General features: G+C 43.2%; 7 protein-coding genes across 9 annotated transcripts in view; 2 read left to right on the top strand and 5 right to left on the bottom strand.

Annotated features, from left to right (window-relative positions):
- Window positions 1–9,091, bottom strand: part of fa2h (fatty acid 2-hydroxylase) — a 21,404-nt gene extending 12,313 nt beyond the window's left edge. Inside the window, exon 1 of the mRNA XM_069715166.1 lies at window positions 8,676–9,091. Within this exon, the coding sequence (XP_069571267.1) occupies window positions 8,676–8,957 (282 nt within the window). The 5' untranslated portion in view covers window positions 8,958–9,091. The remainder of the gene's footprint in view (window positions 1–8,675) is intronic.
- Window positions 9,092–17,626: 8,535 nt separating this feature from the next.
- Window positions 17,627–28,684, bottom strand: csnk2a2b (casein kinase 2, alpha prime polypeptide b). Of its 2 annotated transcripts, XM_069715152.1 has the most exons (13): window positions 27,935–28,684; window positions 27,503–27,669; window positions 26,992–27,103; window positions 24,821–24,922; window positions 22,944–22,994; window positions 22,668–22,727; window positions 22,321–22,404; window positions 21,492–21,602; window positions 21,254–21,355; window positions 20,121–20,221; window positions 19,243–19,391; window positions 19,075–19,158; window positions 17,627–18,447 (listed from the first exon to the last, which is right to left on the bottom strand). In XM_069715152.1, exons 2-12 carry the CDS (start codon window positions 27,604–27,606, stop codon window positions 19,082–19,084), a joined length of 1,053 nt encoding a protein of 350 aa, XP_069571253.1. In that variant the 5' UTR covers window positions 27,607–27,669; window positions 27,935–28,684; the 3' UTR covers window positions 17,627–18,447; window positions 19,075–19,081. The 2 variants fall into 2 exon arrangements, with proteins under 2 accessions (XP_069571253.1, XP_069571252.1); XM_069715151.1 differs by having other exon boundaries at window positions 27,503–28,684.
- A 3,058-nt stretch (window positions 28,685–31,742) lies between these two features.
- Window positions 31,743–37,779, bottom strand: znf319b (zinc finger protein 319b). The gene is made up of 3 exons (XM_069715154.1): window positions 37,431–37,779; window positions 35,735–35,905; window positions 31,743–35,560 (listed from the first exon to the last, which is right to left on the bottom strand). The coding sequence occupies exons 2-3, from the start codon at window positions 35,737–35,739 to the stop codon at window positions 33,694–33,696; spliced, it is 1,872 nt and encodes a 623-aa protein (XP_069571255.1). The 5' UTR covers window positions 35,740–35,905; window positions 37,431–37,779; the 3' UTR covers window positions 31,743–33,693.
- A 430-nt stretch (window positions 37,780–38,209) lies between these two features.
- usb1 (U6 snRNA biogenesis 1) lies at window positions 38,210–41,102 on the top strand. The gene is made up of 7 exons (XM_069715143.1): window positions 38,210–38,597; window positions 39,071–39,210; window positions 39,316–39,499; window positions 39,892–39,945; window positions 40,044–40,155; window positions 40,433–40,513; window positions 40,845–41,102. The coding sequence occupies exons 1-7, from the start codon at window positions 38,401–38,403 to the stop codon at window positions 40,950–40,952; spliced, it is 876 nt and encodes a 291-aa protein (XP_069571244.1). The 5' UTR covers window positions 38,210–38,400; the 3' UTR covers window positions 40,953–41,102.
- Window positions 41,103–41,464: 362 nt separating this feature from the next.
- On the bottom strand, window positions 41,465–47,638 carry pla2g15 (phospholipase A2, group XV). Its single transcript, XM_069715142.1, has 8 exons — window positions 47,435–47,638; window positions 45,930–46,086; window positions 45,068–45,186; window positions 44,824–44,922; window positions 44,205–44,429; window positions 43,122–43,234; window positions 42,004–42,605; window positions 41,465–41,904 (listed from the first exon to the last, which is right to left on the bottom strand). Exons 1-7 carry the CDS (start codon window positions 47,574–47,576, stop codon window positions 42,204–42,206), a joined length of 1,257 nt encoding a protein of 418 aa, XP_069571243.1. The 5' UTR covers window positions 47,577–47,638; the 3' UTR covers window positions 41,465–41,904; window positions 42,004–42,203.
- A 232-nt stretch (window positions 47,639–47,870) lies between these two features.
- On the bottom strand, window positions 47,871–53,831 carry lcat (lecithin-cholesterol acyltransferase). Its single transcript, XM_069715141.1, has 7 exons — window positions 53,390–53,831; window positions 51,482–51,638; window positions 51,147–51,262; window positions 50,913–51,008; window positions 49,992–50,216; window positions 49,688–49,883; window positions 47,871–48,807 (listed from the first exon to the last, which is right to left on the bottom strand). The coding sequence occupies exons 1-7, from the start codon at window positions 53,538–53,540 to the stop codon at window positions 48,453–48,455; spliced, it is 1,296 nt and encodes a 431-aa protein (XP_069571242.1). The 5' UTR covers window positions 53,541–53,831; the 3' UTR covers window positions 47,871–48,452.
- A 3,199-nt stretch (window positions 53,832–57,030) lies between these two features.
- On the top strand, window positions 57,031–65,509 carry uba2 (ubiquitin-like modifier activating enzyme 2). Of its 2 annotated transcripts, XM_069715159.1 has the most exons (17): window positions 57,031–57,253; window positions 58,709–58,792; window positions 59,266–59,336; window positions 59,425–59,489; window positions 59,578–59,678; window positions 59,815–59,936; window positions 60,561–60,628; window positions 60,705–60,826; window positions 60,911–61,010; window positions 61,107–61,258; window positions 62,355–62,448; window positions 62,598–62,710; window positions 63,183–63,338; window positions 63,664–63,760; window positions 64,252–64,357; window positions 64,454–64,599; window positions 64,774–65,509. In XM_069715159.1, the coding sequence occupies exons 1-17, from the start codon at window positions 57,113–57,115 to the stop codon at window positions 65,016–65,018; spliced, it is 1,983 nt and encodes a 660-aa protein (XP_069571260.1). In that variant the 5' UTR covers window positions 57,031–57,112; the 3' UTR covers window positions 65,019–65,509. The 2 variants fall into 2 exon arrangements, with proteins under 2 accessions (XP_069571260.1, XP_069571259.1); XM_069715158.1 differs by having other exon boundaries at window positions 60,705–61,010.
- Window positions 65,510–69,066: the final 3,557 nt, after the last annotated feature.

Here is a 69,066-nt window from a genome sequence, read left to right as displayed (position 1 = left end):
AGCGAAACGGGAAGTGCAAAAAACAAAAAAAACCGTTAAATACAAAAACACTCACATCACGCTTTTGTACACACACACACACACACACACACACACACACACACACACACACACACACACACACACACACACACACACACACACACACACACACACACACACACAGCCATTTAATGTACCCTAGTTAGGCCTTGAGTATGTTTTCATCTAGTATTTTTTTGTCAGTTGATTTGTGTGTGCTTGATGATTCTGCATGACTTAGCTAAAAAAAAAAAAAAAATAGTTTGGTCAAAGCGAAACGGGAAGTGCAAAAAACAAAAAAAACCGTTAAATACAAAAACACTCACATCACGCTTTTGTCTTGTTGTCCAAAAAAGATAGAAAGACACGAGTTCTGTAAGTATAAAGTTTGATTGAGCCGAGTTTAAACGCAAAGCCTCAATTCAGCAGAACAATAGCACTGAAATAGTTTCCAGGCTTATAGAGGATTTTGAGGTCAAGACAGGATTTCTGTTGTCTGTCATTTAGTTTATATATTGAACCGCTCTTTGTAGCTGGAGAGAAGCTAAAGAGAACTTGTTCCATTTTAATGACAACACGACTGAAATGCTGCTGTAAGCTAGTCAGGAAGGTTTGAATGAGCTTAAATATGAACTAAACTATCTGTAATATTTACATTTTAAGTGAATTCGTCATCCATTGGAGATATTAATGTGTTTGCTTCCACCGTTGAAGGTTACAAGAAATCCTCATGCGGTACCAACAATAAAAATAAGGTCCAGGTGAACTTTCGGCATCCGGTTAAGTTTTGCATATTATATGCCCCGACTTTCATTTCATAATGTAGCTTAGAAAGGTGAAAAATAAACAATAAAACTCATTAGGGAAATTCAAAGCCGAAGCACCGTGGATACGAGGTGCTCCTCGAGCCGGCGATGGCCTGAGTGAGCGCTTCTTTTTGTAGTTATATGACTTCACATTTGATCGACATTAATGGGATGTCTTCTGGCAGGGCCGTAAACATATATATAGTCCAGTGTGTGGATGTGGATCAGAGTCCTCGCTGCTTTGAGAGAAACAAAACAAAACACGAAACAAAAACCACGTCGTCGTCCTCATCAGTGACCTACTTCATTCTGTGTGGAAAAAATAAAACGCAAGTAGCACAATGGAACCACAAGTGTTTTTTTCTGACTATGGTTTGAGCTAGAAATGGATGTACCGAGAAAGATCGACCGGACGTGGGTTTTACTTGGTTACAGACACGGATGCTAATAACCAAAGCTTTGGTGCCGTTTTCTTTTCCGGACGTCAAGATCGAAACATCGATGGGACTGTGGTCAGAGCCCAAAACCAAAACCTCATTTGTTTACCCTCGGTTCCTGTTGTTTCGTTCTCCTGTCACGATAAATACGCTTCCCGTGGTCGACCCAAAATATCAACGATATTATTCCCTTTTCAACGCACAGTTTAATAATTTCATGATAAACACAAGTTAAAAAGTGTTGACGACAACATGAAGGAAATGCTACAAGTACAAATACTATTCACATAAAAGTAGAACACAATAAGTGGAAAAAGTGTACTTTAAGTACAATATTTCCCGTCTGTAATGTATTGAGTGACAGAAAGACGAAAGAAGCCTGAATTGATATCACGAATCTCAAAAGTCTCTCACAAATTCTTTCTTCAATAAAACTGTTTCTTGCACTCAATCTTTGAATGCTGATTTTTCAGAGCTTTTTTTTTTTGTGTTGGTGTCTCTCTGGTTTAATTGTTTTATTGCCAGTTTGCGCCGCTCTGCATGACGAGGTGTCGTGCCATATTGTTTATTTGCTGAAGGAGGTAGTAGGAGCGCTTGTTTTGATGCAGCTGATGTCATTGATACAAAATGCGGCAGCATGGTGTTATATTTTTCACAAAAGAAAACGGATTTTCCTCACTTCATGTCTAACAACATTTCCGCCGATGCATCGTATCAAACACATCCATCTAAAAACAGTCACAATGACATCTGGAAAACAACCAAAGAGGAACAGCGGTAGGGAGTTCTTCTTTGTTGATGCAGAGACCAATTCAAATGTAAACTAGTAATTGAAGTAATTGATTTTGCGATTTAATCTGTTATGATTTGTGTTTGGTTGAACCCAGAATTTTATGGTGTTTGTTTTTAATAGGCTATACTCAATGTTAATAGTGAAATCCAAACTCAGCTGTCATGATGTTAAATTGTGTATAAAAATGGACGCAGTCGCCAGGTTTGGAAAAGTGAAACGAATACAGAAGCGCCTTAAAGTGCAATACCACAGAGGGCCACTAGGGGCTGGCTCCAAAAACAAACCTGGCTCTGATAAACTCCTATTCAAAAAGCATCAACTTCTCTCGTGAAATATAAAGTCAGTAAATGTTTTCCACACGTTGTCATGGTGTCATTAGCTGAATTCACTCCTTCTGATCAGCGTCCAGATGGTCCTTCTGAAAATAATTGCATTATTGTTTAGATATTAGGCCTCAAACAGAGGCATGTTTTGACAGTCAGGTTTCCAGAATAGGTGGGCGGGGCATAGCGTTCTTCCCATCTTGTTCAAATATGGTCACTTCTGGCTCAAAAAAAAAAAAAAAAAGCGACGGCCGAAATGCCAGACGGGAGGCTGTAAAAAAAAAAGTTTTACAAACCAACATATGATGTTGCCGCTTGGTCATAACTCCATGGTAACAGATCAACAATATTCAAGAGAGGTAAAGCATCGTACGTCTGATATTTGTTTTTCTTCCAGTCTATCTTTCACACAACCGCTCGATCTCGTTCACCTGCTCCGACGCTTCCTCTACGTTACCGCCTGAATGCGAAGAGCGGAGGATGAATAGCAGGTCGTTTTGATTGTCGTTAGCTCAACACGGAGAAGCGTGAGGACGGAGTTGGACGGACCGATTGTTGGGCCTCGATCTGTGTTTGCGCCCGAGCTGAGACAGTGGGTGGTATGTCAGTGGTGTGGACACAACGCTATCCTCAGGTTGGCCCATTATCTAATCAAGAATGACACCTACTGACCGCATTACACCCACAAAGGGACCAAGGTTACACAACAATCATTCACAGTGTAGATTTTCAAAGCATTAATAAAAAGGGAAAACACGAGTTAGATATTTGCCGTTTAGGTAGATTATCGGATCGTTTTTTTTTTTTCCTGAAACAATTCAAAGACGCCTTGTTAAAACAAAAACAAAAACGGTTCGGGCGACTGAATAATCATATTTTTTTTACGAGCGAGGCCGAGGGCGAGGAGTAAAACAGAAGGAGAGCTCTGTCCCGGCAGGAGAGGAAATCTAAGAGAATGAGGGACACAAAAAACAAAGGGGATGGTTGGAGTGGGGCGGCGATGTGGCCTGGTACCATCACAACACAGAAACTACAGTCAGCCTCCACGAGGAGGAGGAGGAGGAGGAGGAGGAGGAGGAGGAGGAGGAGGAGGAGGAATTAAACAGATTTTGAGGGCACATTGAAAAATCTAAGTTAGCAAGATGTTAAATGACAAAGAAAAGTAGCAGAAAACGGAGAGAAGTTTGAACTCACTTCAATAAAAACGACGGGGAAGCAAAAGGTGGAATTAATCCGAAGCTGTGAACCGAGACGGGGTTGAAGATCGTAGACGTTTAGGGTGAAGCGAAAGGATGGACGGACGACCCGCACGGGATGTAACACCAAAGAAACTTGTCATATCAGCCACAAGAGTGAAGTTCAGACTCAAAGATTCCCCGACGAGACGAAAACCGTTTTGCTTATTCGACCAAAAACTGTTCCGGAAAACAAAAAGACGAAAGAAATTGACAAAACATTGGAGATCTCCTGTCTCAAGTTCAAGGCGTACATTTTGCAATTTTGCAATTTTTTTTTTTTAACCTCATCTCCATCTGAATTTGGGATATAACGTAAAAAAAAAAGCTGTTTTTTTGCACCTTTCTGTTGTATCAGATCAGGGATGCACCTGTTCATCCAACCCGAAGCTTAATCATTAAACCAATCAACCAAATAAAAACAATTAAAAAAGCCAAATGCAAATATTATTATTTTAATATTACCTTGACAGACTGAGCAGCATCTAAACTAACGTTGAGGTTCAAATTTCACTTTTATGTCCTTTTCATATCTGTGTATGTCAACATGGAAATGAGAAGTCACCCCCTCGTGAAGCGGAGCGTAAGATAGGACATCGATGACGTCATGACGAGTAAACGTATTGACTTTGTATTTCAGGTTGTTTTTTTTTTTAAGCCAGCCCCTAGTGGCCTTTAGCCGTATTGCACTTTAAGTAACTGGAATCGGAGACTACGTCCATTTCCACCTGCAGTCAGTGGTTCAAACTCCAAAATCCTCCCACTTTATCTTCAATGCCACTTTTGTCTATCATTTCATTTTCCTTTTTCATTCATTTTCAACAACAAAGCAACAAATTTAAAGCGCGTTTTTAAAACACGCCATCAAAAAAAAAAAAAAAAAAAAGCAATCACGTTCTCTACGACGTGGGAATGTGTCTTTTTTATTTTATTTTTACCACGTTGCGTTTTTACGACCGCAATAGCGGCGGGACTAAAGGTGGAGGGATCATGTGGAGGACAAAGGTCACAGTTAAGCAAATACACTTAAAAAAAAAAATAAATAAACATCCGTAATCGTAAAGAATATCTATCCCCTCTACTGACTTCGGTGGCTCGGTTACAAACTCCACTGCCTCCTTACAGGTAATAATACCGTCCTATACTGTGGCTCAAACGTGCGCCAAAAAAAAACTGCATTTCTGGTTGTTCCCCACTCGTTGTAACGCGACTCCCAGGCTACCTTCTGTATAAAGATCAATGCCGTACACCGACTGAATATTAAGACCCCACAGGTGACCTCGGCGCTGGAAAAAGCGTTCATAACCCCGCCGGGTCTCTCCGGTTACAGAAGCGGACGGGTTCGGTCGGTCGAGGCCGGACTGGTTTATTACTCCTACAAAGGTTTTGTGAGAATGACAAGAATGAATAGTGAGAGAGTCTAAACCCTGGAAGAAGAAGGAGAAGCGACAAAGATGTGTTAACCTGAAAAATAACACGGTTATCTCTGATGGTAAATGATACCTGTGCAAAGACTTTGTGACAACTGTGTGTGTGTGTGTGTGTGTGTGTGTGTGTGTGTGTGTGTGTGTGTGTGTGTGTGTGTGTGTGTGTGTGTGTGTCTATATGTGTGTATTTGTGAGGGTGTGTCCGCAGAGCGGGGTTGAAGCTCAGTAACTGCGGAACATTCGATAGCACTTAAAAAATAAAAAATAAAAAAATAAAAAGGCCGGGAGCTCACTCACACACACACACACACACACACACACACACACACACACACACACACACACACACACACACACACACACACACACACACACACACACATCAGAGAAGAACAGTGATAACTGTAACTGTTGCTCAGTTATGGTGCTGAATGATTGAAAGTAAAGTATGATGTCAGAGTGAAGCCGACCTTTGACCTTTTGGATGTAAAGCATCGTCATCTTAACCTGTTCAGACTTTCGTGTGAAATTCGTTCATAATTCGCATGTGAATTTCTTTAGTTTCTGTTTTTTGATGACGGCGTGACCTTTGCCCCCCCCCACCCCCCACCATCCCCCGCTGACATCTCGTCAGTTTTAGCGTCGAGTTACAGAACACGAGCAGTTAAAACGGGATCGAACGAGCTGATATCTATTAATTATTAATTATTAATTATTTACTCTAATAATTATCAGGTATTTATGGCATAGATTTTATCACACTCACAGTAAATTGTGAAAACGCCTTAACGCAACACACACACACACACACACACACACACACACACACACACACACACACACACACACACACACACACACACACACTGATTTATTTGTGATGAATTGTGGGTAAAGAACACGAGAAACAATAAACAACTGCAACCTCTGGATCAGTTCAAACAGCTGGTTGGAGCATCGCTCCTGTGAGGCCTTTCGCCTTGAATCAATTGCATCTTTGCAGCATATGTTCTCCTCCCATCCCCTGTGACCGTCCATCCTCCTCCTCCTCCTCCTCCTCCTCCATCCCGCCCTCTCTCTCCCTCTTTTCCAGGTGTTACCGTGGCGATGAGGAGGGAGCCTGTACCCGAGCGCTGCCGCTAATTGCCGCGTCAGCAGCCTCTATGGCAGCAGAAGGTAAACAGTGCGACGAATGTCGTGTTGCATTGAAAACAAATCGATCATTGTCAGGTTCTGGACGATAGCGAAAAACATGAAGTTGGGATTTGGACAATTTTAAAAGGGTCATTTCCCAATTTCTTTTTTCTTCACCAAACAATAAATCGGTCAAAAAAATATAAATTTAAAAATAAAGCTGAACTTCCAAAAGAAATTCAGAGAGAAAGTGCAGGAAGTCAAAGAAGAAAACACTTCAGCCTGACGATAATAATGCCACTGCACTGACGAAGCATCACAACAAACATTATCACAATACAAATTAATTTCCCATCATGCACTCAACAGTTGATTTAAAGCCAAACTGTAAGACGTCTTGTCTCATTTTCAGCTTCCCAGTGATGGAAGACAACAAAACTACCACACACAGTTATTCTATACGTCTGATGCAAAGTGGTATAACTTTTTACAGCGTTTAACGTCGTAATGCTTCGACCAAATAAAACTCCCTTTTAAAGTGTGACCGCAATTAAAACTCCCTTTTAAAGTGTGACCGAAAGATAACGTCCTGTTTCTGCTTTGAGAAAAGAAAAAAACATTTGAACACGATTATAAAAAACAGAACAAATAAGGGCTTGGTTTAACATTTTACAGTTCGACCGGAGAATATGAGCAGAGAAACTGAGCACTGCTTTGTTTCTGCCAGACCAACCTTCATTTTATTAACAACTGGAATGTCCTGGTGACTCAGGCGGCCGGCAGAAAAATGTGCCGCATGATCCTCATTGTCATATCTGACCATCTTTTGCAAACACGCACCTTCATTCATTCTCTTTAGGTGAATTAATATAGAACAATAAAGTTGGGAACGCTGTTTAAAATGTACAAAAACTACAGAATGTAATGATTTGCAAACCATGTAAACCCATATTTAATCGAAAATAGAACAAAGGCAAACCTATTAAAGTTTGAAACTGAGAGATTTTATTGTTTTTTTGGGGGGAAATAAATTCTTATTTTTGAATTTGATGGCAGAAACCCATTTCAGAAACGTTGGGGCGGGGGCAATGCTAAAAAACAAACAAACATGATTGGGTTTAAAAAGAGCTTTACAGAAAGGCTCCCAGCTCTGAAGATGGTGAGAGGTTCGCCACTCTGGGAAAGACTGCGTGGGCAACAATTTACGAGTAATGTTTCCTTAACGTAAAGTTGCAAAGAATTTGCTAATTTTATAATGTGCCATAAAAATCTCTGCAAACAACGGATGAGGCTGAAAATCAGTATTGGATGGTCGTAATCTTCGGGCCTTCAGGCAGCACTGCACTTAAAAAAAGAAAAAAAAGCCATTAATCTGTAGTGGAAATCATCCCGTGGGCTCAGGAACACTTCTGAAAATCCTCAACTGTCCTCAGGACTTGTTGCTGGCATCAAACTCAAAACATTTGATATATCGGTCTATTTCTAATTAAATATGGGTTCATGTGATTTGCAAATCATCGCGTGCTGACTAAATTTGCATCATATTTTCTTACAGGTGGGTAAGTTTTATACACACACACACACACACACACACACACACACACACACAACACACAACACACACAACACACACACAGAGAGTTGGACAAGTCAATGACCTCAGGGCTGAATTTTGTCCAAAAAAGCTGCACTTTGAATACAACTTTGCCACTTTTGCAGCAAAGGAAGGAAAAGCTTGTGTGAGAATATATGTGGACTCCAAACCGTGCAAAACCCAACACACACGAATCTGATAGCTGACAGAGAGTAAGAAGAAAAACAGCTGGAGTCCAAAAGTCCAATTTCTTTAAAAGTTTCTTTGTCAGCGCCTGAAGTTCCCTCCAGTGGAGGGAGGATTAAGGATTTTTTTGGGGGGGGGGTGTGTAAACTGTCCAAAATGCAACCAAGCGATGGACAACAAGGGATGGATAGATTTTTTTGGTTTTTTTTTTTTGCCCCTCTGAGCTCTTGGTGGGAAAAGATAAACCAGTTTCTGTGTAAATCATACATTAACATGGCTGTGACCCTCCACACCCACCCTAACCCTACCAATATATGTCACCTGCACGCCCCTCCCCCTTTTCGCCTCCTCCACACAGAAAACACAAGCCTGACTCCTCATTCCCTCCCCTATAATCAATACAGTCCAGGAGGAAGTATTCTGTGTCTGAAATTAAAAGCAGCTTAATAAACTTCATTGCAGCTTTAAAAACGTGACAGCTGAATGAGGACTATTTGTCTCCTCGGGCTGCTTCAGGAGGCGCGCGCTAAGTGACATATGATGCCAAACATGCTGGAAACTCCCCATGAAACAAATATCTTTCAAATTAGCCCTGACAAGTTTTGTTATTTGATTTGACTACGTCACGGCGAGCAGCTGTTATCCCAGAGGACCCGAAGACATTATTGTTTATATTTTTAAAGTAAAAAGCAGCAGGTGTCCGTTTCCTTGGAGCCTACCTGTGCGTCCTCGGCGCCGCTGTCTCTGACCAGCTCCCCGATGTAGTACTGCTCCATCCACCGCCGGGCGTTCTCCGAGTGCCGGTGCGGGGGTCCCTCCATCTCCCGGCTCACGTCCTTGCCCGAGCGGCCGCGTATGAGCGCCTCCCCGCCCGGGTGCATCCGCAGGAAGGCGGTCACGTCGTAGACCCGTGTGCCCAGCAGCACCCAGCAGGAGTCCTCGGTGCGGTGGCGCGCCACCTCCCTCTCCGTGAAGAACCGGGGGGACGCGCACGGAGACATTCCTGGCGAGAGAGGAAGATGCTGGAGAGCGTCCGACAAAAAAAGTGAACACGGGGGAGGAAAAAAAAAGGGGGGAGAAGCAGAGAGAGAGAGAGAGCGACCTCCTCGGAGGACCGTCGACCTGACTGCTGGGACTGAGAGTTCAACTTTTGCAACCCAGAGGCTCTAAAACTCCGGGAGGAGAGCGGCGAGAGGGGCGGGGCCTGTGACGCCTCCATATCCTCAAGAAAAGATCGGAAATACAACTAAAAAACCAACTAAAAACCGGTCACAGTCTGGGAGTTATTTTAAAAACAATTATTTGAGATTTCTTTGCACTTTTTACTCACCTTAAACGTGAGAAAACGTCTTATTTACGTAAGACTATCATATAAGGGTCCGATTTCCCCGAGTTCCCCTGAAGGCAGCACCACCTCCGGAGGCTCCTGCAGCTCTGAAGAAATAAAAGCAGCCCGGAGCGACAGATACCTTCAGCAGTCAGCCGTGGAGAGAAAACTCACAATTATGCACTAATTTACCCACAATATACCAAAAGATTTAAAAAAAAAAAAAATAAATAAATAAATTAAAATATATATATATATATATATATTATACCAGTGGACGCGACGAATATTTAAAATAAATCATGGTGTTTTCACCGACGGATGACGTCACGTGTAAAGAAGTGTCATGTCATCACTTCCTCGATCAATAAAATAATTTCTAGGCATCTGGTGTCGAAAAAAATGTTTAATAACAGTAAATGTAACTCGGGTGCATTTAACGTGAGACTGAAACTGTCAACATTTGAGATAATAAATAATCCACTTTTTTTTTTAATGACAGGTTGTTTTAATCATTTATTTAAAATTAAAATGAAGTCACATGTCGATCACTTTTGTATTCGGGTGTGTTTGGGGCGTCTCTCCAGTTTTATCTCCACCGAACAGCAGCTTCGGCTGCTGCCTTCACGTGCTGTTTGGAAATACTCTCCACACAGGTGAGCCCCAAATTAAGCAGGCAGCAAAACGGTAAACAAAAATGTCAAAAAGAAGTTACGCATTTTCCGCATGATACAAGTCCTGCGTGGTGTTTTGTTTAACTGCCATTAAACATGATGCAAAAAATGTCACTTTCCTGCTCACAAACTCCTGCTGTTTTGTTTGTTTGTTGTTGTTGTTGTTACCTGAAAGTTGCATTCAGAGCTTAATTCGACTAAATCTGGGAACCTGATCTCGTTAAACGCAGCATTTGCCCAACAGCGCCGCCCTGCGGCTTTCACAGTAAACACAAGCAAAGCTGAAATGATTAATGGACAATTATTTTAAAATTAAAAATGTTCATACAAAGACGTCATAAAAGCTTCCAATATGTGAGAATTTGCTGCTTTAGGGTTTTAGTTATTTTAATTTTAAATAAATACTTTTGTAGGGTTTGAACTGTTGGTCGCATAAAACAAATATCACTTATCATGATCAATCTTGTTACTCGAAAAAATAATCATCAGATTAAAAAAAATAACAGTAAAATCAGGTTTTTAGATAAATATACAATCAAAAGTGCATTTTGTTCTGCTGTGAATACTTTAACTTCTGATAATTTAACTTCACATTCTAGTAACTATTTCGGTGTAATCGAGTATTTTTACTGCGATATTACTGCTTTTACTCGGACCTGAATACTTCATCCACCACTGATCAGAATCTTGGAAGCTCAATCTTTCTGGGGGCTTTAAGTGCCTTGCTCAACGGTGTCTGAACAAAGGCAGTGAGGAAGGGTCAAATAACAGATGAGACAAACGGGGCCAACAACACCATGTGATGATTCCTGACCGGTCGGATGCAGAGGGGAGTCGACACCAGCAGGGGGCAGAAAAGCACCAAAGTACGCAGCAGAGGCTTTAAAGTGCAAGGCAGTGCATTGTTAAAGTGTCCTTTAACACTTTGAACAGAAATTTAGGATTTGGACCGAAATTTCAACAACCGCAATGTTGTCAATTACAAAATCAGCCAACCAGACACAAAAAAAACAATTAAAAAATAAGCAAGAATTTAGAGAATTTCTGTGTAAACAAGATGAAGGAAGTGTATTTTTCAGCATGGCCGGCCACTGTGACGGTGTCCTCACAGGCTCCTCGACAGCAGCAGCTACTCCAGACGGCAGCTGCCGGTCGGCCCGTTGCTTTTAATTTCTATGCTCCTCACACTTGTGAAACAAACTTCCCGGATACTTAAGGTCAGTTAAAACTATCGGCTCATTTTAGCCCACGTCTTGTTGTGTTTATTTAATTTATGAAAAAAGGACGACAGAGTTTGACTATATCATCTCTATTAAAGGCACCGTTTCAAAGGCCAAGTGGCAAAGCGTGAAATGGACACGCCCGTCCACTACAGCAAAAAAAAAAAAAAAAAAAAGTGAGATAGCCACACTTTGGGCTGTTGAGGCGTGAAAGTTACACGTTTTTAAAACGTGAAAGTTGCACGTTTTAAAAAAGTGTGAAACTCACACGCACGTAAATGTCATGTGATGTGAGGTCATGTGACCGAGGTCCCGCAACAGATGTTTTGAGTCCAAGTACAAAGGACTTTTTTTTTGCAGTAGTGGAAGTGATACCGTTTTGTTTCCTGACCCCGACCATGTGCTCATTTGTAAACCTAAACCACGTGTATTTTGCAAAAAAGTTTTATTTCGTCCGTAGCGTCCGCCATCTCACGTTTTGCGATGGCGGACGTGCGTGTCTATTTCACGCTTCGCCGCGACGCCGGGTTGTTCGGAGAGGACGAAGCGTTCGCTGGTTTAAAAATACGTCCCACGTCACGCCCTTATTTCTATCTGAATAATGAGCGTTTGGCGTCGTCGGTTCAGCCCTTTCTCCCCTTTCTGTTCTTCCTGAACACATCGGAGCGATTGTGTGTCTCGTCGTCTATTGTCGCTTCCCACCCGGGATGTTTCATATTGTACCGATGACGTAACGCAGCGATGCGGCGCTTTGTTCGGGCGCGATCGCCTGACGTGCGACGTGACGCCTGCCTCCCGTCCTGACACGCTCTTTTTGTTGTCCGACAGTTTTCCCCTCTCCATTATCATCTTTTCCCACCTTATGTCACTTTTTTGTCATCTTCCCACCCACTCCCTCCTCTCCATCATCATGCCTCCCCCGCCCCCCCCCTTTTTTTTTCACCTCATTCCCAGAATTACAGCTGCTTCTAAATATACTTTCCTGAACAAAAGAGGCCCTCAATAATAGAATAATGGCATCTGTGTAACCTGAATCAACAGGTGTGTGTGTGTGTGTGTTCTGTTCGTGTGTGTTCAGAGTGACCTCACTGTGCTGATGCCAAATGTGGGCGGAGTTCAGTGGCTCCTGAACAACCATTGGCCCGCTGTCCGGCCATGTCAGCACGTATAAGAAGGGAAACAATTCACCAACTGCAGATTATTTCTTCATCTGCGGGAGCGTTAACACATCTCCATGGCGACCGTCGTTCCTGTGAGTATCTATGCAAGTGTGTGTGTGTGTGTGTGTGTGTGTGTGTGTGTGTGTGTGTGTGTGTGTGTGTGTGTGTGTGTGTGTGTGTGTGTGTGTGTGTGTGTGTGTGTGTGTGTGTGTGTGTGTGTGTGCATCTCAAACCTTGTGAATGGCGTAATTCTGTTATTAAGTTCTGCATCATGAATGAATGAACTGTGACCTACTGCAGTGTTTAAAGGGTTTGTAACCAACTGACGTTTTGTCAAATCTGATATTGTTATTGATACTGACATGATCAAAAGTATTGATTTATCTGTACATGATAGTTTAGGCACTGTTGCAGATCAGTTATTGTTTGCATGTGTGTGTGTGTGTGTGTGTGTGTGTGTGTGTGTGTGTGTGTGTGTGTGTGTGTGTGTGTGTGTGTGTGTGTGTGTGTGTGTGTGTGTGTAGACAAAACTTACCCACCTGTAAGAAAATATGATTCAAATTTTGTCAGAATGCGATGATTTGCGAATCATGTAAACTCGTATTTAAATCAAAATATACCGACATATCAAATGTTGAAACTTAGAAATTGTATTGGGGTTTTTTTTTTTGGGGGGGGGGGGATATTTATGCTCGTTTTGAGTTTGATACCAGCAACAAGTCCTGAGACCAGTTTCAACCTGCATTTGCAGATACAGCGACAAACTGTGTTCACAGACAATGGTTTGGTGTGTGTGTGTGTGTGTGTGTGTGTGTGTGTGTGTGTGTGTGTGTGTGTGTGTGTGTGTGTGTGTGTGTGTGTGTGTGTGTGTGTGTGTGTGTGTGTGTATGAGTAAACAACTGTTGGTTGTCTACTGGACATGATCAAGTGTCTTTCCTGTAAATGAATCTGCAGACCTGAATTCTCCCTGGGAGATCGATTTCCGGTGTGTGTGTGTGTGTGTGTGTGTGTGTGTGTGTGTGTGTGTGTGTGTGTGTGTGTGTGTGTGTGTGTGTGTGTGTGTGTGTGTGTGTGTGTGTGTGTGTGTGTGTGTGTGTGTCTTGGGTTTCTGATGGAGAGGTTGATTAAGTCTGCGACAGGAAGACAGCAGCTCCAATGCTAATTAAAAGGGTGTGTGTGTGTGTGTGTGTGTGTGTGTGTGTGTGTGTGTGTGTGTGTGTGTGTGTGTGTGTGTGTGTGTGTGTGTGTGTGTGTATACGTGTCAGAGTGTATCATTTGAAGTGTGAATGACAGAGACACGCAGCTGAGGCTGCAGCAGCTCACATGGCCTTATTCTACAGTATCCGTTATGCTCCAGTAGATTAACAGGCTGACAGGCCAATAATAGCAGACTGCAATCAAATAGCTGGCAGTATTTCCCATGATGCATCGGCGGCTGAATGATTCGTTAGATAACAGTGTGTGTGTGTGCAAAAAATAAAAAAACAGAGCAGGAACGGACAGCGGAGTAGATTTAAGTGGATCACCAAAGGGGACCACAGTTCACGCTACATAACTCCGATCTGCATAATTTTATAAGATGCAAATTTATTTAAAAGATTTGCACCACTGTAGTCGCCTGTGATTCTGGTCTTTAAGAGGCAACATTTTTTTAAATGTTTTTATAGAATTAAACTATCATTATCAATAAGTGTGACAATCATTTTATTTAATATTGAATAGATTTTTATTTATTTTTTTGCATATAGTTTGTTCATTATTCCCTTAAAAAAAAAAGTCCACATGGTCAGAGTTCCTTCTTTTAATCTAAAAAATACACATTCAGTGTCTACTATCAAACACTTGCTTGTATACACTGACTATTATTTAAAAAGCATAGAAACCATAAATAAATAAATATATTTCACAGTATTTCACAAATTAATTGATCATCTAATCTTTCAGCTTTAAGATACATGGCTGGTTGTCAAATGTCAAATTCGCGCAACTTTTCCCTGACGTTCAAGCTGAAACTTCAGCGACTTAAAACAAACAGAAAAAAAAATGCTGTCGTTCTGCTGAGCAGACAAAAAGCCGGAAGCCAATGCGGCCCTGCACGGTTACACTTAAGATACATGTAGTGTTAAGTTACGTAGTCAAACCGGGGACGATAAAACCACATCTGGGAGAAAAATTACCAAAGAAAAATCAGGATGCGGACGTCTACGACCGTGTGGGAAAATAAGTCGGCGCATAGAAAGTAAAAAAACCTGCTCTTTCTCTCCAATCCTTCGCTCCCCAGTTTGCGTCCTGCTACGCCAGCGTTCAGCCGCTGCAGCTGTTCGGTAAAAGACCCCGAGGAGCCAACTACATGTCGCTTTTCGCCTACCGGGGGCCTCGCTGCACGCCGCGGCCCCGCCTGGTCTGCCACGCCCCCAAGATGACGCTGCGGCAGATCTGTCGCACGCTGAAGATGATGAAGCAGGTCAGGACCAGAGAGGCCGCCGCCGCATCAGCCGCAGCCGCAGCAGCCGCCGCCAGGTGAGGAAACACTCACCTGTAACATCGAGTCAATAACAGAAGCAGCAAAATATTATAATCATTTTAGAAGTATCAATATACACTCATGAGTAAAGCCCTCTGTCTCTATGTTGTTACGACGAGGGAAGTTTTGTGTGTGGGTGGGCTCGGCGTTCACGTGGTTAAAGTGGGGAGATAGCCGTCGCTAGGCAACAGCGACATGGACGGCGTCTAGAAGCCACGGAGTCCGTCGTCGTTTGTTTCTCTTTTATAATTAGCATCTCTGGGGGAAAATTGCTTTTTTTTTTTTTTTTTTTTTGTCTGTCACAGGAGATGAAAAATAATAGTGTGAAGAGTTTCAATCCATCAGACTTTGATTATGACATCATTATATAAACTAGGAAGGATAATAAGAGCCTATTTGCGCCGCCCCAGACTGGACTGTGATCACACCACTGGGTGTTTCTTTTTTTACCGGCCACAGGTGTCATGGCGGTTAATAATTAAAGACGCTCGTGTCACTGCCAGAACAAACACTCCATCCCACTTCCTGCCTCTCACTTCTCATGTGTCTGGTTTTCTTTCTTTCTCTCCGTGCAGGAAGCAGGGGTCCGCGGCTTCGGACCCGGCGTCGCCCGGCACCAAGTCGGAGAAGAAATGCGTGCCGAGCTGTCTGCGGCGCAAACGCAGTATAAAACGCGTCGGCTGACCCAACGAGCTCCGGCTGACCGCAGTACGACGCTTAAAAACTCAGCAGAAACTTCTCTCTCTCTCTCACACCGAGCTACGACTCTCGCAGCGACGCGTGACGTCATCACCGAGTCCACCTCCAACGGACGAGATCCAGCTGTTGTGACTGAGGATGTTGGAGGACGCTTGACTTGCGGTCCGTCAGGAGACGATGACACGATTTTTTTGGTTCCCAAAACCCCCTTCGGCTTTAGAAAAAGTGGAAAAGTTTTTTTGAAATACAAAACCTTTTTAATCTTCCATTTTTAAAGGCTTCCTGTGTGTGTGGTTTTTTTTGTTTGTTTTTTTGTGTTTGTTTGTTTTAAAATGTCCTTTATTTGATCTCCAAATTCAGGAATAACATCAGAACTTCCATCAGGCTGCCTTTTTTTTCTTTTCTTTTTTTTTTACATTTTTAACGTAGCTTTTTGTTCTGTTTTAAAGACTTTTAATTGATCTGATGGATCCTCTTTTTTTTTTTTTTTTTTTTTGCTGATTAAGGAAACAAATCTATATCCGTGTCTGGCAGGTGTGATCAGAAATAAAAACGGAAGTTTAAGTTTATGAAATAGCAGCTGAACATTTGTTCTTTGCGTGCAGTGATGTATTTGTGGATTGAATTCTTAAATGTGCAATAAAAACTATATGAAATCCATGATAAAATTGTGGCTGCACATTAAGTCTTTGTGTTTAAATTAAAAAAAACATGAACTATTCATGAAAAGTCAAAAGATGAAAATTTTGGGGTCTACAAATAAAATTGTGAATAAAATCCATACACTAAGTCTTTATGAGTTATCATCTTTGATAATTTCTGGAAAGAAAGATGCTTCTGTTAAACGTCTTTTAAACTTAACCTCTTTATCCCGAACCTGTTTGTTTTGGAAAATATCCACAAAAAAGAAATTCACTTTTTTTTTTTTACCTTGACAACTGTCAGGCCATAATGTCTCGGAGAGGCACTCACACACCTGCTCAGAGACCTGAGCAGGTGTGTGAGGGGGAGGGGGCAGAAGGGGGAGAGGGGAGGAGGGGGTATATATAGTGTATGCGCATGTGTGTGTGTGTGTGTGTGTGTGTGTGTGTGTGTGTGTGTGTGTGTGTGTGTGTGTGTGTGTGTGTGTGTGTGTGTGTGTGTGTGTGTGCGCGTACCTGAACGTGAGCGAGGAGTCAGGTTGTAGAACAGGAAGCTCGAGCTCTGGTTTCTATACAAGGGAGGAAGCTGATAGCTCAGACCCACAAACAACAACAACAACAACAACAACAACAGGTGACGGTGGTGACCTGTGAAAGAGAGCGATGTTCTACATCATAATCAATAATAATAATTCTTACAACAGGACTTTACAACATTACACAAATGAATCCAACAATTCACAAAAGAGCAACGGCTGGGAGGAAAAAACTGTCTTTTAACAGGAAGAAACCTCCGAATGTGGGAAAGAAAAAGTCCCTTTTAACAGGAATAAAAAGAGACTCCGCCACACGTAGATATTAACGCACTGCTGATTGGTGAACTGTGTATTCCAGTTGTACGCAAACCGTCCTATGAATTACCTGCATTAATAAATGTGCAGCAGGGGGGGCGGAGCCTCACGGTCCGGAGCATCATTTAGGTTGGCAACCGAACCGCTAAGCCGTTGGGTAACTTCCTCATCAGCTGATTGGTCTCCTCCCGTCTCATTACAGCAGCTCAATGTCTTTCTGTCCTGTCATAACACCTCGAGCAGGTGTACTTAACTTCTTTTTCTTACCGTCCACACGTCCTTCGGAAACATTTCAGTCGCGGGTTTTTTTTAGTTTTCAGAGAGAGCGGCAGGACGGGGGGAGGGGGAGGAGGAAGGGGAGTTTGAAAATACAGTCAATTTGAGTTTTTGCCTACTTTGCCTTATTTTTCTTTTTTCTTTTCGGTAAATTGAAAAAAAATCTTTCCTTAAAGTTTCATCATCATCCTTTATTGAAAAAACAAATACGATAAAACTCCATAAATATGATGTCAAAGTCCTCATGTGACACCAGGTACACTTAAAACAAAAAAAAACTCAGTCCGGACACGGGCGGTTCATCTAAATAAAAATCATTTATTTTTCATTAATATTATTATTATTATCATTCTATCTAGAGAGAGTCCACCATGCCACTTTCAGATCTGGAGTAGTGCTAAGACGCCTGTCTGTCTGTCGGGGGAAGAGGACGGGGATGGGGGAGAGAGAGGGGGAGGGGGGAGAGAGGCAGACAGACGGATGGGTCGATCTGATCTGGAGAGGATGACGAGGGGGAGGAAGGGGAAGAGGGGTTGGGGGGGTCGGGTACAGGCTCACACTCCTGTTCATTCTCCATGCTGATGCAAACAAAGAGGGGGGGTGGAGGGGCGATATAAAGGAGGGACAGAGAGGACAAGGAGGGACTGAATTGTCTTTAAAAGTAGTTTTTGTCTTTGTTGACCTACATGAGACCGAGCTGTGGGGGAGGGAGGGTTGGGGGCAGACATCGGTCGAGGGTGGGGGTGGGGGGTGAGAAGTGGGAGAGCAGCTTCAAAGCTCATTGGTCGGGCTGCTGGACAGGGGGACCAGGACAAGCCAATCACAGACTGATACAGAGGAGGAGGGTGTGTGTGTGCTTGCATTGATGTATGTGTGTGTGTGTGTGTGTGTGTGTGTGTGTGTGTGTGTGTGTGTGTGTGTGTGTGTGTGTGTGTGTGTGTGTGTGTGTGTGTGTGTGTGTGTGTGTGTGTGTGTGTGTGTGTGTCCGTATGCACGTTATCTGTGAGTGTGTAACTGGTCAGAGTTACTTTGATCCATTGTCACTGTACACTTGTCAAAGTTACTGTCACAACCGGGTACAAAGTTGAGGTAACAAACATCCTTCTTCTTCTTCCAAGTCTGCGAAAACAAGGACAGAAAAACGACAGAGGATCAATAAAAAAATTAAAAAAATGTAATCACATTTATTTAAGTTTTTTTTCTAAATGAGAGGTGAAAATGTCATTCGAAGAATTTCTGAAAAAAGGAAATTCAACCCTTTTTTTCTGTGGAAAAACTACACATGACAACTAATAATAATAATAATAATAATAATAATAACAATAATAATAGTAATAATAATAAACACCACCTTTCATACAAGAAATACAACTCGGAGCATTTTAAATCAATTCAAATGATTATTCAAAGAAAAGTATTCCTACAGTAAATGTATTTAATATATATATATATTGGCAAAATAAACCTTTATTTTAAATTTAAGTTGTTATATATTACATACGTTTTGGACTTTTATCATTATAATACTTCAAACACGAAAAAAAATCACAAGGTTCATGATCGTGGAATTTCTTTTTCTAGTGGTAAATTATTATTATTTTCTTATCTTATTTAATCCCCTTATTGGTTCTTTATAAGTACTCGTATGGGTTCTACTATATTACTGAGAAAATGTTTTATTTATTTTATTATAATTAAAATAAATAAATTTTTCAAAAAAAAAAATATATATATATATACCCCCACCTGTGTTTCATCGCGCTGTGGTGTTGCCACTGGAAACCATGTTGTTATCGGAGTTGGACAGCGACTGCTCCTTGACTACGGGGTCTGCGGGTACATTAATTCAATTAATTAATTAAAATAAAATATTAAAAAATCGTCCGGCAGACGTCCTGTTATTCGGCAGCTTACAGAAGTAGGGATGCTCCATGGCCTCGGTGGCCGTCAGTCTCTGCTGGTGGTCGTAGCGGAGCAGCTTGTCCAGCAGGTCCAGAGCTTCGGGACTCACCAGGTGCTGATTCTCCGTCTGCACGAACTGTTCCCAGCGCTTCCTGCTCTGCCTGCAGGGGGCGACAAAGACACTTTCGACACCCGGCTCACAAACTGCTGAAATGACTGAACTGGTCGCGGTAAAGATGGTTCTTTTCATCTTTTACGCCGTTTTGATATTTCTCTTATTGAAATGCGGAAGAAGAAAAACATTCTCGTTATTCCTTCGGATGGAAATCAAACCGAGAAACAATTAAAAACGGTAATAAAATGACCTTTTAAGGAACTCCGTTTTTTTCCTGCCTGTGTTTTCCACCCCAGGAACCAGGTCTTGATTTAGTTCCTGGGAGATTATTTGACTCCCTGTTTGAGGAAGAAGTACTTTCTTGAACCTTTCAGCTCAGACGACGACTTCATGACCGTTGAGCTCATTATCGTCATTAAACTACGGGCGGTTTTTGACCGCTAGCGATGCTACGAAGCGATATTTTGGTGCCCCGAATTCTTTTAAATATTTCATGTTCCTCTAGAATAATATTGTACATGCAGGAAGAAGCTGATACACCGAGAAGTTTAAAAAAAACATCAGACGGAGGCAAAGCAAAAAAAAACAAAAAAAACTGGATGTGAGCGATGTTGTTTTAAAACTGAAAAGCAAATAAATTCTGTAAATGTTTAATGAGCGGAGGCTTCGAGGATAAAAGTTCGACTTGGTGCCTCTGAGAGTCTGAAATCGTGTGAAGCCATAAAAAAACCCCAAAACAAACATCCCCCTTCCTTCCCGCGGCGTGAAGACTTACTGTCCCAGCAGGTCTTTGAAGCGCGGGTCCAGTTCGATGTGGTATTTACGCAAGTAGCCGAACAGCTCGTCCGTCCCCAGGACTTTGGCAATTCGTACCAGCTGTAAAAAACACAACTCATTCAAAACTGGCGTTTCAGATTCATAAAGCTTCCTCGAAAACAAAGAGTTCCTATCGGTGACGAAAATCGAAGAAAATGCGTCGAATTTCTGCGTTTTCTGGGAATTTGTCCTTAAAGTTAAAAGTAGATTCTTGTTAAAAGAAAAAAGAAAAAAAAAAGCGACTTGTGGACGGCGGAAAATTGCGGAAGTGCAGCGAATTATTCTTCGGACTCTGAATGAAAGCGAGTTAAAGCAACGCGGCCGATTATATCGTGCAGAGATGACGTTCGTGGTCGAGCTCAATAAGAGACGATGAAACGATAGCACGGAAAATAAAAGCGATCGCAGCACAAAGATATTTAGCAACTGGCAAAAATCAGCGACAAACAAAAACGCTGCTTTTAGCCTCATTTTGTGGGATGCAGTTTCCTTAAGTTTCCACCAGATGTCACTGTTCGTTCTGTGTTTATCAACCGACCGATCGCATCTTTTTAAGAGGATCGAGTAGATCGAGAAAGATAAAAGTTTCGGTCCTTTCGTTACTCATTCTGAGAAGTTTCCTAAAAATAAAATAAAGTGAAAGTTAGAAACTCTCCGAGAGGATTCGGAGAGTCTTTGTGAATATGGACGCTGACTTTTCTTTTGTTTTACATCTTTGTACTGGAACCAACCAGGTCTTCGTAAACTACCTGGGAGATTATTTGACATAAAAAAAAAACTTTTTAAGCGGTCAAGCTAGCCGCCCCGAGGATTTTATGTGCACGACTATTCACGGTGTTACGACACGGGTGGTGTGGGCGGAGTCAAACGAAACTCTTAGAAGTGAACCAGTCTGTAATTTTATCTCGTAAATCGTAAGCCCTCTTAACAACAACAATAAAAAGGTACAGAAGTCTTTACGTAACTTAATGGTTAAAATTTTGCGTTTTTTTCGAACTGCATTGTGAACGGGAAGTTCGGCGGTGCTCAATGTGGGCGGAGTCAAAACCAGCACGTGGGGGGGAGGAAGAGGAGGGAGGAGGGGGGAGGTACCTGGTCGTAATTGTCTTGTCCGTGGAAGAAGGGCTCTTTCTGAAAGATCATACTGGCCAGCATGCAGCCGAGGCTCCACATGTCTAGACTGTAGTCGTACATCTGCAACACAAAAATACCAACAACGGTGAGAATCAGCGGCGCGACGACAAGCTGAACTCATCTGGGTTCAGGCGTGTGTGTGTGTGTGTGTGTGTGTGTGTGTGTGTGTGTGTGTGTGTGTGTGTGTGTGTGTTACCTGGTAGTCCACCAGAAGCTCGGGGCCCTTGAAGTATCGCGACGCCACTCTGACGTTGTACTCCTGCGACGGGTGGTAGAACTCCGCCAAACCCCAGTCTATAAGTCGTAGCTATGGAAACAGACGGTATGACATCATTCAGCTTCACACTCACTTTTTTATTTATTTATTTATTTTAATATATAACGCCAGCTGCTAAAACATCCTCAGCTGTGTCCTCAGGTCACCTACCCCCCTCCTTTCCCTCTGGGTTTGATATCTGTTGTATTCAGTAAGGGTTTTAAAGTTCACATCTGTGTCGATCTGCTGCCCCCTGCTGGACATAAATTTTAACTTCTATTTTCTCTTTTGAAATGATAAAATAAAAGTGCACGGTTAAATCTGACTTTTCAACAGCTTTTGAATGTTTCCTCTTGAACTGAAAGTGTTTGATTAACACTCAAAACTCAAACATCCACAGCAATTTGGTACCGAATGACGAGATTTTTATTTTTCAACACTTGACGGTATCGAAGCGGTTCGGTTTCTGACGTAAAAGTTTATTGACATGTTAGGAGTCAATAAACGCTTTGGTGAACTGGTTTCATTGTTCTGCAGCAAGAAGCACATCTATTTAGATGGGAAGTTACATCTGCTGTTATTTTAAGGCTCTCACACGTGGACTTCCTTTTAAAAGATGGCAGAAGAAATATAATGTGTGTGTGTGTGTGTGTGTGTGTGTGTGTGTGTGTGTGTGTGTGTGTGTGTGTGTGTGTGTGTGTGTGTGTGTGTGTGTGTGTGTGTGTGTGTGTGTGTGTGTGTAAAGAAGACTATATAGGGCACCACCTACCTTTCTCAACTGGTGGTCGATCATCACATTGTGGGGTTTGACGTCACGATGCATGATTCCCATACTGTGACAGTAGTCCAGAGCCTGGCACACACACACACACACACACACACACACACACACACACACACACACACACACACACTCATTAGATCCAACTAAGATGCAAAACTCAGAAGTCTTTTTTTTTTTTTTTTATTCCTGGGAGTATCGCCAGAAACGGGAGTGAGTGGGAGAATTTTTTTATCTCTCTCTCTCTCACACACACACACACACACACACACACACACACACACACACACACACACACACACACAGCACTATGCAGCGTTAGAAACCAGCCTCACCTTCAGTAGTTCGTACATGTAGAAACGGATGTCGTAATCTGTCAACTTCTGGTACAACTCCTGCAGGGACGGGAAAACACACACACACACACACACACACACACACACACACACACACACACACACACACACACACACACACACACACACACACACACACACAGAAAGAAACTGTGTCAGGATCTGCTGGCATCTTCACTGGATGTAAAAACTCACGGGGGAGCTGACGATGATGATGATGATGATGAAGAGCCTTCACGCCGGATTGTATCGTACCTTGAAGTCTGTGTTGTTGATGCATTCGAAGACGAGCGCCGGAGTTCTGGACTGCACGGAGAGAAAGGAAGATGTGGTCAGACAAAAAAAACACAAAACAGGCCCCCTCTAGTGGCCGTCGGTGGTATTACAGCTCAAGGCAACTTCTGCATCGGCCTCATTTCTACGAACACTTTTTATGTGGTTGCCGCTTGGTTAAAGTCCGGTCAAGCTAGTCGCCTCTAGGATTTATAAGTGCGCGACCGTCCGTGGTGTTACGACAGAAAAAGGACCAATAAAAACAGAGTTTCCGCTAAATGGGTTCACATTCAATAGTAAATTAGTAAAAACAACATTATATTGCATATTATATGAAATTCAATTCCAGATCTATTGCCATTGAGCACGTTCCAAGTGTACAGTTGACCAATCAGATCTCTGAACTACTTGGTGTATAATAAGTGATTCGACCCCACCAGGAACCTCGCTGGACCCAAACCCGACACTCAGTAGGACCATCTGCATCACTGCTGCTTGATTTCAAGTTTAAAGAAAAACAAAAAAACCTGCAGATATAACGATACATTTTTGTTTACAGGAACAAACAAACAGAGAAGAAACCCTGCAGGGGTTCCCGCTGCTGCACCCAAACGCGTCCTGGATTAGTCAGAGTACTTCCATGGTCTAAAAATAGTCCGTCTTTCCTGTTTTTTTTTATGTTTTGCAGCACAGAAAAAAATTAAAAGTTTGTGTCTTTCACACAGGATGGATAGAAACACAGAAGAAGAGCGTTTGGATTATTTAATTAAACTTCTGACTCCAGATTATTCAAACTCCAAGAGTTAAAATGTTTGTTTGTCCGACACGCCAGCAGCAAAGCTCCATCGTGACGTCCGCAATCACACAGAGAGATTTCCCACAACTGATTACGTCATTTTCCAACAACCACCATCACTCCTCTACTTTCCAGGATTTCTTTACAGTCAACACAGACTCGAGAGCTTTCACTTGACTTTAAAGGGCCTCCTTTGGAGGTTTTGACCACTAGGAGCGCTAACAGGTCTTTTTACACACCGACAAAATTAACAACATAAAAATACTAAACTCCAAATATTTCGTATCAAAACTGCTCACGCTGGCAGTGAGGCAGATTTGCGTTAAAAAAAAAAAGAGGCTTGAGTAGATGCAGAAAAATTATGCATTCAACATCAACAAAAAGCTTTTTCGCCACGTAACATTAGCGTTATGTGTAAAAGTATTTATGACAAAAAAAAGTACTTTCGGAAAAATATATTGACGTGCAAATTGTACAAAAAAAAAAAAGCAAGTTTTTATGGGCGGGTTCTCGATTTATTTGTTTTCTTACACAAACACAAAACATAAAAACATAAAAAAACGCTTTTCTGCCTCATTTCGCACAATCACGCCGGTCAAGAGTCAGTAACGCAAGAAACGCTTCGCTCATGAGAAAAGCTGCGAAAAACCGCTAGCAAGCTCAAATACCAACAATTTTTTTTTTAAATCTGCTTTGTAAATGCTTTACGAGGAAGTTACACACAAAATATATACAGAATATGAAAAAAAATACAACCTTTAAAAAGTCAATCCCAGTTAAATTCTCTATTTACTTAAGACACAATTTATTTATTTTTTTGCGTTTAGTTGCTGGAGTGATATAAAAGGTCAGACTGGAGCGTTCCTAATTTAAACACCATTAAAACAAACACACAGCGATTAATTATTCACAATACTGTCAACGGGAGTCACGTCCTTCCCAAGAGAAAATCAGGGCACCAGATAAAGTAGAAAAAAAATTAAAAATTGTGCTCTAATTTAACCCAATAATGTTTTTCTATACATTTTTCACACTTTAAAAACCCCGTCATGAGCGCGCCTACCACCGGGTCTTTGACTGTGTCCACCAGACGGATGATGTTGGTGCCTCCTCGCAGGTTCTCCAGGATCTTGATCTCTCGCTTGATCTTCTTCTTCTTGACCGGCTGAAAAAAAGACAAAATCAAAAATCACATCCAGGCGTCACCTCGTTGAGCATCAATGTTTACATGTAAATAAGTGACGGGTAACACCTGCTTAGAGGTCTTTTCTTTTAGCTATTTCTGTTATATGCAGTTTGCTTATTATCACAGGATGTGATTATGTATGACTTTTATTTTTTCTTTTCGGTAAAAGCGAGATTTTATTTCCCCTCAACTTGCAGTTTTTTCTTCAATTATCACAATTTTCACCAAAAATCCCTTAAAAAACAACAACAACAACAACGTTCAGAGCACTTTTCGAAAAAGAAAAACACTGTAAAAAATCAAGAACTTTTTGAGCCCAACGATCACCAAGGAGAACCAAGAGAGACAAAAATACAGATTTAACAAACAAAAATCACATCTGGGCGTCTCCTCTTTCAGCATCAACGTTTACAGGTAAATAAGTGACAGGTAACACCTGGTTCAAGGTCATTTTGACGATGATACTGACGGCAGCGAACTGAAAAGAAAAATCGCTGCCAGCTCTTTAAAAGACGCCCAAAATGACTCGGATACGTTAATGATGTCTTGAACATCGGCAGCAGGTGGAGTCACCTCAGCTTCACCCGGCAACGATCGAGGAGACGGCAATTAAGCCAATCAACCGGTTTCCGGGAACTAACCCTCGCTTCAGATCGCAAGCTCCGCCCACTTTGTGAACCCTTGCTTGGGAGTGCAAGCTCCGCCCACTTCGTTAAGACGCCGACATATATAGCTTCGCTTCAGTGAATAGTTCAAAGCACACGTTCACTATTACGATTGCGTACTCGTTTATGATTTACGTGTTGGTCTTTTGCTGTGTTTCTTATGTCTCTATACGTCCTCGTCCTGCTGGCAGCAGCCGTTTTAATCTTCCTCCGGGATTTACAGAGCAGCAGGAGGTTTAGTCGCTGGCTTAACGGCACGGCTGCAATTAGCTCCAGATCAGCAATTACAGACTGACCCGGAGCCACCGCGATTGGTCCGCTGATCGGTTTGGTTAATAGAGCAGAAAGGCCAGGAAATAAATAAATAAATAAATAAAATGGGACCGTTTCGGGTTGTTAAATGTGACAGTATTTTTTTTTTTTTTTTAAATCTCAATAAAACAAAATATTCAAAGGCTTTTAATTTCTTTTTTGAAATAAAGTTCAGCTCAGGTTCAATCAGAAAGACAATATTTTAGCCTCAGTTTTATTCACGACTCTCTCTGCTTCGACCAATCACCTGATAATGATTGTTTTCTGTAAACCAATCAGATTTCAGCATGATCTGAACCGGCCAATCGTCAAACAATCCAACTTTAAAATCTGTTTTTTTCCCCACTCTTCTGCATTCAGCTGGTATTTCAAACCATTCACCTCCCGTCTTTATCACAGTCTACGGCTCATCACATCATCATCATCATCATCATCACCATCATCATCATCATCACCTGTAGGTCTCCCCATCACATGGAGGAAATTCTCGATAATGTTCGTCACTTTTTCACAAGAAATCCTTCAGACTTTTTTTTCTCCAATAATTTTGCATCTATTTTAAACGCATAAAGTCACTCCGAGTTTCATCAGCGGTTGTTGAATTATTTACAAAATAATTAGCAACTATTTTCACTATAATTGATAAATCTATTGATTTATATTTTTTTTGCTCTGCAGCTGTTTTCAAACTCTTATTAAAACCTACTTTTATTTAAATGATTTTTTTCCAAACTGATTATATTTGTAGTTAATTGTTAAATATTTCCTTTTAATTCTTCTTTCATATTTGTAACATTTATTGCATGTAGGTGCTCTACACATCAAAGCTATTATTATTTGTTTAATGATTAAGAAAATAGTGTAAAATATCCATCCAAATTTACTAGAGCCCAACGTGGCATCTTGAAATTGTTTATTTTGTTGGACCGAAACACCAAAACACTCAAGTTTGCCGTCACACGAGACAAAGAAAAGTAAGAGTCAAGAATGTTTTTGGCATTTTTTTTTTTTTCCTCGATATCTTCACGTTACCACGAACGCACGAATCCCGGAGAGCTGCGTCTCGCTCACCTTCAGGATCTTGACCACCACCTTCTCATTGTTGGTGATGTTGATAGCCTCGAACACTTCGCTGTACTTCCCTCGGCCCAGCTTCCTGACCAGCTGGTAGTCCTCCTGGTTGCTATGGGGACAGACAGGAAAAACAGTGGCCGCACGCGAGTGTGACTTTGTGTGAGAAGAAGAAAAAAATATATATTTCCAGGCTTTTTTTTTTCTTCTTCTTCTTCTTCTTCTTTCAGCGTGCAATTAAAAGTCGGCCTGAGAGCTGCTGCTGTTGTTTGAGTGTTCCCGTCATGAGACCCGACAGAGAGTTCTGGTTCTGGTTCTGGAGGAGAGGATGTTATTTATGGGGACAAGAGATGGAGGTGAGGACAGCAAGCTGGTTAAGCTGTCCCACCACGGTGTCCTCACACCCTCCACAGCTACACCACAACAGACGTCCATCTGCCCTCTCCTCCGGTATCTGCTGCGGCCTCCATTAAACATGCATTTAATTAGTAAATCAGAAAATGTCACTCACTTCCAGTTGGGTACGTGGGCCTCGTAGTCCCAGTACTCCCGGGTCTTCAGCGTGTTGACGTCTGCGTACACACGGGACTTGCTACCGGCCACCGGACCCGGCATGGCGAGACCCGTGGCTCGGGCGCCGTGGGGCGGGTGTCAAACGGAGATCTGATGACGGACCAACTGGAGGAGGGGATGGGGGGGGATTGATGGAGGAGGGGGTGGGGGTGTGTGTTTGGGGAGGGAGGGAGGGGGGGTTGTAGGGGATGATTTTTTTTTTTTTTTTTTTTGCTGTGTGTGGGTGTGCAAAGTGGAGCAGGCCAGCCAGCCAGCTAGCAGAGGTACAAAAATAATAATAATAAAAAAAAAAAAGCAACCAGAGTGACAAAAAAAACAAAAACAAAACACAAAAAACCAACAACCGGGATGAAGACCAGATATGTCCCACCGGGGAGGGGGGCGGGCTCGGTGCAGTCAGTGCCCGCCGAGCAGCGCTCCTCAGTCGGATTGTCAGAAGCAGCGGAGTCGGTGGTCTCAGCTGGAGCTCGATCGGAACCGGGACGACGAGATTAAACAGGAGGGCCGGGGAGGCATCGGGGTGTTGAGGTAGAAGAACAAACTGGACCCCTTAAATCACAAAAAGGCCACAAGAACAAAAAAAAAAAAAAAAAAAAAAGGGGGGCTGAAGATTTAAATATCACGGGTTAAACCTCCGGGGCTAACGGTGCTCTCTCTCTCTGCGGGCCCCAAATCCGAGAGGGGGAGACGGGCGGGCTTCCTGCGCTTCAGACGATGGACGGTGGAGGAGGGGGAGGGAGCCGGGGGGGGGGGGGGGGGGTGCCCTCGGTGGTCCAGAGTTAGCTATCAATCAGCTGTTGATGTTGATGGATCGGTAGCCTGGAAGGGGGGAGGGGGAGGGGGGTGGGGAGGTCGAGCGGGGGGGGAGGAGGAAGGGGGAGCGGGGGGAGGAGGGGGGGGGGGGGAAGTAGCAGAGAGATCGATGTTGTTAGCTGACGTTAGCTCGCGATGCTACCTCAGCGCGGAGATGTCGCACCGACGGGGAGCGCTCGGCGCCGTGCACCACCATCGGCGGAGCCCGCGTCATGTGCAGCCGGCTCGGGCTGTGCTGTGGAGGCGGGAGGTGGTGGCGGCGGCGGCGGCGGCGGCGGTGGTGGTGGGGGAGGGGGAGGAGGAGGAGGAGGAGGAGGAGGCGGTTTCTTCTGCAGCCGACGGACCTCCCCGGTCGAGAGCGCAGGCGACGGGAAGCGGATGGCGATTGAAGAGGCGCAAAGAGAGCCGCCCGGATGTGAAAGCCCAGCTGGGGCTGGAGGGGGGGGCTGAGGGGGGGGTGAAAGATGAGGAGTGCGACCTTTCGAGCGGGCAGCTGGGACAACAGCGCCCCCTGGCGGCCAGGGTGTTTGACGTCAAACTATTCAGAATAATTGTGTGGTAAATTAAACCAAACAATTCAGATTTAAGGACAGCAGCATCCTAATAAACAATGTTGTTGTTTTTTTTATTTCTATAACATTTCTATATGTGATTAAAAAAAAAAAAAAAAATCAGATTAAAAGTGTTTTAGTATGCTTCAAGGACGTATTTTCAAAATAAATCCCCACAAACAAACACCGCCGCTGGATTTCTCGCTCAAATAACTTCACGACTCGCGGGAGGTTTAGAAATGAAAAAAGTTTTTTTATTTTTTATTTTTTTATTCGTTAGTGCTGTGTGTAATCGAATGCTACATACATACAGATAAATCTTGATGTACACGTACTGTACGTCGCCACAACGTTTTTTTTTTTTTTTTTTTTCTCTTTTCAAAAGGTTTTGTTTTCAACATCGTTCACATAAACTACAGTACAATTTTGAAGAAAAAAAAATAAAAATAAAAAAGCTATAGGAGGAGGGGAACAGTGCTGAGGAGGAGGAAGGAGGAGGAAGAGGAGCACCAGTTCCCAGGGACAGAAACACAGGAACTAACACAGCAAGCATGCAGAGAGCAAGAGACACCAGGGTCTGACGGGGTTCATTCATCTGAACTGAAGAAGGGGGAAATAGAGGATGGCGGGTGAACTGGTGCGGTTCTCGGACTTCTTTTTAAAACCTCCGGACGGCGGATTTATTTCATTTGTGCTTATAGAGGCGGGAGACTTTCTTCTTTTTTATATATATAAACCAGGAAGTGATGAGTGACTTTGACCTCCCTTTGACCTGCAGGTTTCCTCGCTGCAGACCTGCGCAGTGGAGTTATTCTTTGGCTTTGAACATAACATTTGTATTATTATACTTTGCTGTCAGCACTGTGAGTTCCTCATCTTTTCTTTTGACGTCTCGGCACCAATTGAAGAAAGAAAAAGTTATTGAGTCCTCACGATTCTTTTAAAAATAAGAGCCCACACCCTGAAAGATTCCTGATATATCCAACCGTTTACACACTGCAGAGCTCTCAGATGTTTTGTTTTTTAATTGTTTTCTTTTTGCTGTGATTTGGCTTTCGTAGAATAAATTTCTGAATTTATTTATTTTTTTTTTAAATTGAGTACGACCCTGACAGATATGACAAAAAAACACACCCATTTTCTTTTCATTACTATTACTCCAAACCCACCCCCACAAGGCCCTGGTCTCCCCCTCCAGAGAATACACATATTCGTATGAATTTAAAACAAAAATTTAAACCGACAACATATAAACAAATGTCAAAAACCATTAAAAAAAACCCAACTAAAAAAACATACAGTACTTTTCTTTCACTTTAAGTCCAACTTGTTCTCAAAATGCCATATTTATAAAAAATAAAAAAACCTCGCGTGGTGACGATGATGATGATGATGATGGACAGAGGAGGGAGGGGATGCAAACCAGAGAATATAAAAGAAAAAAAAAAAGTCACTTCACTCCTCAGTTTGTATTAAACACTTTTCAATACTGCACTCAAACCAGGAACCGGCGCTGCGTTCCAGATGACGTACTTACCGCCCTCACACGTTAACTTACACATTTTTTTTGACAGGAAATGACCTCAACATGTGAACACGCCACCCGCCAAAATATCTGCAGCTTTGATGATTGTTTTTTTTTTTAAACCAGAAATGAACATGTTTTTCTGTTTTAACAACACTGATGTATTCTGTCCAGCAGCAGCAGTGAAAAAAAAACAAAAAAACTTTTTGTGTTAAGGAACAGCTGCAGCCTCCTCAAGACGCTTTTAATTTGAAAATTCTTTACACCGCTAGGCCCCGCCCCCACCTTCCCTTCTACGTAGCCAAGACGGCGACCGTTTTTAGGGTGGAAAAGTGTCCAGCGTTTGAGTCATCCTGGTACTTGTACTGCAATGTTTTATAGACTTAACAGTGTGAACGCACTCAAAATATTGAGTTTTAGTACAACATCTGGAACGCAGCATCAGAGAGGAGAGAGAGGAGGGAACGGCTCCCCGGACCAACACAAAAATAAAGGATGTAAACCAACAGGTGTTCCAGGCCTCAACTCGAATCTCATGGCATAAAAAAAAAAAAAAAAAAAAGGAAAGGTGTAACAGACGTGTAACACAATTCGTTCAAAACGTCGAACACAAGGCGCAGCTTCGTCCCGCAGAGCACGGCTCTCAAGACAGACCGGTAAGGGGGTTATTAGTCATTTTAAAAACAAACAAACAAACAAACAAAAAGGTCTGCTGCTGAAAAGAAAGAAAGAAAAAAAGAAAAATTCTCCTTCAATTCTCTTTAGTCTAAATTTTTTTTTCCGTTTGACAGAATACCGTTTTACATTCACGCACTCGAGACTCTCGCTGCTGCCGCAAAGGGGTGGGGGGGAGAGGGGTAGTGGGGGGGGGGGGCTTCTCTTTGAGACGGGACCCCGCAGCGCACTGGCATAGTCACCACGGCGACTACAAAAAACAACAACAACAATAACAACAACAACAAAAAACAACAACAACAAAAGAGCATTTTAGTTCAAACGTTTCACATGGTAGAAAGTAGCAAGAATACAAAAACAGTTCTTCAATACGTTACTATTGTCGTTTTTTTCTTGGTTTTTTTTTAGTTGTTTTTTTTATTTAGGAAAGACAAACTCATCTGCTAAGTACACTCACACATCCATATGTATGTACACGCTGAGAGGAAGTTGGACACGAGAGTCGAACAGCGCCGACCTCGGCAGGAATATGACGAGTACGATAGAGTGAAATATATGTTGTTTTTTTATACGTGTCTATACTGGAGGGCGACGCTGAGATCGACCGTTAGGGCTTTTTATTTATTTGATTTTTATTTGGCCGGTCAGTTCGTCTCGACACATTATCTCGTGAGTATTATTTCACTAAAAGGGCAAAAAAATACAAATAAATCCCGCCATTTTCCAGGAATCACACCAAAGCGTGTAATACAGCCGCCGGTCCACCAGAGGTCGCCGTGTCACGTTTTCACCTCGCCCGAGGTATATGTCAAACACACCGGTCATGTGACTGTGTGTGTGTGTGTGTGTGTGTGTGTGTGTGTGTGTGTGTGTGTGTGTGTGTGTGTGGTTGGACAGAACGAGTCCGTGAAAAAAAAAAAGAGAAAAAAGTTAACGTGGATTTCTTGTCAGTTGCGTACATAACCTTATTTAGTTGATGTAACGTACTTCAACCAACTCCTTCACGACGCTTAGACGAGGCAAAATGCGACACTGAACACAGCGCCCTCTGCAGGACCGACGGGTGTATTACACACTTTGAAATATGCTTAAAACTGGCTACTTCTTATCCGAGAAGTGTGAAAATACTGTGTGGAAGCAAGAGTGTTAGGTCGCCACCGAAAGAGTGGAAACACAGTGATTAGGTATCACTGCTGACATCCCGGGTGATCCGATCAGCTCGAAGTACGGGTGAAAATCAGATCTGCTCTGGAAAACATTCAGGGGTGGTCTGGGACGCGTACGACCACGTTTCTTTTAGCATTTTGAAAAGCATCCTGGACAAATATCCAATTAGAAGAAAATATCCTACAGATTTGCTCCAAATTGAACTGGAGTTGAATGAAGCAGCCGTTTTGGTGAATAAAAGAAAAAAAAAAAAAACACAGGCTGTCTTACCTGATGTTTGTTTCTACAAAGCCTCCTCTGCATTTACTTTTTTTTTTTTATAGTTGCGAGTTGTTTTTGACACAATCAGACTTGTGGAAGAAGCCCCGCCCTCTTCCCACAGTTCATCTATCCCACCGCAGCGCAGAGCCCAACCCTCTCAAAAACCGCCAGAATAATTTAATAACCCGAGTCTGAACCGAGCTTGTGAATTACAAAACACAGCGTTCAGACATTTACAAATGTAAAATATGTCTTAAATTTGTAATAAACTGCGACTTAGTCGGGGCGTCTCATTTCGTTGACAGCCTGTTGCTTCCGACTCGTCTCTCCTCGCGTTTCTGTTTCGTGTTCACAGGTTTATGTACTTGTTTAGACACCTGATCTACATGCTGACTTGCAAACGGAGCCACAAATTGGGCACTTGAGAACCGTGTGGAGAAGACGAGACGTACTTGGAGATGTCCACTTGTGATCGGATCACCCAGGATGCATTAATGCCGGATGTAAACAGGTGGAGAAGAAAAGAAAAAAAAATCCCCTTCTCGTGAATACTCCAGCAGTTAAGACGCTTTCGGAGGCAAGTTGACCTTCCTGATTCATTCAATACGCTTTCAGACCAAATAAAACAAAAGGCGGTTTTGAATTTGTCCGGATGACTTGAGGACATTTTAACTTCTTACTTATTTTTCTGAGGGAAGTATTTGCCGGATCAACCAGCATCATTATGGCACGTGTTAAGTTAAGTGGGCGTGGCCTCTTCAGCTGCTGTCACTATCTGAGTGTGGGGGGAGGAGGGTCGAGAAAAGAGACAACCGGGTTCTTCACAAAGTCTTCCTCTGTAAATTTTATGGAATGAAGAATTTGACAGTCACAATAACTGAACAGATTAGCAGAGCAACAAAAAATAAAAAATAAAATAAAAATAAACCTGACGTAGCACTGGTGGCAACGAACACAACGATAACGGTCCTGAAGATGTGATTTGTGTTCGGGTCTGAATAAAAGAGCCCAGACGGGACGAGACGTGAGGACGTGATGGTGTCTAGCGGTTCTGTCTGTTCAAAGGAACAACAACAACAACAACAAAAAAATAAAAATAAAAATAAAAATAATAATAAAGTCAATGTTTTTTTTTTATTATAAGCACTGGGGAACGGGGTAGCCGCCTCCGTCGGCCGTGTGCTGCACCGTGTGATCCTGCAAAGAGCCCAAGTCACTGAAGCGCTCGCCGCACCACACGCACTTGAACTGACCCTCTCGGGAGTGCGTGCTCTGGTGTTTGGTCAAGTGCTCGCGCTGCTTGAAGCCCTTGTTGCAGTGGCCGCACTTGTACGGCTTCTCGCCCGTGTGCACGCGCCGGTGCCGGTTCAGGTCCGACGAGTACTTGAAGCGCTTCTCGCAGTCCGGGCACTTCAGCGGCTTTTCCCGCGACGGGTCGCAGCGGTGCTGCACGAACTCCGACGAGGACAGGAAGCGCCGGTCGCACAGCGAGCACTTCAGCGGCTTCTCCTGGCAGTGCGAGTTCTGGTGACGCTGCAGCGTGGAGCTCTTCTTGTAGCCCTTGCCGCAGACGTCGCACTTGTACGGCTTGTCCGGCGACGCGTTGGACGACTCGCCGCACTTGTGCCGGAGCAGCTCGCCCGACTGGCTGAACTCCTTCTGGCACGACGCGCACTTGAAGAGGTTGTCCATGCCGTGGACGTGCTGGTGGTAGAGGAGGTGGGACGGCTGCATGAAGCCCTTGTCGCACAGGTTGCACTTGAACGGCCGGTCGGTGGGGTCCTTGTGCGTGCGTCGGTGGCGCACCAGCGCGTACTGCTGCTTGAAGCTCATCTGGCACTCGTCGCAGTGGAAGGGACGCTCCTCCGAGTGCGTGCGCTCGTGCTGCCGCAGGTCGGACGGCCGCTTGAAGCCCTTCCCGCAGGTGGCGCAGCGGAACGGCCGGGAGCCCTGCGGGTGGCAGGGGTGGTGCAGCAGCTCCGACGACTCCTTGAAGTGCAGCTCGCACAGGTTGCACTTGAACAGGTGCTCGCCCGAGTGCACGTACATGTGGCGCACCAGGTGGGAGCGGTGCTTGAAGCTCTTCTCGCACACGGCGCACTTGAAGGGCCGCTCGTTGCTGTGTGTCCGCTGGTGGTGCTGCAGGTGCGACGACTGGCTGAAGGCCTTGTCGCACGTGTCGCACTTGAAGGGCTTCTCGCCCGTGTGCACCCGCTCGTGCCGCGTGAGTTCCGACAGGTGCTTGAAGCCCTTTTGGCAAACCGAGCATTTGTAAGGCCGGTCCCGGGCCGACGGGAAAGGGAGGATGGACGAGCTGCTGCTCGCCGACGCGCCGTCGCTGCTGGGCTGCTGGGAGTTGCTGGAGGAGGTCGGCGTGGTGGCGCCGGAGGAACCCGGGCGGTAGGTCTTCTCGCATATGGAACACTTCATGGGGTTGGTGCTGTTGTGCGACGTGTGGTGCTGCGCCAGCGAGGTGAGCAGGGAGAAGCCCATCTTGCACACCCCGCACACGAACGGCTTCTGCTCCACCTGAACGCACTGGTGCTCCAGCAGGTCCGTCGCCTGGTGGAAAATCTTCATGCACTGGGTGCACTGGAACGAGCGGTCCTGGGTCACCATGCACTGGTGCTCGTGCGGGTTCGCCAGGTGGGAAATGTCGTGTCCGCAGGCGCCGCACTTGTGCCCGCCCTCGTTCCCGACCTGCAGGGAGCTCTGCTGGGCCTGGGCGGGGTGCTGCTGCGGCGGCGGCGGCGGCGGCTGACCGTGCTGCTGACTCCCGGCGTGCTGTTGGCCGTGCTGGCCGTGCTGTCCGTGCTGGGTCTGCTGCTGTAGCGACGAGGCATCCGGCTGCAGGACGATCCCGTAGACGGCGCAGCCCAACGCGCTCTCCGCTCCCGGAGGGATGGTGTGGACGACCTGGGGTGGAGCGACCGCATGCTGCTGCCAGGCCTCCGTCATGCGGGCTCGGGTGTAGGGATTCAGTTTGGCAGCTGGCGTGGCCCAACTACAATAAGAAGAGCGAGATCGGCAGATGTTTTTTTTTTTTTTTTTCAGTACTGGAGCTAAAAAAAAATTAAAAAAAATTTTAAAAAAAGAAGCTTCGCAGCGTGTGTGAAGGGAGGAAAAAGAGAAGGAGAGGAGGGAAGAGGAAAAAAAAAAAAAAAAAAAAAAAACTCACTCCATGTCTGCAAAGCGGCAATGAAGAGCTGGAGGGAGAGCCTCGGCGGAGGAGCCGTGACGAAGGGTTTGATGACGAGGAGAGCAGCTGCGAGGCGACCGGACGTGTGTTGGAGGCGGAAGGAAAATCCACTTCTTGCACTTTATATTTCTTTTCCCTTCAAAGTGGTATCTGTATAAAAAAAATAAAAAACAGAATCAAGATGAGTCAATATTATGTTCAGAAAGAGGTGACTCGATGATTTGGGCTGCAGAGAGTGAGTTTGGCCATTTTCGTCGTTATTTTATTTATTTATTTTTTTACGTTAACTTTACGCCGGATACATTTTGTTAGATTTTTTTTTTAAGAAGCCGTTAGTATTTTTGTGTGAATTAGAAAAACTTGTGAACTTCAGGTTGTGGTTTGTCGAAGCGTGTCACAGACGTGAGCTTCTTTAAATGGATCTTAGTCATCACACAAACTGAGAGAAAAAAAAAAAAAATGTGGCAAACTGCTTGTAAAAAAAAAAAAAAAAGCCAAAGATTGCATATTTGCTTTTGCAATCTTGCAACCAATGTCTGTGTAAATTCAGCAGAGTGAAACAAAAACAAAAAAATGTTTCAGTAATATTGCAGAAGTTGCAATATTAGGGTTTTTACAACAACAAGAAACTCTCACAAAAGATTAAAAAAAAACGTAAAGTGATTAAAAGGTAAAGTGATCAACAAAATAAAACTGGAGTTTGTGTAACTTTACTTGAGTAAAAGTAAAGAAGTATTAGCAGCAAAATGTAGTTAAAAGTATTAAAATAAAAGACCTGGTTTGGTCCCTCTGACTGATATATGATTATACGTGAAATTGTTATATTATTAATAGTGAAACTCAGTTTCATATCCAGACGCAGCAGATAAATGTGACAGCTCCACAGATGAATACTTGGGGAGTTTTTCAGTTTGGGGATTTTTTTTTTCTGAATATATCATCTTAATATATAAATATTCATCTGAAATGAAACCATGTGAGAAGTTTGCAGGCTCAGACATCATCAAAATGTGACCTCGACTACACACGCTGATTTATTTTATTTATTAATTACATGTGACTCTATCTTTCAACAATGTGCTCGTTATATTATTCATCGTGTCAAATCTTCACCTGAAACTACAGCTGGAGCATCGAAAGGAAATAATCAATAACTAGGACTTCAAAACTGGATCTGAGGAAATGTAGTTGGTTCATATTTGTAATGTAAAAATAAATAAAATAAGCATACACGTCTTAACACAATTTAAATGCGTTTTACTAAAACAACGTGGTGTTTATTTGAGGATGTGCAGAAAGAAGTGATCTCATGAACACACTTTGGACTCAAACAATTAACGCCGGGTCGGATATTTATTTACATTTTTAATCTATTCTGCAGCTCCAACTCTTTACGGTATGCAGAAAATCCCCCCGCAAAGAAATGCTCAGCGTTTCGCGGTTTAAAAAAACAACAAAACAAAACAACAACAACAACAAAAAGAGGATGAAGGCAGAGTCTGCGCTCGTAACGGGTTTTTTTTTGTTTGTTTGTTTTTTCCCCCCCAACTGGGTGGGTTAGCTTAGCCACATGCTAAGGCGTAAAATAATAACAGCCAGGTGAGGAAGGTGGTGGAAGGTAAAAAAAAACAACAACAACAACAACAAGCACCGGGGAAATCCCGCGTTTACGTACCCGAAGCGTCCGGTCAAGCTCGCGGAGTATTCCCGATTAAAAATAAAAAATAAAAAAAAACCTCCGGAGCGGGTGAGCGACCCCTTAACTCACATCCGCAAAAAGAACGCGGTGCATCGGATGCTCTCTTGTTCGAAGCGCCGCTGCGGTTCCCCGGGGCCGGAAAAAAAAACAAAAAAACCCCGACAGAACCGGGTTTAAAATGGTCCGAAATTCTCCCACGGTTTCCCCCCGAGCCCCTCCCGCACAAACGGCATCGTTTCACGTCCTCTCGGCCGGCGGGAAGATGCGCGTTTTGATATATTAAAAAAAAAAAATGCCAGCTAGCCACCGAGCTAGCTTCCTGAGCCCGCTGCCCGCCGCACGGGAACATGAATGAAGAAGGAGCGCGCGGTGGCGCGCGCGCGCGTGCGCGACCGCACACACACACACACACACACACACACACACACGCATTTCTTGTTAAAAAAAATTTTTTTTCTATTAAATAATAATAAAAATGAGTTAATGGGTGTTTATAAGTCAGAAATGTTTTTGTTTTTCAATTGTTGTCACGACTCACATTTTATATTTTTTTTAAATAAAAAGTGGGCCAAATTTAAAAAAAACTAAAAAAAAAAACTAAAACAGGGAAGATCACATCTTCAGTAAAATAATAATAATAATAATAAGTTACACAGCTTCACTTTTTTTTTTTTTTAAATGCAAAACCATGAGAAGTGGGAACTTTATTTTTTTGCGGGAGTCGTAGTTGTTGCCACTGGGAACTAAATTACGGTTGCAACAGGTTGTTTACAGCGGAAGCGCGGGACTGAAATTGCTCGGACTGACGTTTTGAAGTCGTTCAGACGTTTTTCTGATCCCCGAACAGTTCAAATAACTTTGTTAATTCCTATCAGACGGTCTTTTTTTAAATTATTTTATTTTATTTTTAGTTAACAAACATGTATAAATAACGCGTTAGCTCAGGATGTTGGTCGGCTACAGCAGCAGCAGCAGCGGCGGCAGCAGCCCGGAGGACGAGGACAGCGAAGCGGCAGCAGCGACTCCCCAGAGTCGCCCTCGAAAGCGGCGAGACGAAGACGACGACGGTACCGTCGGCGGTACCGACGGTCTCCCGGCGAAGAAGAAGAAACCCAAGACTGAAGAACAGCTTCCTAAAACGAGGTGTGTGTCTCGGATATAAACATTTCATCTCGACACGGAAGTTACCGTCTGGTTGTCTTGTACGTAAAAACGTGATAAACCTAAAATGTTTAGTTGTTTTGAAAAGTGTCTCTTGAATCCTCAATAACTCTAAACTAAAAAATAATAACAGCAAATAATCAGCCTGCTGACTGATGGAAAAAAGACTTCTCAGTAAACACGTCTTTTTTTATTTATTTATTTATTTTATTTTGTATTCCTGGTGATTAAAAGAATCTGTAAGGATTTAAAATATGAATTTTAGAAACAACAGTAAGCTTTCTGTGGTTTTCAAACATCTCCCCGTTCACCTACTTAACAAACGCGTGTGATTTAATGTTTATTCACTACTCTCTATAATATGATATCAATATAATCGTGTGTGTGTGTGTGTGTGTGTGTGTGTGTGTGTGTGTGTGTGTGTGTGTGTGTGTGTGTGTGTGTCCGTCCTCCAGACTGCCGGTGCCCGGCTGCCTGCTGTCCATGTTTCCAGACGAAGTGGACCCAGAGACCGAAGACAACTCCCTTCACGACGGACGCGTCCGCTCCTTCAAGCACGAGAGAGGCAACTGGGCCACCTACGTTTATTTGCAGTGTAAGACCCGACATCATGATGATGATGATGATGATGATGAGGAGGAGTGATCACCAGCTGAACTCTCACCGTGATCTCATTCAGCCTTCTCTGTCCTCACACCAGACCATCCCGAGGAGGGTTTTGGAGACCTGTTGGAGAAGCTGCTCTCGGCGGCGGTGGCCCGGGGCGTGGTTCTGACCCGCCAGGAGGAGTTCCACCTCAGCCTGTCCCAGACGGTGGTGCTCAGACACCACTGGATCCAGCCGTTCACGCGGAGCCTCCGGGCGACCCTGACGCACTGCAAAAGGTTTCGGGTTTTGTTTTTTCCTGCATACAAGTGGTGATTTTTTGTTTGTTTTTCATTTCTTTTTTTCATAGCTTTTAAATTGTATTTTATTTTCTGGGTTGTAACGACGCATCCTTTTGCTTTACGGAGTTTTCAAGCTATTTTGCGAGGCGTGTAAATTTACGTATTCTGGAACTTATTTTCACGAGTGACTAAAAACAAAAAGTAAAACATTTCATATAGAAGTAGAACAATGAAATAATCAGGACATCTTAAACAATGAAAACAAAGCATTTATCTGTGAGGCGTCACTTTTAAAATACATATAAAATCAGTCGCATTAAAGCTGTTGGAAGAGTAAAAAATAAATGATGTGAGAAGTTGATTGGAGGGGAATTATTCTGTTGTTGCAGGTTCGTGTGCTCGGCGGGGAGACTGAAGGTTTATTGTAACGCAGAGAGGACGAGGTACGGACATTTTTTATTTTTTTTAAGGCATCCCAACTGTTGTATTTATTTGAAGGCCTCTTTATACATCCACTGCTTACGTGTCTCCGTCCCCACAGGACATTCCTGGGGATGGAAGTGTCCACCGGGCACGGGCACGCTCAGTTGCTCGACTTGATCCGAGTCGTGGACAGGACGATGGCGGAGTTTCGCCTGGACACGTTCTACGAGGTCAGTGGTCGGGTTTTTTGGGGGGTTTTTTGCGCACGAACTGACGGTCTGAAATCTGCAGCTGCAAACAGTTTGTGTGACGAGTTTTAAATCAGAAGTATTAGTGAACGAGATGCTGTGTTGTTGCAACCTTTTTCTTCTTATTTTGATTGAAGTTTCTAGAAGAGTTTTTTTTTTTTTTTTTTAATGATTTTTAAATCATTCTTTTGTTTGAAAATATGAACAAATCTTTCAAATTCTCGTCTCATCGCCTCGTTTCACCCTCCGATGTGTCCAGGATCCGTCTTTCCACGTGAGTCTGGCCTGGTGTGTCGGAGACGTGATGGAGCCGATGAAGGAGTTCATACAGGAGCTTCAGGTACTGAAACATCCATCCCAAAAAAACAAAAACAAGAAAACACTCACGTCTTTGTGTTAACTTGGTTGTTTATCAGCCTCAAACTCACCGTGTAAACTCACGTTTTAGGGATTTTCAAACTGCTGAGTTTTTTTTTTTTTTTTTAAATATGATCCTTGAATGTTAACCTGCTCCGGAGCAATATGTCACCATGGTGATCTACCCCCCTCCCCCGGATACCAAGACATCCAGCTGCAGTAGTTCTGACCTGACTGACGAGACTTGTTAAAACTTAAACCAGCTGATCAGAAAATAAATGTCTGATTTCTTCTGACTTTTGTTTTGTTAATAGAGTTTAATAGACGACCACGAAGAAGGACCGTTTGTGTTGAGGTTGGATTGTACCGAGCTGCGCTGCAGGACGGGAAACAAGACTTTCCACTTCATTCTGGAGCCCTAAAGAAAGAAAAAAAAAAATCCCCTTTCGATAACCGCCGACAGACAATCAAGGCAAAAAACAATATTTTATCTTTGTATTAATATTATTTAATACTGTATATAAATAAAGCTGCTACTGGTTTTATTTTTGGTTTTGCTCGGATCAGGGAAACAGTGCTGCCAGTTGTGATTTGATTTTGAAGAGTAATGTTGAGATGCAAGAAGCTTGTGGCTGAAAACCTCACTGAGTCACATCCTGCTAATTTCACAGGAAGCAATTTATCATATCTAATTATGGTCAAAATGACAGATTCATTATTGATTTAACTCGACATCTGAAGGCTCCTAATGGTCAAAATCATAAGACAAAATTTGTTTATGACTTTAGTTTTTAGCTTCTAGGAGGAAAAATAACAAAACTGAAATGTCCAAAAGAGCAAAAGTAACTCAGTAAAATAAGAGCAACAGTTTATCAGAGAAACAGAAAGCTCAATGGTTGATTTTTTTTTTAAATCACAAAATAATGATTAAAAAAAAAAAAAGCTTGGGGCTTTTAATTTGAAACGGATACAGGAAGTTGCAGAATTCGACCGACCAATAGAGTCCCTCCATCACTCAGCCAGTAAAAAACACATTTGCGATTGCAAATATGAAAAGAAACGAAGCCGTTTTCATAAAAACTTCAGTTTGTTGAATAATTTAGTCGCACAGAGAAAGATACGAACACGGAAATGTGCTTCAACATTTATCTGATATTTAACAGAAATCATACAGAAAGACTTTGATTGGTCACATAACGGCACATCCCTGGTTTCTGACGCATATATGTTAACATAGCTTTTTATAATTGCTCCTTAAAAGTCTTGAGCGCAATATAAAAGTGCATATATACGATAGCTTGACAGTAAACAACTCGACATGAACATAAGTTACAGCTAAAACAAAATAAAAAATTAATGAATCTGAACAGGATTCTCTCTCTCTCTCTCTCTCTCTCTCTCTCTCTCTCTCTCACACACACACACACACACACACACACACACACACACACACACACACACACACACACACACCTGCTTTTCGTCCTATAAAGCTCTTCTGGAGCGACGTGGGCGTTGAATATTTGGCAGTCGGCGTTCGGAGAGACGGGCGAGGTGATTCGGTCCACGAGCATCCTTCGTGTTGGCTGTGTGCGTGTAGTTTAAATAATACTAGTTTTAGTGTGTGTGTGTGTGTGTGTGTGTGAGAGAGAGAGAGAGAGAGAGAGGCAGCATCACGGGGAGAACAGCACGGTCTTGATGTAAGCCACGGTCGTTAAGTTGGTCAACATGTTCACGTGCTCGTTTCCCGGCAGCTCCTTCAGCGTCACCGGCTGCTTCTGCTGGCCCACCCAGCGCTTGCACTGGATGGCGCTCCACAGGTTCACCGTGCCGTCGCCGTCGCCGTACACCACCGTCGGCTCCACGTCGGGGAACGTGTCCGCGTACCGGAAGGCCTCGGACGTGGGGATGCCGCTGCCGTACAGGCAGTGGACGGCCACGCCCGGCGGCGTCAGGTCGGACACCAGCGGCTCCGTGTCCTGACGCATCAGCCAGCCGTCCTCGAAGCCGATGTCATAGTAGAGGCGCTTGTAGTCCTGCACAGTGTAGTTGGTTTTGGGTGTTTGGACCAACACCTGGAGGCGGGGCAAGAAAAAAAAAAAAAATGGTACTCATTTTTATTTGCTGACATGTGGCGCATGCAAAAAAAAAATATATATATAAAGTTCCTATTACAAAGTCATCATAATTAGTCTGCCAGCTAATCTAAGATAAAAGATGCGACTAATCAATACTTCATTACTCACATCGTTGTGAGAGGATTTATTCTGAAAATCTACAACCACTTCCTGCTGGCTGCGTCGTGAAGACAGATTTTGTACGCGAAAATACCTCACACCGACGTCTAAACTAAAACTGAGAAAGCGTTTTCAACTTTCACATTATGGTCGTTTGAGTCATTGTGGAAAAATTAGTGCGACTTTAAGGCTAAAATGTAATATTAAAAAAATATGACCATGACGGAGCACTAAATAGCAAGAAGGTGGACAAACGATCATCAGAGACTGATGGGGAATTCATTTTTTAAGTCTGTCTGGGTGTAAAGAAAACAAACACCTGTCTTTAAAATCAACACATAAACACAGTCGGACCTTATCTTTGGGCCATGAGTGGGCGTAGGGGAACAGCCAGACGGTGGAGACGGCGGTTCGTTGCTGGGCGCGAATCTTCAACGGGCTGATCACATCGATTCGGTTATTATCACCTAAAAAAAGGTCCAAAACGGAAAAACAACAGGTCAGAGAACTGAAACACAAGAGTTTTATCATGTTGCTTCTTTAAAAAAAAAAAAAAAAAGTCTGATTTTAACCGACAAACAGGATCTGATGTAACTTTCGAAGAGCTCGAATGGAGAAATCGAAGTAGAGGAACAGCGAGTTTGCAGGCGACATGTTTTTAAGATCTGAAAGACTTCGCCGGCAAGAAATAAGGAAACGCAACGTCAAACGTAAACTGCTGATTTCTAACGGTGCAAAATGTACTACAACTTTCTACGAAGTCTCATTAAAATATCGCCGTCCAAAGCGTTTAGTAGTAGCGCACTTGTTGCGTTACCAAATGTTGAACATGGTATTGTAAACTCCTGTTAATTCTTAGGTAGAAGAGTTCCTGAAAGATCCTTTTTTTTTTTTATCCCAATTTTATAAAATCTATTTGAACAAAAATAAAAGTCACATTTTTCAATAAATTTTAAAATTGCGAGCCAATAATAATAATAAATTTTTTTTTTTAAAGTTATTAATTTGACATTTAAAATTGTTTATGTCAACTTGACGCTTCGGTTTGATCCGCTCCCGTTTGCCCTTCAATACAAATACAAAATTCCACACTTCCTGTATCTTTTTTTTTTTTTTTTTTTTTCAAATTAAAAGCCCTCTAGGTTTTTCTCGGTATACAGAAACCCCTTCGTTTTCTTATCAAGGCTTTTATTGTGAAGCGTTTGCAGGAACGCGTGTTACACTTTAGATGGAGTAACAACTGTTGAAAAATAGGCTGAATTATATTGTGACTTTATTAAAGATAAAACGATTAAATAAATATCTGTGCCATCAGCTGCTCTTTCTTTTATTATTCTGGACTTTCCCGGCACGCGGGTGACATTTTATTCGACACAGTTCAGACCTGCTGCGCATGCATGCCGGTACTGTTTGTTTGTTTGTTTGTTTGTTTGTTACCGGAGATGACCACGCGGAGCGTCTTGGCCACGCCGGCCCACGGCGGTCCCAGACAGATGAAGGCTTTGATGTGTCGGTCCTTCCAGGCCTGCGACTGCTGGTTGAGGAAGTACAAGGTGTACATGTTGCCCATGCTGTGAGCGATGAGCACCACGGGCCCGCCGGCCTTCTCCGCCATCTCCTCGATCATCCGCTGCAGCGCCAGGAAGTAGTCCTTGTTCTCGTCTGGAAAACGACAAGAGGAGGTGAGTTTACATTAAAGTCCTTTAAAGCATTTATACAGAGAAACCCAACAATTCCCAAATAAACTAGGCAATGCGCCCAATAGCCGGTCCCGGAGGTTTGCGGGTAAAACGGTCCCGGTGAAAAATCGAAATAGTTCAGAGTGCATTTTAAACAGTAGTTTTGCTTGAAATACCCGTAGCTAATATTTACGTCCACGCAATTTTCATTTGCGGTTGATATTTAAAGGAATACGTCGTGTTACATGACAAATGTAGTTATTCTTTTTTTAAGTGGACATTTTTCTCTGTGTGTGTGTGTGTGTGTGTGTGTGTGTGTGTGTGTGTGTGTGTGTGTGTGTGTGTGTGTGTGTGTGTGTGTGTGTGTGTGTGCTTACTGGGGGCTTTCCTCCAATCGTATGGGGCTCCTCTGACATCGTCATCTCGGGTGTAGCCCCACTCCACCAGCGCCTGCACTATGCTGAAGAAATACATGCCTGGGACACACAAACACAACATGAGAAGACCGTTTAACTGTACGTCAAATGTTTTTTTTCTATCTTTGCGAGGATGCCACTTAAAAAAAAAAAAAAAAAAAAATTTTTTTTTAAAAAAGGACGCCTCGGTTGGTCGTGGACTCACCCACGCTGCGTTTGCTGGGGTCCAGGTACTCCACTGAGTACGTCTCCCCGAACCCCGGGACGCGCACCTCCACGCCGGGCGGGGCCACGGTGGTGTGTGTGGTGCTGTTGTAGATCAACCTGCTCACACACACACACACACACACACAGTTTATAAAATTCGATCAGTGTCAGTTCTGCCTCTGTGGTGAAACACAAACACACGATGAAACAGGCACACTTCTCGTTATTTGTTTTGTTTTGACAAAAACTTCCCCAAGTCGGTTTTTCCTTTAGAAAATCAAAGGCAGATGTGAGAGAAAGCGGTTTTGGTTTCTCAGGCAGAAGTGATTCTTTGCAGAAAAAACACTTTCAGCTGTAAATCTAGTTTCCAACTAGTAATGTTTGAAATGGATATTAAATTTTTTTTTTTTTAAATGGGATTCTTGGGTTTTAGCTGCTTATTTGTCAGTTCTGCGATGTTTAACAGACATTTGAGATCATGTTCATCTCTATCTGGTGTATCAATTTGTGGCTCCGCCCCCTTTTCAAAAATGGGAAATTGCTAAGAGAATTGATCACACACAAATAAAAAATAAAAAATAGTAAGGTTCTCTAACGTTTATTACAGAATTTGGTAGCTTTTATTTTACAGTTAGAAAATGTTGGGCTTTAGATGATATTTTAGTTCACCATTCTCGAGTCAAAACGAACAAACGCAAAAGGTATTTTCTGCACATTAAAAAAAACAACTCATTTAATTTCTGACATCTTAGAAAGTAAACCAGGTCGTCGAAAAAAAAAAATTTTTACTTTTAAGGATTTTAGATGTAACGCAAACTTTTTTTAAAAAACTTAAAAAAAAACCCGACAACAACGCCCACCTGATGTTGTCTATCCAGCAGTCGATGGCGATGGGCACCAGCAGCTCCAGGTTGAGCCACAGCGTGAAGAAGTCGTCGGTCTTCTTGAAGCAGAGGTAGTGGACCACGCTCGGTTTATCCAGCTTCGCCTCCAGCTGGTTCCCCAGATCGCCCGGAACTGCAAACACACCGACATCACTCAAGTTATTATCATAATTATAACCCACTTATCCTTTCATCCACGCATAGATTTTTTTTTTTTTTTTTAATTAGATATCAATAATTCAGCTTTAAAATGATTTTTTTTTCCTCATTTAGTGTCCTCCTTCCTCTTTTAATGATCAAATGACATGTATGAGCCACCGGACCCTGGAAATTTGGAGCATCACTGACTTTATCTTTTTGAATAGTTTGTCTAGATAACAAATTGAGGCATAAATGACTCACAAACACATCATAAATGTCTTAATTGCTTAAAATAAAAAGCTAAATTGTTCCTAATCGTTGGAACAATAAATTAAAAAATAAATTTTTTTTTTTATAGTCACCACTTTCACAATAATTAATTTCAACGCTATTTAGTCCAAATAAAACCCTTTTCCTGGTATTCTAATGTTTTTAATGTTTTGATGAAACAGCTCGAAGCAGCCACGCGGACTCTTATCACGCGCTCGTTCACATACAGAAGCAGACAGATAAGACTTCTATAAACGTCTCCAAGTACAAAGACGAGGAATGAAAGCAATTTAAAAACCAGCAGGAGGCTTTTATTGTGTGCATTATAAATGGAAATGGAAGTCTAGAAAAGGCTTGAGGAGAAAGTATTGATTATTTAACTGGGCTTTCTGAGCTAAACTCAATCATGTGATCAGGTGACTGCTGCACTGTAAACAATCACACAAGCACGCGATCAAAACTGTTCCACATAAAAATAAAAATGACTGCCGTAGATTTCTTTCTTGGCTGTTGTTATACCGAGCTCCGTTCAAAAATCGAGCAATTTAAGGACCCCTACCTTGAAGGCGAAATCAAAACTCTCAACAAACCACGTTTTCTTTGTGTATTGGGGGGAAGGGAGGGGGGGTGAATTCTTCATGCTCGAAAAGTTAATTTCTTTAAACGTAATTCAACATACGAGATAATACAGACACTGTTCTTTACAATATATTAAAAAAACCTCTGGATGTTTTTGGCAAAGGAAGATATCAGGACCAACAGGCCAAACATTTAGAAAAGTTGAAATTTATTTGACGTCTGAACAAATTAGATGAAATTGTTAAAGCCGAGTTGGAGACGGGTCATCGAGGAGTAAGAAACGCGTTGAGTCTTGTTTTTAGCTTCGCGTTAAGTTAACTACAGAAACGGAACATTTTGAATTGGGTAGATTTTAAATGGGGTTTGGCCCAACTTGACTTGTAGCCCGTCGCTAGCTGCTGCCTGCTGAGAGGTGGCAACTAAGTTGCACAATTATCTTTGCAACAGATGTCAGAGTGACGAAGACCAGAAACACCGATGGAGACACTTACTGAGGACGACGGGGGGTTTTCGGGACAGACAGGGCTTGCCGCCGAGACATTTGTCCACCGATCTGCCGTCGCTCCGAGCCGGCAACAGCAACAAAAACAACAAACCGACGGAAAAGGTGGCTACCAGGTGACGACCAGCCATGGCGCGCGATGTCTCATCCCCTCATGGCCGCCTCTTCGTCGTCCTGCAGCCGGAGTTTCTCTCTCTGACCGCTTCCAGCCAACCCTGCTGCGGTGATCGGCGAACCTAGAAACGATCACGAGGTCCTGATTGCAGAGCAATACACCCCGGCAGCGAAGATATAAAACACCTCCCAGCCAATCAAGGCTCACGTCGTAGAGCGCAGATGACGTCGAACGGAAGCAGAGAAAACAAGAAAAGAGAGATAAACTTTGACTTTTGTACCGAAGTTAAACTAATCAAACAACACTCATGTGGCCATTGAGGCATCATGTGCTTTATTTCAAGTGGAAACATTAAAAAAAAAAAAAAAAACACACAACATATATATATATATAATTTTGCATCATTGGTTTCACGCTGTCACTATAATTGTTCCAAAAAAATACATAAATCCTAAAGGAAATATTACAGTGACATCATACACTTTCAAATTAATGTGATAAGTTATTAATCAAAGATAAACAAACCAAAAAGATAATTTAACACAGACTACAACATAAATGAAGCATCATAAAAATAAAAACATAACGTTTTTTTTATGTGTTTAATTATTGCGATTAGTATGTTTGCCGTGATTTAAAACCGAGTCTCATTTCTAATTATTGTCGAAGGTGATGTGGAAATAGAAATAAACAGAACCCACTGTGAAGTCATCAGGCGTTAAGTTTGAGATAAGAGGGTTAGGTTCTCCCAAAGTCCAGATTGGTGCTGAGTCTACAAAACGCAAAGAGGAGGAGCTAATGTGCAGTTTTCAGAGAAAAAAAAAAGAATTCAAATATAAACCGTGTAAATAAAGAAAAATAAACAAATCCAGCACTCTTATTTGTTTTTGCTTTAAAATCGTACGTCGACCTCTTTGGGCGTGTCTGATTGGCCTTCCAGGACGCGCTGGATTTGGCTGAGCACCTTTTCGTGGAAGACGATGTCGAGGTGGGCCAGGCCTCGGTACTCCGTCACGTGGACGGGCTGCTCCTGCTGCTCCGCCCACCGCTTGCACAGACCCATGCTGAAGCTGTCCACCGTGTCGTCGCCGTCGGCGTAAACGAAGTCCACCGGGTCTCCGTTGGGGAAGTCCTCGTCGTAAACGTACGTGACGGGTGTCGGTAGCCCCACGCCGTACATGCACCACACCTCCACGCCGGGCGGGTGGAGGTCGCTGGTGAGGTTCTTGGTGTCCTCCCACATGTACCTTAAAACCAACGAGAGGACGAGGAGTTTAAAATGAGAACAAAAAAATCTTACTGCTCTGTCTTTTTTTTTTTTTTTTTAACCAGAAGTGACCATATTTGGACGAGCTGGGGGAGGAGCGAGCAGTGGATTTGACTTAATCTGATTTGGAAGGCGAGGACACTAAGCCCCGCCCACCTGTAGCCGAAACCGCCACTTGGCCTGTCAATCAAACAGACAAGCCCCCAAACGTACTGCTTTTTGAGGCCTAATATCTAATTAATGACGGGATTGTTTCCAAATTGACCACCAGAAAACTAATAACAAGGAGCAACTTTAGTAAATGACACCATAATGACGTGTAAAAAAAATGTATTGTCTTTGTATTTCATGAGAAAAGTTGAATGGGAGTCTATGGAGCCAGAGGCTTTTTGGAGCTGACCTCTAGTGGCCCTCGGTGGTATTGCAGCTTATGGTCACTTCCGCATTGGCCTAGTTTTTCGGACCTCAAAGCTACGTCCACTTTTACATACAGACTATGGTCTATCCTCTGGTGGGCAAAAAAACCGAATATTTGTACATGGAAATGTCTGATTTTGGCAACTTCCAGAAGCAAAATTGTCGTATTTCTCTACAAACAAATTTGTTTCCATTAAAAGCCCCCAAAAAAATATTTTAAAGATGCTTTTAAAAATTCTCCACATAGGGGCGTTAAAGCTTTCTATCATTAACTGATATTCCTCACAATAAACTACAGAAATACAACTTTACATGTAGATCCCGTCCGTCAAATTGCAAACTCAATCGGCTCAAAAGTCCATCTAAAAATGCTGTGTAGCTTTTTGTTATTCGAGAGCCCCAATAAATTTTAAAAAAAAAAACATTTCAAGCCGTTCGGTTACCAGCCGTCCTCGAAACTGATGTCGCTGAAGAAGCGCTGGTAGTCCCGGCTGGTGTAGTTGAAGGTCGGCGTGGAGATGAACACGTGGTCCTTCGGCCAGGCGCCCTCGAACGGCACCATCCAGGGGTTGGTGGTCACCATCCGCTGCTCCTCGCGGATCTTGATGTTAGAAATCATTGTGATGCCGTCGTTTTCGCCTGCGAAGAGTTTCAAAAAACAGTAAAAGCGTGAGTAATGTGTCCCTTTAGCCCCCTCTATCTGTTTTTTATTTGAAGGACCATTGGGGGGGGGGGGGGGGCATTTACCTGTAGCCAGGACTCTCAGTGCTTTTACGGCGCCGCCCCATGGAGCTCCTAAGGAGATGAAGCCTTTGATGTACTTGTCCTTCCAGGCCTGGGGCTGGTGGTTGAGGAAGTAGAGGACGTAGTGGCAGCCCATGCTGTGTCCCAGCAGGTGGACCGGTTTCTGGTGCTGGTCGTACATCTCCTCGACCAGGCCCCGGAGCTTTGCGAGGTACTCTGTGTTCTCGTCTGCGGGACGAAGGTCGATTTAAGTCGGTGTGAATTATGTTTTTGGTTTGGGTTAGTTGTGTAGTGTCTTTCAAGACCTGGAGAATATTCAAATTATTGACAGGCTGAGCGATAAAAATGGGTTTTAAAGAAGAGACTGAGGTTGTTCCAGGGTTTCAGACCAAACGATACAGCGCCCTCTAGTCTTGAATCTAAACCCTGCAAGTGCCAGCAGGTTTTTTTATTTGAGGACCTCAGGCGGAGTAACAGTGCAATATAATGAAAATGAAAATAGACCGGAATGCCTTAAAGTGTAAATACCACTGAGGGCCACTAGGGGCTGGCTCCAAATAAAACAATGGCTCCAATTGACACCCATTAAAAAAAAGTATCACACTGGATTACCACCAAGCTGAAAACAACAGTGACGTCACCCTGTGGTGGAGCCTTGAGTTTGGCGTTTTGAACGCCGCCATTTGGTTTTTCTGGAATGACCAGGGAGTGACCATATTTGGACAAGTTGGGGAGGAGCAAACATTCCCCTTTTTTAAGGCCTATTATCTATTTAATGAAGGAATTATTTCCAGAAGGACCACCAGAAAACTGGTCCGAAGGAGGGAAATTAACTAATGGCACCAGAACGACTCGTGGAAAACATTTATTGACTTTATATTTAATGAAAGAATGGAGTTGTTTTTGGGTTTTTTTGCTACTTACTTGGAGCTAATCTCCAATCGTACGGCGCTCCGCGGACCGTCTCATTTTGGATGTAGCCCACGTTGGTCAAGTGTTGCACCATGGTGTGAAAATAACCTGCAAAGAAATCAAAAGAGTATAAATCAATTTTCACTCGTACATCGAAACGTTGGGACAAAATTTCCTACGAATGATCGGATCTCGTGAAACATTTGAGACATTTCGTTTAAAGAAACGCGCGGTGGTTTTTCTCACCGGCCAGTTTGTTATAGTCGAGAAACTCGATGGGATAGGTCTGCCCAAATCCTGGCACCCGCACCTGCACCCCCGGTGAGTTGGACGACCGCCGAGTCGTCCTGTTGTAAACAAGTCTAAGAGGGGGAGGGGGAGGGAACACATGAACACGGACATTCGGTTCTGGCAAAAACATCCTCTAATAAGTGGAAAAAGAACAAAAATATTTTGGTCTCCTCAGATTAAATTTTCCCGTCTGGTGGTGACAGTTTGGACCCAAAAGTCCCGGACGGGTTAGTGAAACATCGGGAGGTGTTTTCGTCTGCTGGCACCTCCGGTTCAGGCCCTGTTGTTACCTTATGTTATCGATCCAGCAGTCGACGCCTATCGGCATGAACATGTTGAGGTCGAGCCACAGCGTGAACCAGCGTTCGGTCTTCTTGTAGCACATCCAGTGGACCAGCCTCGGCTTGTCTAGCTTTGCCTCTAGCCGGTTTCCCAGGTTCCCCGGCACTGAGCGCACACAAAAATCACAATTGGTAAATCAAACAGCGGAAGCTGTGCTTCCAAATATGGTAATTCTAACGTTGGTCAGTAGGGGGAGCCGCGAGACGAATCTAGAGGGATCGTTAAATGGACCGGAAGGAAGTAAAGGACGTCGTTAATTTTTAGATAGTGGTTGAAAAAAATATGCAATCTGAGGCATGAGAATCCTGAATGGGCCCACTACGGGGCGCAAAACAAGTAAATCTGTCCATTTTTAAAGCTGCAGTAGCAGATTTGTGCCACTTGGCGGAAGCAGAAAAAGCTATACAAATTATCATAAAAATTAACAAATATCATCTCAGAGAATATTTAAGATAGAAATTTGTGTGTTTTCTGTCATAAATTTAACCACTAATCTCAAAGAATATTTTACACTTTTTTTTTCTCAAAAATGTACAGCTTTAATCTCGGGAAATTCTGATATTTTATACATTTACAGGTTTGTACAGTTTTATGTGCAGCCTTATCCTGGAAATAACTGTCAAAACATCTTGGAGAATTCGTGGTTCACCAGTGGATCTAATAATCCATAAAATGTGCAGTAAAACCTCGACTTGTCGCTGTGTTTTATCGGCTACATTTCTGAGTGTCTTCTCCACTTTTTGCACCTTTTACACTTCCACGTCATATTGGGCAACTAACTTTATCTCACTCTGGTCAAAATGTCAATTTGTTTGAGTGTCCTTCGCTTGGAGTTTGTGTTACTGTTTGTATTTGGACGATGACCCTCCGGGGGTGGGAAGAGGAAAAACGTCCCACAGTGTTCCCAACAACACAAAAAAATGTGACCGAGGCTGATTAGTTCAATGTGAGTTTGTGGTCAATCTTACTATTCCCACAATTCATAGCGAAATGGTGCGACATTAAGACAGCTCCGTGCAAAACCCATATATTTAGATTTGTTTGCCAAAATGTTCCACGACCACACGAGGAACTTTTCTCTTTATCCGATCACTTTCCTTCGCAGAAACGTGTCTCACATCAGGCTTTGTTTCCGTTTTATTTACACTGTAATAACCACGTAACACGGTTGCTATATTCTTTACTAACACCAAAAATAACAGCAATAAAAAGGTAAAAATGTGCAAACAAGCACAAAGAACTACCTCGTTAAAATATCAATGGCAAAACAAAAAAAGAAGTGTACAACTAAGTGCAGTACGTATGTCCACCGGCTAACAGGCATGGAGGTAAATATAGCAGTGTAGGGGGCGCTAGCGAGCCATTTGGCCATGCCCAGCTGCGAAACCACTAAAATATTTAATTTTTCACCAGGACAGGCGCATTTACCAAGTTTCATGAGTTTTTGAGTATGTTAATAAATGTTACATACATGGGTGCTGCATATATATATTAGTGTAGATAGCTTGTGTGTGTGTATTTATATTATATTTGACTTTTTTATGGAAATATAATTATTCTCTTTTTATTGTATTTATTCATACTCATATTTTTCCACCTGACTTTTAATAAAGTAAGTCTTTTCTCAAAATAGATAAGTAAGGTTGCACTTAATAATATTGGCAGTCATATTTAAAAAAATATTTTTTACTTATTTAAGTAATAAGTCAATTGTTTCAGATAAAGAGGTTGATGAGACCTCACTGAGTGTTCACAGTTTTTTTTTTTTTAATTCAAATAACAACGACTAAACTTCCTGGTGCGTTCAGGGACCCCCTTTTTTTTCCCCCTGCGCCTCAGGCCGACCCGTAACTTACCGATAACGAGCGGTGGAGTGCTGTTGCTCAGGACTCTGTTCTTGGCGTTGGGAGGGAAGACGACGTTGACGATCCAGAACCCGGATGAGTGATGAAGCCCGAGCAGAAACACAACCAGCAGCAGCGAGCACAAGTGTACCGCCGAGCCCATCTTTTTTTACTTTTTCTCCCTGTGTTTTTTTTCCCCCCGTGCAGCTGTGGAGGGTCCGCGGCGGAGCTTTGGTGTGTTGTCCCTCGGCTTGGTGTTTTGCAGCTGGGGGCGGAGGTGGAGGCGGAGGCGGGCCGGGCCGGGTCGGGCCAGGCCGGTCCGGACCAAAAAAACAAAAAAAAACAAAACAAGAGGTCACACCTGTGTAAATGGGTTATTTACCATATCTAATGCAAAATCCATCCACTCCTGGACTACGGAGTGACGAGAATAAACCCCCCACTCAAGCATGTGTAGGCAGTTTTTAATTAGGGTGATTAATCAAACTGTCAGTAGCAAATAAAACGTGCACTGATTACCCGTTGCCCTATTGACCCCCCCACCCCTCCTCTAATTACACAACAATGTAAATGATTGACGCAGAAGACGAGTTTTTCTTCAAAAACTCACATTTTTACGGAACACTTTCTGCCACCAAAAAGCAAAAGTTTTTAGCTTTTGAATTCGACATTCGTTAAAAAAAAAACAACCAAAGATGTTAAACTCGCATATTTGTGCAGTGAAAAATATTTTGCATGAGATAACTTACTTCTCTCCAGCTGTGTGCGTCTCTCCCGGAACAGCGAGAACTCTCCGGCCAGCTGCTGCTAGAAAAAAAAAAAAAAAGATTTTTATTTTTTATTTTTTTTATGAAAGCATAGAAAAAGCTCTAAAAGGACTAAATATCATAAATAAAATGAATATATATGCGTATGAATATATCAAAACTATTAACATTTACAGGTTAACAGCTGTTTTTCTGTCATCCAATCAAATCCAGTCTTTCTTTTTTTATGAAGAAAGGATAGATTTTTATTGATGAAACATGTCAGTTCTTAAAATATGCATGGCTAGATATTGAGTGAACCATATATAAATGTGATTACTGAAACCCTTATGTTATGATACATCAGTGATAAAGTAACAATAATAGACCATTTTGGGGCCAATTTTGAGGCCTATAATCAACCTGTTATCGCTGCTAATACATAATTCCCAGTATGTTAGCAGTGGAGTGAATACTGATTGTACGCTGCTTTGGGAATTTTAGGTCTAAACACTGCTGAGACGGAAGTGTAGCGACTGACTGAAGTTTCTGGTCTTACAAATATGGTTTTAAATAGATATAAATATCCAAAATGTACTTGACAGTGAAATTTCAAGACTGTTATCAGCTGTTGGAGAGATTTATACAAGTAGCTCCGACCCAGCGATCTCATTGGTCAACTGAACATTTGGAAACGTGCTCGAATCACCATGACAACACACCCTGCTCATCACTAGAAATATCACTACGACTTCTCCATGAGAATATAAAATTGAAATTGGATTTCATATGATATGGAATAAAATGTTGTTTTTACTTGTTATATTAAATGTGACCCTTTTGATCCATTTTTGGTCGCCCCGAGCAACCGTACTGTAACACTACAGATAGTCACGCAATTTAGAATCCCAGTGGCGGCTAGCTTGTTTTAACACATGACACGGTGCTAAAATCACATAAAATACAAGACTCAATTCACATCTTTTTTTCATCAGATATCTTACTTACAACGAGACTAAGCTAGCTGAGCAGTTTAGTGTTTCTACGTGCTGCATTTATTCAGTTTGAGAAACGATCTCTAGAAAGCAATAAAAACGGGACCAGATCTCGTCTCTGTTGCTAGGGTCGTTGCTAAGGGTCGGACTACTTCCTGGGGTGGTAAACATTTCATACGTTACATTCGCTTCTACTGACGCGACTTGATAAAAAGATTGTTGCCAAAAAGATTGCGCCAACAAAAAGTTTTATATTTAGAGAGCGAATTGCCCCCACAATGTGAAAACATTTTCTTGACATTTTATTTAGATGGTAGCTTGTATAATCGCAATATTACACTCTCGGGTGATGCTTTAACGTTATTATTGGCACTACAGTGATGCGTTCAGGACCCAAGGGCACATGCGCATTATTTAATCTCAGTGAGACTTTTAAGTATTGAAATTTAAATGTATTTTTTCTTATATTGGGAGTATTGCTCCTTTTACATTAAAGATCAGGGGTTTAAAAAGGGTACTATTGATTTTTTTTTTATGTACTTACTACAACAATACATGCTTGTCGAGCCTTTCTTGTACCTTATAGACACAGAATACCACTTTGTTGGGTTAATGTTATTTTTGAACCGTCGTCATAATCTTGCTGTTGCCACGGTAACGACGCGACAGGCTGTCACGAGAGCAGCGGGTGAGCTGACGGTCCAATCGTAATCCGTTAATTAGAGCGTTTAAAGAACTCGGCTCGTGTCTTGTTTCATGTTCCAGGAGGCTGATGGCTTTTAAATTCATTTCCAAAAAGATATTTATGAGTGAAATAGAAAACTTTTTGCCAAAATGTGACAGTAAATCAAACATCCTAAAGACACAAATAGGCGAAATAGTGCTTCAGTCAGATTGCGCAATCCTCCCGAGAGCAAACCCGGTTCCACGTGAGGTCTTAACTTATTGTACATGTTTGGCTTTTTTAAGTAGGGCACAAGGTCATTGCCTCCTATGTCTCCCCCCGCCCCCCCCCCCCACACACACACACACACACACACACACACACACACACACACACACACACACACACACACACACACAGCACAATAAACATGAGAGTGTGAGAAAAACACTGTCCAAAGTGTAGAAGCTAGATTTCCCCGTGAATGATGTTACTCTTCTTTTTTTTTTAGAGGAAGTCATTTATATGATGCCATCGGAAAAGGTCAGAGTCGTAAATGTGACGCTTCCCTGCACAAACACTTAGATTTATTTGGCTCCGCCGGAGCGGACAACATGCAGAGCGTTGTAATCTGGTTTTATTCCATTAAAAAAAAAAAAAAAAAGTCCAAATTCACATGCAAGTACACAACGTGCAGTGGAATACCGATCATCAGCTACGTAAAAGTAAATAAAAGCAACAGGTGAATACAAAAATAAAATAAAAAAATAGGACAAAAAGATCAAACATGAATGTACAAAATATTAGAATATAAACGTAGAAATGTGTATAAGATGTGCGGTTAAAGAAAGGTAATGACAACTGTACTGTTTAATTGTGTATTTATACATTTGAGCTGTTTTTACCTCTTTGTGTATCTGTTTTAGTCTTTTATCTAACTTTGAATGAAATTGAATTGAATTTCTTTTAAATTGTTTTAATTGTCATAGATTTGTTTTTATTTTGGCTCATCTACTGTTTTTATTTCTGTTACAGTCAAGTAATTTAGTCCACTAAGAAATAAACGAACATTTTCTCTTCTGTGATAAAGTGAAAGCTCATAGAAATGCAAAGGAAAAGTTTTTTTTAAGTGCAAAAAGAATTGAAGAATTTCAAAAGAGGGCGCTAAGACAACAAGAGCCGAACAATTCCACAGGAGAAGAAGAAAGTAAGCTGACCCCGGAAGTGGGCGGGATTTGTGTGTTCGGAGCAGAAGAAGAAGAAGAAGAAGCTAGCCGTTAGCCTCCCGGTGCTACAGGCTCCTTTGAATCTGCTCTCTTAGCCGATCGTCATGGTCCAACTAGTGGGTTCCCTCCGCAAGGAGCTGGCCGACTCCCTTTCCGCCTGCAAGGTGCTGGTGGTGGGAGCCGGAGGGATCGGCTGCGAGCTGCTGAAGAACCTCGTCCTCACCGGCTTCAAGAACATCGAAGTGGTCCGTCCCGCTTTCTGTTTGTTTGTGTGTAGCTCGTTAGCATGCTAGCCGGGGTCTTTGTGCTGCGGGCTCGGTCTAATTCCTGAGACGTGGCGGGTCGAAGATGGAAAACGCCGGTGGGGGGGGGGGGGGGTGTTTGTTTGTTTGTTGATACCCCTCCTCCACCCCTCCTCCCTCTCTCTGAGTTCATTAAGAAGTTGTGGGAATACGAGCGGCGCCGCGGCGACGTTAGCCGGAGCGTTTGGCGCCATTAAAGCGGCTTTAAGTTCGCGTAGTAATGTGACGTCGAGCTGAAACGTGACACAGACACGCTTTGACATCTCGGTATTTATATATGAGGTGTGTGTGTGTGTGTGTTGTTTTCTGTTGTGAACTTCTGAGATTTTTTTTTTTTAGGTTCTTTGTTTATTATCAGCTCCAAATTTTGGGGGGAACATTTTCATACAAATATAGTTATGATAATAGTTTAAAAAAAAAGAAAAAAGGATATTTAATTGTAAAGCAAAACATTTCCCACCAAATATATCCACCTCAGTTATACTACATAAGGAAATAACAATGCAAACATTTTGAGCATTTTCTTGGTGTTTTTAAAAAAAAAAATTTTTTTTTATTTATTTTTTTACCAGATTTAGATCAGTGCATATTTGAACTATCAAAGAAGAAGCAGGTACCTGTTTTGACATTATGGGCTGTGAGGTAGAGTAAAACACTCCTACAGATGAAAACCATCTTCTGTTTCGACTCCTGCAGGCGTTCACACCTGCGACCTTCAGTGTGAAGAGAGAAGTGTGTGTTTTAGTGTTTTTCAGTCCTTAAAGCTACAATTAAATTAACAAGGCTGCCCGAGTGCAGAATTTGGGATCGCGGGATCGGGAGCTACATAATTAAAGTCTTAAGGGTTTTCTGGGATGATAAAATACTAATTATGATGGAAGTCGTGGCGTCGGGAGTGAGGAAATGAAGGGAGACCTTCCTGGAGGTGTTTCTCTCACACACACTCTCATATTTCTATTTTTAAAAGTCTTGTGAGTGTTTTTCTTTTTTTTTTCTTCTTCCTAACTGGGAATCAACCAGACTCTGCAATCTAAATGTAAATAATGGCAATCTTGGACAGGAGGTCCAGGAGGTCGGCGGGGTGTGGGGGGAACATTTGACCTAATCAGGGAAGCAGAACACTGCAAAAAGAAAGAACAGAAAACTGTAATAATAATAACAAAAGAATAAAAACAATCGAAAAATGGTTGAAAAACAACCGTGACGTCATTCTGAAGGTTTTTTTTGTCCTGACTATCGCAGAAAAAAAATCGTCTCTTGTCTGCCATGAAAACAGTAAATCTATAGATTCTTTGGTTATTTCTTTTCCAAACAGTTTCTATTACTAAACTGTGTTCGACAGGTTGATTTCAAACCGCCATAAATATCACCTTTTTGTTTTTGATTGTTTTCGGGCAGATTGACTTGGACACAATCGACGTCAGCAACCTGAACCGTCAGTTCCTTTTTCAGAAGAAGCATGTTGGCAAGTCTAAAGCACAGGTATGTATGTATGTATGTATGTATGTATATATATGTATGTATGTATTTTGACAGAGTAGCGTTGTTTCAAACCTGCAGACTGACCTGAAATAACCTCCAGCGTGTGAACACACAAAAAAACAAAAAAAATATCTGCAGCTTTAAATTATTTTACCCAGAAATCAGCGTGTTTTCTGTTTTAACACACTCAATAAACATATTGATAAATTTTTCCAGCAACAGTTAGCGAGAAAAAAAGCGAAACTTTTTTTTTGGGTGCGTGGTTGTTCAGGAACATCTGCAGCTTCCCTCAGATGCTTTTAATTTGGAAATTCTTCACGCCAGTAGGCCCCGCCCCCCTTTTCCTCTACGGAGCCAAGATGGCAACCTTTTAGGGCATTTGCAATGTTTCCGTACTCGACAGTTGGAAGTACAACATCTGGAACCCAGCACATGTGGCTGACCTCCGTCGTCCTTCCCGTTTGTTTTCTCAGGTTGCCAAGGAGAGCGCCCTGCAGTTCTGTCCCAGCGCCAACATCACCGCCTACCACGACAGCATCATGAAGTGAGCTCCGGTCGGGCCGAGACTTTTTTGTTTTCATCAGCCGATCCCGTGACGTGATTACAAATCATGTCTTCTTTCTTTCCGACAGCCCTGATTACAACACGGAGTTCTTTAGAAAGTTCATGCTGGTGATGAACGCTCTGGACAACAGAGGTGTGAGATGTTATCCGTTTCTGCCAAATGCAATTCAAATGACCTGAATATCAAAAATAATAATAATAATAATTCTCGTCTCCCCCAGCTGCCCGTAACCACGTGAACCGGATGTGTCTGGCAGCTGATATCCCGCTGATCGAGAGCGGCACCGCTGGATACCTCGGACAGGTCTCGGTCATCAAGAAGGTAGAAACGACTATTTTTACCGCTTAAAAATCTTATAGCATTAATATTCTCTCCACTAAAAACCTGCAAAGGAGGAGGAGCCACTGTGAACGTCTCACCTTCTCACCCCCCCCCCCACCACCATCCTCCCCCAAAGGGACTGACAGAGTGCTACGAGTGCCAGCCGAAGCCCACCCAGAAGACCTTCCCGGGATGCACCATCAGAAACACGCCGTCCGAGCCCATCCACTGCATCGTCTGGGCCAAGTATCTCTTCAAGTGAGGCTCCGCTCTCAAATCGTAACTGGACAGTAATAATGAGAAATGGATCTGCGCATTTACACCCAAACTTGAAGAAATCTGAGGCACTGAAGAGGGTGATTTTAATTCAAAAGCCCTTAATCAGTCACGGCTAATTCAATCATAGTACAAACGCGTTTCAGCCTCTGAGGCCTTCGTTCGGGTTTTGTTCCTTATATGTGTTTGGTCAGTGGTCACATGACCCGTATGGACCAATGAACTGTCACCACACTCCATGGAGGAGCAGGTAAAAGACACATGATAGGAAAACATAATGTCACGGGCTAGAAATCAAATGTCAAGATATTAATAAAAAAAAAAATCTTAAAATCTCCTAATAGTTTAAACACACATTTGAACATTAAGTAACATTTGACCCAGTTTCCTAAAGAGAGAAAAAAAAATACATGAAAGTACAGTTACAAAAGACATTCAAACCGGAGTATTGTTTGGCTTTTAATGTGCAGATCCAAAACTTTTAAACCAGGTCGCTGCCCCTCACTGGCTTTACCAGATATCCTCAATCAATTACACTTTGAGTCCACTGTTTTTTGTTTTGTTTGTTTGTTTGTTTGTTTTGTTTTGTTTTGGTCGCTTTTCTAGTCAGCTGTTTGGAGAAGAGGACGCAGATCAAGAGGTGTCTCCCGACACGGCGGACCCAGAGGCTGCATGTGAGTTGACTGCGCTGCAGTTCTTTTTTTTTTTCCATTTATTTATTTTTAAACTCGTTAATTCTCTGTAAAACAGGGAAACCCGAGGAGACGGAAGCTCGCGCCACGGCCTCCGAGAAGGACGGGGACATCAAGCGCGTCTCCACCAAGAACTGGGCTCGCTCCACCGGATACGACCCCGTCAAACTCTTCAACAAGGTCAGACCCCCAAAAAATAAAATAACGTGCTGCGCGAGGCGAGCGGAGCGATACTTTCTGTTAACATCAACTCTCCTCCCGCAGCTCTTCAAAGATGACATCATGTACCTGCTGACCATGGACAAGCTGTGGAAGAAGAGGAAAGCTCCGACACCTCTGGACTGGCAGCAGCTGGAGAACAGCAGTATGTCTTTAAATTTTAATTTGATTTCAATTATTCCGACTACGTCTGTGCTGCAGTTTAGTTTTCATCCGTGCGTCGTCCCGCGTTTGTCCGCAGTGCGTCCTCAGGAGGAGACGCCGTCCTCGGGTCTGAAGGACCAGCAGGTTCTGGGCGTTTGGGGCTGCTGCCAGCTGTTCCGGCACAGCGTGGAGACTCTGTCCTCGCAGCTGCAGGAGAAGGGCGAGGGAGCCGAGCTGGTCTGGGACAAGGTGAACACGGCAAACACACGACGTACAAGTGTGTGTGTGTGTGTGTGTGTGTGTGTGTGTGTGTGTGTGTGTGTGTGTGTGTGTGTGTGTGTGTGTGTGTGTGTGTGTGTTCCATCATCTCGGGGTTTTTGTTTTGCTTTTCTTTTTTTTATTATTATTATTATTATTATTATTATTATCTCTGCACGCGTGTCTTTATGAATCAGTGGTTCTGTAGAGATGATAAAAATGTAAATATCTCCAGAAACATGTCGTAAATATACGATGCAGATTTGAAAAGAAAACACTGAAATATAAACTTCCTCTGCTCCCCGTGATGTGCTGCAAAACTTAAAAGAAGAAGACAAAAACGTGGCAGTGAATTAGCAGGTTTATCAGGAGTAAAAACAGCCTTTTATTATTATTTGTTTTGCTCCTTTTAGAAATGCAGCTCTGCCCTCTAGTGGCCGTCAGATTTACGTGCAAGATATTATTAGTTGGTGATTTAATTACTGAAAGCTGAATGACGTTTTACGGACTGGAAAAAGTTAACAAGGACATGAGTCCCGTTGGATTGAGTACAATTAGAAAAACAAAATATTGGTTACAAGAATAAAAAGAAAAACACAAAATACATGTCAACCAGATGACAAAGAGTGTACAGGTGGTGGAGAACATGTTAAAACTCGTTCTTTTTAAATCTTTAAAATTTTTCTACTTCTATAATGAAATGTTTGTGCTGCAGATAGATAGATAGATAGATAGATAGATAGATACTTTATTAATCCCTAGATACAAGATAGATAGATAGATAGATAGATACTTTATTAATCCCTCAAAGGGAAAAAATACATGGCAAAGCAATAAAAATGACAGTAAAAAATAAAGGTAGTAAAAAAATGAAATATAAAAAAAAAACAAAGGAAATAAATTTACATTATATACAAATTAAAAATATAATAATATTAAATAAAACTAAACTAAGCAACAGTGTTATTGTTGTGTGATGGATTTGGCCAGAGGTGAGTTATAGTATCGTCTGATTAATGTTATATTATATGTTGCTATTATTATTAATATTATAATAGTATAACGACATCCTTCCTCTTGACATCAGGACAACCCTCCTGCTATGGACTTTGTCACCGCGGCGTCCAACCTTCGCATGCACATCTTCAGTATGAACATGAAGAGTCGCTTCGACGTGAAGTGTAAGTTCATATACTCGTCGTGTCTCTCTTTTCGTTTTTCTTTTTTTTCCTCAACAGGAAGTGACTTTCTGTGGTTCAGACGTTAAAGACTGAGACTAGTAATCTCCAATCGGGACTATAAAGTGATGTGTTTGTTTTTGTTTTTTCAGCCATGGCGGGTAACATCATCCCGGCCATCGCGACGACCAACGCCGTCATCGCCGGACTCATCGTGCTGGAGGGGCTGAAGATCCTGTCCGGGGAGCTGGAATCCTGTCGCACGGTCAGCTCGGCGACACATCAATGAGTTTGATATTATAGGTCAAAGGTCAAAGTAACTGGGGGGGGACTGGCTCCAAAAAAGGCTCCGCCTCCACAGGCTCGCATTTAACTTATTGATATAGAAATCCGTCGAGTCATTAAATGTTTCCGTCGATTCTTTACGGTGTCATTTGTGAAAGTTGCTCCTTTTTATTAATCTGAAAATAATACCAACATTGATTACATATTAGTGCCAGGTTTGGGAGGGGGGGGGTGTTTGTTTGATTGACAGGCCTGTAGTGCAGAAGTCTGATTCGGTTTTTTTTTTTTTTTTTTGCTCCTATGTGTCTAAACTGAGAGATCTCTAAAACTTCTTTTGGTTCACGAACGGGTCTCTTTTTTTTTTTCAGCAGGTGCCTCACAAGCCAAGTCGAGTCCTCCGTTCACGTCCATCTCCTTTTTTTTTTTTTTTTTTTTTTCCCCCCCGCCTCCAGATCTTCCTGAACAAGTGTCCCAACCTGAGGAAGAAGCTGCTGGTCCCGTGCATCCTGGACCCGCCCAGCGCCAACTGCTACGTCTGTGCCAGCAAACCCGAAGTCACGGTCAAACTCGACGTCCACAAAACCACGGTGCTCTCTCTGCAGGACAGGGTAAAGTTACCGCACGCCCCCACCGAGTTTTACCGCCGGCCTTGTTGACATGATGCCGTGTAGGAGGAACAAAACATCCATGATAACTGTGATCAGCATATCCAAAAGAAAGAAAAAAAAAAGGTGTCAACCGGTTCACCACCATAGAAGCCGGTGTTTTAACACGTTTGCCACGTGTAACTTGTAGGTAGAGAAGAAAACAAACAAAAAAGCTGACTCGGCAGTTTTGAGCCAGGTGGCCCCAAGTGGGGAAAAAAAAAAGGTTGGACATTTCTTTTTTTATCCAACAGCTGACTTCATGTTTTTCTTTCATCTTTCTGTTCAGATCCTGAAGGAGAGGTTCGGCATGGTGGCGCCGGACGTTCAGATAGAAGACGGGAAAGGAACCATCCTCATCTCCTCGGAGGAAGGAGAGACGGAGGGTAAGGAAGAGTTCGTTAATTCTCGCACTTTCTTTTTTTTTTTTTAAAGACTTTGAAGCTTTGAAGCTTTGAACTTCAGGCTGTTTTGAAGACGGATGGTAGAAAGAGGCCGTAAGTCCCAGTTGTGATCAAACAGAATTATTAAAGAAAAAGTCTTATTTCAGATGCGGAAAGTCAACGTATTCGAGCATTTTTATTTGCGGCCATGTCATTGAATATCCTGGAGTTTTGTTTTCAATTTTAGTTGCCAGTTATTCAAATATTTTCCATGAAGTATTTTTTTCTACATCGTGTTATTGAAATTCGTGGTTTTATTTTTTTATCTCCTTCGCGCTCGTCAACAAATCATTCAAGATTTGCATTTTCCTGTTCAGACGGACGGCTGCCGGAAAACCGTTTTGACTTCTGTTAAATTGTCCTTTAAACATGCGAAGAGTCAACGAGCGGTTTCGTCCTCACGTGAATCGTCTGCCCGTCGTCTCTCTTCACAGCCAACAACGACAAATTCCTCTCCGACTTCGGGATCCGTAACTGCAGCCGCCTCCAAGCCGACGACTTCCTCCAAGACTACACGCTCCTCATCAACGTCCTGCACACGTATGTCCCTTCTGAACACGTGAATGAATGAAACGCACAGCAGGCACGTGATGTGACTTTCTTCATATTTTTTTTTTTTTTCTTGTTCGTCGGCAGCGAGGAGCTCGAGCGGGATGTGGAGTTCGAAGTCGTAGGAGAGGCCCCGGACAAAGCCCCGCCCCCTCCGAGCAAGCAGCAGGAGGAGGTCAACAGCATCACCAACGGCAACAAAGACTCCGCCCAGCCGTCGACGTCCTCTAAAGGTCGGCGTCGTCTCTAGGATAAATGAGAAAGAGCAGAAATGCTGAGTCACGTGACAAATTGTTAACTTTTAAACTTGGAAGAAGAAAAAAAAAAACTTTTTCTTGAACGAACTGTTTGTTTTGACAGTCGGAGCTGTCATGCAAGATGCATGACGGTCTTCTCTTTCATTTCAGCTCCGGCCGAGGACGACGACATCATGATCGTCGACTCTGAGGAGGAGGGGGAGGGGCCGGAGGAGAAGGAGAAGGAGGAGGAGGGGGGGCCGTCGTCCAGCTCGGCGGCGGCTGGCGAGAGGAAGAGGAAGCACCTGGACACAGAAAGCGGTGAGACTTCCAACAAGCGCCCACGGACTGACCAATCCAGTGCAGCCGCCGCTGCCGCTGCCACCGACGACGATGACATCATTGCTCTGGACTAACACACACCCCCCCCCCACACACACACACACACACATGCATAGTATCCTGAAGGACTGAGAACTCTTTAAACGCTTGTCCTTTTGACTCCAGACAGGCAGCAGGCTTAAATAAATAAAAAAAAACCACCACTTTTATGAAGAACAACCCCCCCCTTCCCTCCCCCCAACTGGTCCGTCACTTCCTGTCTGTGCTTTCATACTCCCTCCGCTCTCCGACACGATGCTGTAAATAGGTTCTATACGTGTTTAAATAGAAAACCGTTTTTGGAAAAAAAATCCACACACACCTTGTTTTGTTGTCGTTTTTTTTTCTGTTCATTTCTGGTCCCGATGATAAAATGTTTCTCAATGGTTAAAAAAAAAGAAGAAAAAAAAGTATTGTTTTTTTTGTATTTTTTTATAAACGTGCTGTATTTCTCATGCTACACAAGTCAGTGTTTTTGTGCTTTGTCGTCAAGTTTCAAAAATATTAAAACAAAACGTTTTCTGGCGTTGTGATGTCGAGCGGCGGTTTGGATGGCGGCGCTGGACGTAAAAAAAAAGCACAGCGGCACGAAGTGGAGTCCCGTGCCGGGGGGGGGGCTTTAGTTTGCTACCTCTTTTCTACAAACTAATGTGTGTTTTCGGCTGCAGGGAAAAAAAAAAAAAAAAAAGGGCAAACAGCCGCGAAGAGGAGCCGACCGCGGCTTTCCAAAGGCTCGGAGTCAGACCCAGGTTAGTAGTAGTAGTAGTTGTGTAACGTAAAGATGTTCCAGTTGCTTTCTATTTGTATGACTCGGTCGTGTCCGAGTAAAGAAGCGGTGACTTTAAAAAGACGAGAACCGCGGGGTTGGGAGCTCGGTTTCATTCTGCGGAGGTCGAACGGGTCATCTTTAATGGCAGCGAAGTCCGGAAGCACTTGAGCTGCTGCCGTCTGCCTCAAGTCCATAATTTCTTCCTCTTATTGTGATCTGACTGGAATAAAAAAAAAAACCGAAAGCTACGAGAGCCCTTTTGGACCAATTTGATGAAGAAATAAACGCAACGACTGCAGAGGCTTCTTCTTTTGTCTAATTTTTATTGTGATAATTTGTGCACATTTGAATATATATAAACAATCTTTCAGAAACTTTAACCAAGTTGCCTAAACTTAACCGAGCCAAACCATCGAGGGCGAAGAGAAGAATCCTTCGGTTGACTTTTTCTTCCGCTTTTCCGGCATCGGGTCGCGGTGGCAGCAGGTCGAGCGAGTCGGCCCGGACTTCCCTTTCTCCCCGTCTGCAGCGTTTTCCAGCTCATCCCGAAGGAAGCAACGCTCCCAGGCTGGCTGAGTCGTCGGAGTCCTTCTCCATGGCCTCCCCGAACTCCTTCCTATCCTCGAAGGTTTTAGCATCCGGGACCACCTTCTGGCCTGCTGGGACCTCTCGGCTGCTTCAGGAGACCCCGCCCATCCCCGAGCCAACCGAACCCGAAAGGCCTCAGAAAAGGTGAAACTAAGAAGTGTTATTGTTTTATGAAAAAAAAAAAAAAAGTTAATTCCATGACAGCAACATGTTTCAAAAAACAGCGTCCAACGAAAGACTGGAAAAGTCACGTAATCCTTAAAGAAACACCTGGAAACAACATTTTTTTTGGGTCCAAGCAAAAACACCAGAACAAAAAAATTGAAATGTAAACTTGCTGAATGTAATTTTTGTTTGAATTTTATTCAAAGCTCGAGAGTTTCGAGGTTCTGTATAAAAGGGAACTGGGTCGTACCCGCAGCTCTTTGTTGCGTTCGTTTCGAAAGCAACCGTTATCCTACACTACGCCGACCCGAGCCCCATGTCTGAAGAACTCGCGGACGGATTTACGCAAATCTGAGAAGAAGCTGCCGCGTCTCTTTGCGTTTTTCTTCCTCAGCTGCTCTTCGATTAAAGAAACGATCCTGTCGTCGATCACTCCGTAGTCGCCCGACAGTAGATGCATCACCGTCTTTGGGTCGCCGAACTCCGCGTGGAACTCCTTGTAAGTGTCCTTGACGATGTCTTTTAAGTCCGTCGGGGGGGCGTAAAAATATCGACCCTCGATTTCAGGCCAGACTTTGTGGAACAGCCGCGTGCTGATGTGGTTGAGCTCTTTCGCCGTGCTGTGCATCTTCGATTTTTTATCGGCCCACCAAACCAGCGTCCGAAGAAAAACCCTCACCGACTCCTGGAATTGGTCCTCGTCCTCCTCCTCGTCCTCCTCCTCCCTCTCTTCCTCCTCCTCCTTTTCCTCCTCGTCTTCCACCTCCTCCTCCTCCGTCGTTGCGGCATCGACCGAGTCAGTCGTCTCAGTCGCCTCGGTCGTAACGACGTCGACCTCTGGTGACGGCGGCGGTATCTCTGTGGCCGCGGAGCACAGCTCCGGGAAGAAGCCGTTGATCCTGACCTCGAAAGGCGGTCGGCGCCTTTTTTGAGTCGTCTCTCCCAAAGACTCGACCTCTTCATCGGACTCGGAAAGACGGGAGTTCGATTCCCACGCCGTAAAACCCGGCAACGGTTGGATTGGAAACGCAGGTAGCGCGGTTTCATTGTCGTCCTGCTGAGCTTCTAAATCCACGATGTACCAGCGGTCCTCGGTGGTCTCTCTACGTCGGCTCGTGCGTCTCATTTTCCTGGCGAAGTTTTGTATCGCTTGTCCAGCGAAAACATTTTAGGAATCCCTAATCTCTTTGGGCGGGGCTTTGGCATGTTGACAGCCGGTTGCCCGGCAACGGCCACGCCCAAAATGATGTTTACAAGCTTTCGTAAGTGCTGCTGTGATGTCATAAGGAGGCTACTTGTGACATCACGGAAGTGGAATTTCACTGTGGGCGGGGCTTAGTAAATTGACAGTGACGTTTGGAACCTTTCATTCTTTGCATTGATTTTACCAGCGAACGCGCTCTCTTGTCTTCCCGACACGCGACGCTTCAGTTTGTGAAAACTTCACCGATTTCTTTCGACGCACGACATCAACATTCGAGAAAACACGCAGCAATGAACGGAGAAACGTTTTTTCAGGAAATGGAGGTCCCAGAAGTTACAGTGGAGACATTTCGCCCGCTGTACGAACGTTTTTTCGACAAGCTCACGCCACATCAAATGACGCTCCTGATTCAGGGGAAACCCGACAACGACACCAAGACTTTGCTGACGCGGCTCGTGTCCAACGTGATCGAAGTCGTTTCGAAATCGCTGCTGGAGGAAATGATCAAAACGGACGTGAAGCCCGTCTCCAAGGAGCACGTGTTGTCCAACCTGGGCGACACGCTCCCTCAAAGTTTAGCCCAAGTCCTGGGCGTCACGGAGGAGGTCCGCTGTAAGAGCTCGCACACTTTGACCAGCCTGGTCGCCAGAGAGGTGACCCGAAGCGTCAACTCCGCCCTCTCCCTCGAAGACCCTCCGAAGTCAGAGCCGAAGTGCTACGTCACTCCCGCGTGCAGGATTAACAAGATGGTGCGCCACGCCAAAAAGATGATACAGAAATTCACCTGGAAGATGCAACGCGCGCGCCATCCCCCGCCGCCTGGAGAAACAACCGAGGTCAGCCGGCAGGTCGAAGATTTAAAAGCCTGCCAGGATGAAACCACATATACGTTAGAGTTTACGGAGCGGCGGTCCGACGAAGAGGACGAAATGAGTCTTCTCAGCTTCAATCTGGATATGGTCGTCGCGCCCGTGACGGCCGACGCGGCGGCTTCGGAGCAGAAAGCACCGGCGAAGATGGACAAGTTCAAGAGTTGCGTGAGGGGGCTCGTGAGCACGCTGGTTCTGCGGGCCGCCAGCTCCGAACTCAACGAGACGGAAATCGACGACATCACCTCTCGGCTGTTCGACCAAGTCTGGGCCGATTTCAAGAACGAGGATATCGACATCCCGCCGGAGAAGTTCGTCGGCCTCGACGAGGCCATTTACGAGGACCTCTGCGCGAGGTTCTGCTCTCCGCACACGGTGATCGTTTACATCGAGTTGAACAACGAACTCGCCTCCCTCCCCGTCGTCCGTTCGATCAGACGTCACCTGATGAAGGCCAAATCTGAGCAACAGTTCGAGATGTCCGTGAT

Source organism: Brachyistius frenatus, unplaced genomic scaffold (genome assembly GCF_029030835.1).
Source record: "Brachyistius frenatus isolate BFR_SWC_R1_liver_20210118 unplaced genomic scaffold, ASM2903083v1 Contig_139, whole genome shotgun sequence".
NCBI classification, from domain to species: domain Eukaryota; kingdom Metazoa; phylum Chordata; class Actinopteri; family Embiotocidae; genus Brachyistius; species Brachyistius frenatus.
The sequence above is the reverse complement of the archived record's forward strand: the minus strand, read 5'-3'. Positions and strand labels throughout refer to the sequence as shown.

Coding starts and splice junctions, on each gene's coding strand:
- csnk2a2b (XM_069715151.1), bottom strand. CDS start 27,606: ATGCCGGGTCCGGTGGCCGGTAGCAAGTCCCGTGTGTACGCAGACGTC. Junction 27,104..27,502: donor GCCCACGTACCCAACTGGAA/GTGAGTGACATT, acceptor CTGTCCCCATAG/CAACCAGGAGGACTACCAGC. Junction 19,392..20,120: donor TTCAAAGACCTGCTGGGACA/GTAAGTCTTCAC, acceptor CGCCCCCTGCAG/GCAGAGCAGGAAGCGCTGGG.
- usb1 (XM_069715143.1), top strand. CDS start 38,401: ATGTTGGTCGGCTACAGCAGCAGCAGCAGCGGCGGCAGCAGCCCGGAG. Junction 38,598..39,070: donor GAACAGCTTCCTAAAACGAG/GTGTGTGTCTCG, acceptor TCCGTCCTCCAG/ACTGCCGGTGCCCGGCTGCC. Junction 39,211..39,315: donor CACCTACGTTTATTTGCAGT/GTAAGACCCGAC, acceptor TCCTCACACCAG/ACCATCCCGAGGAGGGTTTT.
- pla2g15 (XM_069715142.1), bottom strand. CDS start 47,576: ATGGCTGGTCGTCACCTGGTAGCCACCTTTTCCGTCGGTTTGTTGTTT. Junction 45,187..45,929: donor TGCTGGATAGACAACATCAG/GTGGGCGTTGTT, acceptor GTGTGTGAGCAG/GTTGATCTACAACAGCACCA. Junction 43,235..44,204: donor GCTCCGCGTGGTCATCTCCG/GTAACAAACAAA, acceptor ACCTTTTTTTAG/GTGATAATAACCGAATCGAT.
- lcat (XM_069715141.1), bottom strand. CDS start 53,540: ATGGGCTCGGCGGTACACTTGTGCTCGCTGCTGCTGGTTGTGTTTCTG. Junction 50,217..50,912: donor CGATTGGAGATTAGCTCCAA/GTAAGTAGCAAA, acceptor TTCGTCCCGCAG/ACGAGAACACAGAGTACCTC. Junction 49,884..49,991: donor ACTGAGAGTCCTGGCTACAG/GTAAATGCCCCC, acceptor AACTCTTCGCAG/GCGAAAACGACGGCATCACA.
- uba2 (XM_069715158.1), top strand. CDS start 57,113: ATGGTCCAACTAGTGGGTTCCCTCCGCAAGGAGCTGGCCGACTCCCTT. Junction 59,490..59,577: donor GAACGCTCTGGACAACAGAG/GTGTGAGATGTT, acceptor CGTCTCCCCCAG/CTGCCCGTAACCACGTGAAC. Junction 60,629..60,704: donor GGCGGACCCAGAGGCTGCAT/GTGAGTTGACTG, acceptor TCTGTAAAACAG/GGAAACCCGAGGAGACGGAA.